Raw genomic sequence first — 64615 nt, forward strand, 5'->3', positions numbered from 1 at the left:
GCATTTGTAAGCTCTGGGGTTTATAGTCCCAATGAATAATTCTCTGGGAATCAAGATAGAGGCCCACATGTTTTTGTGTTGGGGTGTAGAGCAGGACCTATCACTCAAAAAGGTCATCAACCAAGATGGGCTAATGTTGGCAGGTTTGAAGGAACGGAAGCTGTGAAAAGAGAGGGAAACTGGGAGTTGGTGGAACAAAGAAAAGAAAAAAGCAAAGGTGGAAGGATAAAGTGAAACATTGGCTAACTTCATGCCATGGGTAGTAGGGTTTGGCTCCAAAAACTTTAGGCATTTAGATTGTAACTTGGCGAAATATTCAAAAAGCTAAAGTTGAAGTATCCAAAATGGACCTCCTTGATTGGCATCTAAGGGTTTCTCACAAAAAAGGGAACAAGCTCTATAGACATGACCTAGAACATATGGAGCTAAGGCCACCTTTCTTTGTAAAACAAGGGCTTTGGCAAGAGGGGCAAATTCAGGCATGATCCTCTGAGAAGAGGTACAGAAAAGGAACTTGCAAAGCCAATATAATAGAAAAGAGAAGAATTCCTTATCAGTCACAGGGCCCTCTCTTTTATTCTCAGCCTTGACAAAGTCACTGTAGGATAAGTTAAGAGAGGGGAGAGAAAAAGGGGTTTTGAGGTTAGGATAATCTGGACTAATGGGGGTACTAGTAAGGGACAATCCTAATAGATAGCAGATGTCAAGAACAGTAGGAGCCATCATCCCACATCTAAATTGAAAGAAATTAAAGGCAGAATTCCAAAAGCAAAAGGCAGTAGGAATTAAAAAAGGATCCTCTGAAATGGTGAACTTGGATAATTGGAGGGCGTCGAAGAGACAAAGCTCCTGAAGATCCAAAGTCCTATCTGGAACGACCCGATCATACCATTCCTCCCATTCTGGTCTCACCATGGGCCAGCAGTGATGGGAGCGGTTCATCCTCCAGCTTCCCCAGTCAAGACCACCTTCGTAGAGGAGACAATGATCTTCTAGACGTGGGTACAGAGCTGAAATCTCAGTAGGAATCTCCTTGAAGATGGGCCCAAGCACATACTCTTACTGCTCATGACGACGAGGAATGAAGATGTGTCCGTCAATGGCACTTTTCTCACCAGCTTTGTACTTCTCACACTCTTCATCAATGATCCTTTTCAAAGCTACAGATGGACTTGCATGCTCCACAACCGGTATTTTCAAGAAAGAAGAATCCATTAATAGAGAGTTTTCTCAGAGGACGAGGGTAAAGGGAAAAAGCAAGCAAGCAGAAGATAAAGGATTTGTGTGTTAGATGATCAAGTTGATTGGGAGCACGAAATAAAAGGGTTTTAAACCTTTGTGTCTGAAAATATACCCAATCATGGAATTCATAAAGAAGTACTAAAGGTACAGATGCGAAAAGTTTCCTTTAATATTGGTAGTTATGGAGGGAAACCATTTCAAATACTGATGTTAGGTTCGAAATAAAATATTTGGCTTCGAAGCCAAAATTCGGCGCCAAAGTCAAATAACAAACGGCTTCGAAGGCAGGAAGTCTACTTCGAAGCACATTCCACACCTAAGAATGCAAGAATGCACATGTATTTGTTTACTTCAAAAGGATTAAAGACCTGTTTTAGGTTTCTTGATAAGAGTATAATCCTTCGAAGCAAAACTTCAAATACCTTAAGGTAGGAAATTGTTTGTTCTAAGTTTCAAACCAATAGTTGGTTTGATAGTATACAGAAGAAATCATTTTTTTTAGAATAAAACAGTGCAGTTCTTAAAAGAGATTTCCATATTTTGGAAAATATAGACTGCTTGTTTGAAACAAAAATTAGTTCATTTTTGTTTGATCGTATTAACCATATGTTGGGAAATTGAATATGATCAAATCAAATTTCGAAGGACAAAATTGGGTAATTCGAAGTTGATTGCAGAAGAATTATGTTAGTCCTAGAATCAGTATGAAAGGCAATACTTATTTTCTCAAAAGAAAAGATTTCATACTTTGGAAGAGTTTGAGTTGGAATAGAGTCAAAGCACATCAATCATACAGTTTACAATTGGAATAGTAAATCAGAATCTGATAAATGAAATTCGAAAAGCTCAGTTGTATTGATAAGTGCTGTTTACACTAGGATTCATTTGAGTACATTCTCGATTTCATAAAAATATGGAATGGAGAAAGTTACAAGGTCATGAAATTTAGTCCAACAAAATTCAATAAATGAATACTCTTTCCCTACTCTATCCTCTATCTTGTCTAGGTTTGGTTTATCTAATTGGTAAGCCCTCAATTGAGAAGAGAGTTGTTGGGCCTTCACTTCGAATTCTATCTCTTTTAGAGCTCTATCTGAGCATTCATCTCCTCTTCTTCATGCACTTCGTTCATAGCAGCATCCTCCCCATACTCAGAATCTTGGCTCTTGAAGGCTTCATATTCATCAAGGAGATTCTCTGCCTCATATTGAACCTGGATTCGAGCATAAATGGCTTCATCCAGAACTTCACTGCTAATGGAAGCATGGAAGTGCCAGTTGAGTAGGAGAGGAAGTTGGTCTAAAAAGGTATAGAGCTCCATTTGGGCTACAGGGTTAAGGAGATGACTTCGAGACATAATGTCACAAGCTCATAGAAAGTTTTTGTGGAGAATGTCATTTCCAAGGACTTCAAAGGATAAATGAGAAAATGCAGCAAGCAATATCTGAGCTCTGAATTGCTGATAAGGAATTAGAGACGCCAAGACCTGGTAAGGAGGGAAGAATCGGCCCTTAGAGAAAGTAAGCCTCAACTCATTAATCCAATTTGGATTAGGAGGTAGAGGAGGAGTAGTCAACGGTTCCCTAGGTGAGTCCAGAAATTCAGGCCTGGTCACACATTCTAGATAATCAGAGGGATAAAGTTTTGTTTTTTTGGCTAAAAACGCAGGACTGATCTGATCCCTAGAGCTTCATCAGAACGTGGAAAACTTCAAACTATTCGAGATGGCAAAGTAGAAGTATACCATGCTGTAAGCAGATTGTCTTCAAGACTGCGTCTACGGTTAATAGGAACATATGGATATACTACAGAACTGCGTCTAGAAGGGGGGATTTCAAGAGGGTCATCGAATTCAGGGAAACGATGATGAATGCGTTCCCTCGTCTGAGGTTGAGTAGGGGTAGGCCAAGTTTCCCAGCCAAAGGTCATAGAAAAAGAAGAAGCAGCAACTTCATCATACGCGGATGGCTTTGTTGCAGAGGAAGAGCTTCCAGTATCCATGGTCTCAAATTTGTGTTCCAAAGAATCGTAAGCAATAGGTTCTTGGTTCGAAGGTCGATGATTTGCGAAAGCTTCCATAACTTGTATAAATGGGAGCGGATAAAAGTAGCTAATCAATGCATGAAGGTTCTTTCGAGGACGAACAACATTATCAAATAACTCTTCGTATGCTTGATCAATATAAGAAAAGACTTGCTTGGCCATGAAAGATGTACCAGTCCTTTCGAATACAGAGATAGTATAGAGATGATCAAGAGATAGAAGAGAATTTAATGCAAATGTTTCATTGATGAATGACGGTTTTATTTCTGAAAAATGCAAAGCCCATGCACATTCTAAGACGTGGGTAAAAAAACCTTGATCCACTAATATCACCAAGTATTGGGTATATTAGTGCGGGGGGTAATGTTGGCTACATATTTTGTACAAGCCAATCACAGTTCAATACGTGGCAGGATGAGGGCAATACAGGGAAAATAGTTCAAGTCTTCAATCATAATCACACACGTGGCAGTTAGTATTGGTTATTATGGATCTATATAGTATGGAATCAGCAGAGAAGTGCAAGATGACGTGGCCTTAACGATTACTCATATTTAAATTCAAATATCATGAGGGAAGCCTGACTGCAGACATGGCGTAGTGGAGCTAACTGTGAGGGAACATGATCAGCAATCATGGAAGGATGATTCAACAGTTAGAAGCACATTTTGACGATTACCATTGAGAAGTATAAATAGTAGAGAAGGTCCCAGAAAGAGCCCTCAAACTGAGATTCAAAAAACCAATTTTATCTACTTTATTTTCCTTTCCAGTTTTATATTTCTTGTTCTTTACATTCCTATACTTTAAATTCCTGCACTGCACTTCATTCATAAGAGTAGTTTCAAGTAGTTTGTTGCTGTAAACCTCTACGAGGCTGATTTGGATCATTGTAAGCCTTCCATTTTCTTAATGAAATGCTACAATTGTTCTTCATTTAATCATTGTTTACTTAATTCTCCTAAAACAAAGCCACCAGTAAAAGTCCTCTTCATTGAGGCTGAAAGAACTAAAACACAATCGTCTGATAATTGGTTGGCAATTAATATTCTGTAAGGACTGATTGATCCTCACTGGCATGCTCAAATTTATAATAATAACCTTCGAGAGTCAAAAAGCCGACAATATCATTTATGCTTACCCTTTATCTTAAATTTGTGTAGATGGAAGGAATTGAATATGGATTACTTGGTGAATGTGTTAGGTAGAGTGGAAATAGAATCACTGCTAATTGATGTTTTATTTGTGTGCAAGTCATGGTTCAAAGCTACAAAAAGTCCTCTTTGCTAGAGACAACTTGATTTTCTTGAAATCTCACTTGATGATTGCACTTATTTATTTTTCTTTTCAAGATTAATCAATGAATATCAAGTAGAGGGAAAACTCTCTTTCACAGCAATCGTCAAGACTTTAGTCAAGCATAGTTTTACAACTACTGTGTATGTATCGCTTCTTGGCTCTGGCTTCTATGATGAAGAAGTACTGTTTTACATTGCAGATCAGTGAGTTTTTTGCCCAATGTTCAAGAAAAAGTTCAGGAAAAAAAAGTCTCATCTTCTTACCAAAATCAAAACACATTTTATGGATTTCACCTTCTTTTTTTATAAAAATATATATATATATATATATATTATTTTTGACGTACTTTTTACCCAAATTCCAAAACAAACAAATATACCATGGCACTAGTTAGCACCAAAAAAATGCATATTGTTATTTCCTACTTTACAAATTGACTCAGCCCTCGTTTGAGAACCCTCCCTTTTAGCAAAAAGCCAAAAAGATACTAAATTAGTTAAAAAGCCAACAACTCATACCAAAAAGTCAAAGATTCTCTTTTCTCTCTACTTTTTGCACATCTTTTCATAAAAAGCCAAAAAGTTATTCCAAACATACTAGTTTTTTTTAGCTCATATTTTAGCCAAATAGCCAAAAAGTTACTAAATTAGCCTGTTCTCAAACGAGGCCTCAATGTAGATTTAAAATTTGACTCTTTGCTGAGTTTTGTGAAAATAAAAGTAATGAAAAGTGAGTAAGAAAAAAAAAATGATACTGCATTTTTCTAGCATGAAAGCGGGGGCAAAAACAAGAAGAATTTTTTTTTGTGCAATCCACTTAGCATAGAAACTTACTTTCAATTTCTTGTAAAAACATTTATTTTTACGAATATATATTTTTGTAAAAGTAGTCAACTATTAAAAATTTCACATAAATTTCATCTTAAAAAAATTTGTACTAAAAATAAATTTTCATTTTTTTTAAAACTTCGCATCATATTTTTCCCTATAATCAAACCAAGCCTTTTGGTTTAATTTTCTCTGTTGTTTTATATTAAGGTGATTGATTACTTTGTATTAGTGGTTGGTAATGGTAACACTTGCTATCTTTTTGACTCACCTGGTGTCCTAACTTAATTGTATTAGAGCTACCAGGTGATATAGATCATGATGTTGTGTCCAAGGTCCCAAAACTCATGAGTAATTGGGGATGTTTGGAGTTCTTAAGGTTTGGAACCACCTTTAAACTGGAAGAAATTCTTGCCCAAATCAACATTCACTGCAAGAACTTTGCTGGTTTCTCTGCTTTTCATGCCGATATTAAGAAAGATCCACAATTGTCACCTCAGTTCCACACATAGTATTTGGGGTTAAGGTATTCAAACATTGATCGAAAGAGTCTATTGATGATTTTGAAAGGCTGCAAAAAGCTTGTGTATTTTGATGTAATGTAATGGACTGCAAAGCTTTTGACTGCGGTGATGATGAGATTTTGAAGCTTGCTTCTCATATCAAAACATTCAAGGATGAGGGATCGCATTTGACAACATAACATCATCAATGTTACTGTGGCATTATTTTGAATGTGATTTCTATATATAATTTGTGTTTTTTTCCCTTTCTATCTACATTGATGGCAGTCATGCAACTCCTGGACTGAGGGGTGTTTGTTTGACGGACTAATGTGGGTGTGGTTGTTTGATGCACTAATGTGGGTTTAATTTTTCCACAATTAGTTGTTCCCAATTTTCTTTTTAACGATTTTGTTAGCAAGTGTCTTAAGGCTGCCACAACGGTAACCAAATCTGTGCCACGTCACACCATTCTACCAAACATCTTCAACAAAAACTTAAGCAAAGCACAACCAAACTTCTCCATCAACCCAATACATTACTATTAAAAGCAAAGAGAATGAAAACAAAGCCAGTAAAGCAAAATAAATTACAAATAACAGTTAAAATCATAAATGAAGAAAACAAAAAACTCATATGCTAATGTTGGGTTCATATTGGGAAACATGAATCATCCATTACATTAGAACAAAACAGAGATTTTGAGCACTAGAACTAGTTGACAATTGCAAACTAAGATACTCAACAACCATTACTCAAACAAGGCATAATCAATATCATACACAGTGTCTTGATAACAAAAATAATCATCATAGTCATCATACAACCTCGAACCCTCATGCTTGAAGGTGCAAATGTGAGATGCAAGCTTTAATAGCTCTTCTATCAGCTTTGTCAAATCCTATGCAATAACTAACATCAAGATACTAAGTTCTTTACAGCCCTGCAAAATCATTACTACATTTTTTTTTTGAATGATTCCATTCCTTATAGTTAATTTCTTTATGCTTGGCAGAATGGTAACAAGAGCTGAAGCAACATCTTGCTTAATAATGGCAATGACAACAGTCAATCCAATAAAGTTCTTGCAATGAATGCTGATTTGGGTGAAGACTTCTTGGATTAAAAATGTCTCTAAAAGCCCTAAAAACTCTAAATTTTTCCACTTGCTCACAAGGTTTGGTATTTGCAAAAGATTATCACGAGGTGTAATGCAAGACAGTAGCAAAACCTTTAAGTCAGGACACCTGAAGAGCAAAAAACAGAGCAAAATTTAACAAAAACTAACACAAAGTCCTGCCTATATATTCTTCTGATGAAACTAGAAAGTAGATTCAAATTAGAATCATTTTAAAATAATCCACCTTTGCAATAATTTTGCAATGATGGGTTAAGATCCAAACACAAACCCAGTGCAAGGTTAGAACAAAAATAGTGGTTTTATTTTTCTATATCTAATGAAATCAAGCTAATGTAGTAGGTTTGTAGATCACATATTCATCTGCAACATAAGGCACAGCTTCCTCTGTACAACAGTCTGGAAGCGAAATAAAAGTAACAGATCTTTCACTATGCTTGACTACATACTTGATGAATTCAGTGACAGACCTATTGCATTTTAATTGATATTCATCCACTATTCTACTTTTGTCAACAAAATGGCATGGACGAAGTGTGATTTGAGAGAAATCAAGTTCCTGCCAGCAAAGAGAACTGAGAGTGGCATTGAGCCATGACTTGCACACAAATGGAACATCTGAAAGCAGTGATTCAATTCCAACTCTCCCAAACACATTCACCAAGCAATCCGCACTCAAATCCTTCCATTTTCGTCCTTCCATCTATAACAATGAAAAAGAAAGAACAACAATAAATGCTATTATACACAATAAATAAAGAGAAAAAGGAAGGGAGGGAAAAAAGAGAAAGGAGTACAAAATTTGAACTTATGGTAATTAATTTTAAAAACAAGCATTTGGATGTCATTTGAAGAACAGAATGTGAAGACTAACACATCAAATAAAGGATTCGGATAACAAACAATTCAATGCTATTATGCAAAGATTACATTAACCAACAAAGATCAGATAAATTTTAGCATACATTAGTAATAATCAGACACAATAAACCAATGTATGACACATAAGATTATAAACAAAATATATATAATAAAAAATGTCATCATGAAAAACCTATTAGGTATTACTTTGAAACTGAGAGATAACAAGCCCTTCTACTCCCTAATATTGATTACTCTGTAAAAGCAAATGTGTATATATATATATATATGATATGAACTGGGCTCTTCCACCAGTTGAAAAGTCAGGAAGATATTTCGTGGGCTGAAATTTTTCTCGTGAGAAACAAAAACTCAGGGACTTGGGCATCTCTGTTAGAAAATGGTAATGATAGGGATACTAAATTTTTTACCAAATAAATGACTGAATGTCTCACCTGGGTATGGGATCTGCAATTTTGTGGACCTCACACCTATGTGGGACATTTGGTCATTTATTTGGTAGAAAATTTAGGACCCATAGCATTCTCTATTAGAAAACGTTTCAAATTCTAAGAATCAATTTAATTCATGAGCTTGAATTTTATGCAAATAATAAAACTTGCAACCCATATTAGAGTTATTTTAGTACCATTTGCAAAGTACCAATTGTTTACCCCCTTAATTCAATTCCCCCTAGGAAGAGTTGAACCGATGAACTCCCCTAGGTAGGGATGTAATCGGTTCAGTACGGTCAGTATTTAAGTAAAAAATTACACTGAACCGATAATGTCGATTTTATTATATTGAATATCGATACAAACAGCTTCTCCCATCAAACCGCACCAAACCAAACCGATTGAAATGGTTTGGTTTGGTGCGGTTTAGTTGGTTTAGGATTTTTCAAACTTGAGTCACTTTTAAATATAATCATTAATCTATATAAAAACATTAAATTAGTTATTTGTCCACCATTTCAAACATATCCAATCCATCCATTTAATACATACTTTTCAATTCCTAAATTAACAAAAATAAAAACAAAAACAAAAAAATTTTAAAATAGGTTTCAAGAATAATGAGTTAGAGTTAAGATTATATATAATAAAAGTTTACAAACTTAGGTTATAAAGATGATAAGTTTAATTAATTAAGGTTAATAATTTATTACTTATTAATATAATCATATTATTAGATTTTAGTCAATTTTTTCGATTTTTCTTACATCCCTACCCCCTAGGGACTAAGCCCAAAGTCATGGTGGCCAACCAGGTTACCTTACCTACTACATTGTTGGAGACAAAACAAAACCAAAATGGCAAGCAAAGTACCTATAGCTTCACATTGTTCTTCCAACTGCAAACCAAAAAAATGGAGCACTTGAACGTTTACCTTTGGAAGTAATAATAAAAGAAATCAGTATAAAGCTCTGCAATTTCATAAATTTAGTCGGCTTCAAGGTGACATGTCATAAATGGTGGTTCTTATCCAGGTCTGGTCCTGAGATTTTCGGGATCCAAAGCCGATAATGAACTAATAAATATCATTAGATCATTTGAGGTCCTTCACATTTTTTTTTATTCAATGAAAAAAAAAATTGAAGATAAAGGACAAAACATTTGTGTCAAAAGAGTTAGGGTTAAGAATTAAATAGGGAGAGAGAATGGGTCCTTTTTAATTTGAATGGGACTTTTAATTTTTCAATGGGTCAATTTATTTTAAATTAGTTTGGGTTTTCTTTAATTTTTTTTAGACTTAAAACACACACTACAAGAAAATACACTTTTGGCGACCACTTTTGCCAACTAAAAATATTTTGGTTGCCAAAAGTTGTGGAATTGGCGACCAAAAATTATGTTAGTCGGTAAAAGTACAATATTTAGCGACTAAATTCTTTTAGTCAGGGTATATTGATTATTGGTGACTAAAAAAAATTTAGTCACTAAATTTGCCAGAATTGGCGACTAAAAAAATATTTTAGTCGCTGTATAGCTAGTTTTGCCAACTAAAATAATTTAGTCACTGAACGAAAACTAAAAATTTACTTTTTATCTTTGGCGACCAAAATTTTGGTTGGCAAAAATTAAATTTCAGCGACTAAAAAATATTTTAGTCGCTGTATAGATAGTTTTGGCAACTAAAATAATTTAGTTGTTGAATGAAAAATAAAAATTTACTTTTTATCTTTGGCGACAAAAATTTGGGTCGGCAAAAATTTAATTTCAACGACTAAAAAATATTTTAGTCGCTGTATAGATAGTTTTGGCAACTAAAATAATTTAGTCGCTGAATGAAAAATAAAAAATTATTTTTTATCTTTGGCGACCAAAATTTTGGTCAGCAAAAATTTAATTTCAACGACTAAAAAATAATTTATTTGCTGTATAGATAGTTTTGACAACTAAAATAATTTAGTCGCTGAATGAAAAATAAAAATTTATTTTTTATCTTTGGCAACCAAAATTTTGGTCGGCAAAAATTTAATTTCAATGACTAAAAAATATTTTAGTCGCTGTATAGATAGTTTTAGTAACTAAAATAATTTAGTTGCTGAATGAAAACTAAAAATTTACTTTTTATCTTTGGTGACCAAAATTTTGGTCAGCAAAAATTTAATTTCAGCGACTAAAAAATATTTTAGTCACTGTATAGATAGTTTTGGCAACTAAAATAATTTAGTCGCTAAATGAAAAATAAAATTTTATTTTTTATCTTTGGCGACCAAAATTTTGGTCAGCAAAAATTTAATTTCAGCGACTAAAACATATTTTAGTCACTGTATAGATAGTTTTGACAACTAAAATAATTTAGTCGCTGAATGAAAAATAAAATTTTATTTTTTATCTTTGGCGACCAAAATTTTGGTCGGCAAAAAATTAATTTCAGTGACTAAAACATATTTTAGTTGCTGTATAGATAGTTTTGGCAACTAAAATAATTTAGTCGCTGAATGAAAAATAAAAATTTACTTTTTATCTTTGGCAACCAAAAGTTGGGTCAGCAAAAATTTAATTTCAACGACTAAAAAATATTTTACTCGCTGTATAGATAGTTTTGGCAACTAAAATAATTTAGTCGCTTAATGAAAAATAAAAATTTACTTTTTATCTTTGGCGACCAAAATTTTGGTCGCCAAAAATTTATTTTCAGTGACTAATAAATATTTGAGTCGTTGTATAGTTACTTTTGGCTACTAAATTTATTTAGTCGCTGAATGGAAAACAAAAATTTACTTTTATTTGTGACGACTAAAAGTTTGGTCGCCAAAAATTTATTTTTAGCGGCTAAATAAAATTATAGTCGCTATATAGTTAGTTTTGCCTACTAAAATTATTTAGTCGCCAAATAAAAAACAAAAATTTATTTTTTATCTTTTGCGACCAAACGTTTGGTCACTAAAAATTTATTTCCAGCGACTAAAACATATTTTAGTCACTGTATACTTAGTTTTGCCTACTAAAATTATTTAGTCGCCAAATGAAAAACAAAAATTTATTTTTTATTTTTCGCGACCAAACGTTTGGTCACCAAATATTTATTTTCAGCGACTAAAACATATTTTAGTCGCTGTATAGTTAGTTTTACCTACCAAAATAATTTAGTCGCTGAATGAAAAACAAAAATTTACTTTTTATCTTTGCTGACCAAAAGTTTGGTCGCAAAATATTTATTCTTAGCGACTAAAACATAATGTATAAAAATTGAATTCGTTTATCTGAAGGGGCTCTCTCTTCCCCATTTGTGGGTCATCGATCTCAATCCCTCAAGCCGCACTGTATGTCTTTGCCACCATCGCCGACACCACCAGCGGTCTTTGCCTAACAGCTAGGCTAGTAAGAAGAAAATAGGCATTTATCTATCACTTGAGAATCGATTAAGGCATGAAGATCTTCCTCCACTGATAAAAATCGTGTTGATCTTGATTGACAAATCAACCTCGGAGTTGAAAGGGTTGGTGTGGCCAGAAATGAGAACTCCTTCAAGCCATTTATCCATCACCCTGCATTGTCGAAGCCATCCTTCTGTATCTCCTACAGACCTAATCCATTGAAGAAAATAAGGCTACTTACGTGTAGATCCTAATAAGTGGACTTATTGTCTAATAAGTCCTAAGAGAAAAATTTGTCATAAAAAAGTCACTAATTGTAAGTTTTAGCGACAATTTATAAAAATCAAGACCAAAAAAAGTCACTAATTTGTCAATTTTTAGCGACATATATAAAAAATTGTCACGAAAAAATTATTTTTAGCGACAATTTTACCAAGACTTATTTTCAATAGGACTTGATGGGAATTAAGTCCAACTATTAGGACCTATTAGTAGTTTACCCAAGAAAATATTCATACCTAGATCTCGATTTGCACATATGACTGTAAGCCTTGTGGTTGTGATACCACAGAGCAACTTATCAATAGCTATAGGCTAGGGCTAGGGCTCCACATTGATTAAGCTGCCATCAGTTTGACTAATTTGATGGTGGGTCCACCGTCATTCTATGGAAACAAGCCGACCACGCTTGATCTTCTTAGGCTGGGGATTAGAGCTAGTGGAGCCTCCACTGCTGGCTTTTCAGCTTTGTTTACTTCCATTGGAGATGGGCTTTATGTTGCAGTAGTCAGTGGCAGAGCCAGGAAATTAAGTTAGAGGGGGCAGTTATTAATTATAATTTGTTATTTTAAAAAAAAATCATGATCAATATTAAGATAAGAATAATTTTATGAGCTAAATTTAAGCATAACAAATTAAAAATCATTGTTAATAGGAACAAATCAAAATTCTATAATAGTGTGTAATACATCGGTGCAGGATGGTAATCTAAGTTTGTAATTTTGGCACAAAAAATTACTAGGTTTCAAAATTCCTAATTTTAGAAAATAAAAACACATCATTTATAGCACAAAATATTATAAAATCTATTTAATTTTTATTTGACAAAAAATATTAAACAGATCTTATTGGTTATAAATGATGTGTTTTGAACGTAAATTATTACATAGTCTTCGAGTACCATATGGTGTTGCCTATGTGATGCTCAAAATATGAGAAATCACAAATTACACTAAATAGTTTGTCAACTACCTCAAAATAATGACTTAATTATATTCAATCCATAAGATTTCGTACGACACTATTGGTTTAAACTACTATGTAAATACATTTTGTATATGCCCACACAACAAAAACAAAAAAAAAATTCAAAATTGGAAACATCTGGAAAAAAAAATGAGTTGATAATATTGGAAACATCTGTAAAATTGTAATTGGAAACATCTGGTAAATTGTAAACATCTATAAAAATTTTAGCAACCAAAATTTGGTGGCAAATGTTAAAACGACCCCGTTTTGAATTTTATTTAAGTAAATGTTGATTCAATACTGACCAAACAGTTTTGTAGGGAACAAATTGCCCTATTTTAGCCGAGTGAATTTTTCAAACTCTTTATACAGTCACTCCCGTGCACCACTCCTCATACGCACCTCATCGTCGATTCTCCTGCTCGATGGCAGTCAACAAAGTCGCTCTTCCTCCGTCATCACAGTCGCTTGTGTCGATTTTTCGACCAAGCATCAGCGGCGCTTCGAGAAGTACTTGGGCCTCCATTGTTAGGTATGTATTTTTATCTCTCTCTTTCTCTCTCTCTCTCTCTCTCTCTCTCTCTCTCTCTCAATCTTTGTAGTTGTGTTCCATTACTCCTCTTACTCACATGGTTGCTCTCTCTTTTCGCACCTAACAGCACCACCATCACCATTTTTCTGCTACAACCAATTCGCCTATATTCAAACAACCCCGACATCAGGTATGGGTCCTCTCTCTCTCTCTGTCGCTCAATTTCTCTATTTTCCTTTGTTTTCCCTAATTGTCAAAACCAATTTTTTTGAAAACCCCTAATTTTAAAACCCTATTGAGTGAATGTTTGAAGGGATGGACTAAAATCATACTCTCCAGATAATGCAAAAAATGAAAACTTAAATATATATATATATATATATATATATATATATATATATATATTCTTGTTTGTTCTGTAAAAAAAATAGTTGCCATTGTGTTTAGGGTTCAAGTAATTTGTGGATTCTGTTGTTATTGTGTTTTTTTGGCTCCAATTGGGAATGCTTTGTTGAAGTGTTGATCACCATTTTGTTTTGAGGTTTGGGCCAGTGCTAACAATGTGTTCATGCTGGTTATGGCATGATTGCTACTGTCTTGGGGCTGGTTTGGTTATTGTATTTGTCTACTAATTTGTGGTGCTTCTATGGCAGCTTTGATGTTATTGGTTTAGGTCTTAATTATTGTTTGGTGCTTTTAGCTCGACTCTAAAACAGGGGCAACAAGGTTATAAGGTCTTAAGCAATGTAAAACATAACACCTTAGTCTGTATTGGCTGTGTCTCTGGCATACCTTTGTGTCATGATGCCTATGTAGATGTATATATCTATCATGACAACTTAAACAATTTTGAACAGGCTTCTTTTTATCTTTTTGGCTTTGCCAATATAGAGATTTTAGAGAGTATATGCTTCAAGTGATTGCTTTGAGTTCAGGGTGTTTTTCTGTTGCAAAGGAGCTGTGTATATTACAGCAGTTAGTTGGTTATTATGTCTTTAACATGTGTCATTGTCTTCAGATCAAGCAGCATAGACCAAAGCATTCAATGAAATAAAGCAAACAGTCCCCTAAAATGAGTTCCCAAAAACTTGAATTATCACTATTTCTAGTACCAAAAAACTTGACTTATCAACTCTTGTTTTAATTGCAAGTTAATCCAAACATATGTCCACATAGGCCGAAAAGAAATTTTTTCATACTTAAATGCACGCATGCGTATGTTGTTCACTTATTCTTCTTACTTATGTATTGATGTTTATGAATGAAGTTTCTTGCGGGTGTTATTTTTGGAGTCATAAGGTGCATTGATGTTTATGAATGAAGTTTCTTCATTTCTTTAGAACCATAGACATTCATAGGTCACTAAAATCATAGATTTCACCTAAACTACTTTATGAATTATGTTACCAGCATTGATAAAAACAATTAATTGTGAAAGTGACTACTTTATTGCAACTATTGTTGCTGCCCATTTGCTTGGCCTTTTTTAGGGCCATATTACCAGGCTATAAAACCACCAAATGAGCCCTTTTTTTCACGTAGAAAATAAACGTTTAGCATGTTTAGGGTAGTTTATTACACTTTCTCTACTATTTTCAAACCCTAATTAATGTAATGGTTGTCTTTAACCTTTCAAATGGCCCAAATAGACAAGGGTTGGATGACAATAAAAAATAGATTAAGCAATAGGGAGTATCAAAAAGGGGTGAATTCATTTATTGAATTTGCAAAGATAAATGTAGGCTTCGAGGATAAGATTCGGTGTCCATGTATCGATTGCTTGAACGACAAAATACATACAAGCCACGTGGTAAATATTCATTTGATTCAAAGAGAGATATCTATTTCTTACAAGACTTAGGTGCACCATGGGGAACTTGTTCCCGTGACTCAACCTCTCATACCAAATGAAGGTCACCATGTCATATATAGTGAAATTGTAGGGGAAGATCAGGATGTTGGGGATGATTTGCCTACTATGTTGGAAGAGGTTTGCAGGGGTTTTGCAATGGATGAGGAAGGGGACAAATTACCTGCTAGTTTTGAGAATGTGGAGGGGCGCAACTTTGATAAATTATTTGAAGATGCTCAACATAAACTATACTCGGACTGCACAAGTTTCACTGTGTTGTCATTTGTTATTAAGATGCTTCACATTAAGGTGTACAACAAGTGGAGCAATAACTCATTTGATATGGTTATGAGAGTTTTCAAGGCTACTCTACCCGAGTGTGATGAGACTGTTCCATGGACCATATATGCCACCAAAAAATTCTTACATGACTTGGGTTTGGGCTACGTTCCCATTCATGTGTGTAGGTATGACTGTGCATTATTTTGGAAGGAGAATGCAAATCTTCATAATTGCCCCAAGTGTAAAGAGCCTAGATACAAGTTGGACAACAAAAAGGGTAAGAAGATCCCTCATAAGATATTGAGGTACTTTCCGTTGACACCAAGATTGAAGAGATTGTATATGTCCAAGAAAACCGCTACATATATGAGATGGCACAAGGAGAAACGTGTGGATGATGGAATATTAAGGCATCCGGCTGATGCTGAGGCATGGAAAGAGTTTGATCGGCAACATCCTATGTTCGCCATGGATCCACAAAATGTAAGGCTAGGGCTCACCACCGATGGTTTCAATCCATTTGGAAATATGAGCACATCATACAGTTTGTGGCCCGTTATCCTAATGCCTTACAACCTTCCACCGTGGAAGTGTATGAAAGAGCCTTTCTCCATGATGTCATTGCTCATTCCTGGACGATCGGCACCTAGAAGAGATATTGATATTTACTTACAGCCATTAGTTGATGAGTTGAAGGAGTTATGGAGGGATGGGGTGCAAACTTATGATGCCAAAAATGAACAATCATTTAGAATGCATGCTGCAGTGATGTGAACCATCAAAGACTTCCCTGCATATGGTAACATGTCCGGGTGGACTACCAAAGGTTATTTGGCTTGTCCCACTTGTAACAAGGACGCATCATCACAAAGGTTAACAAGTAAAATAGGGTACATGGGTGCTCGTCGTTACTTGCCCGAGAATCACAGATGGTGAATGAGCAAGTTGTTTAACGGACAAAATGAGGTCAGGTGCAGACCTGTGGAGTTTTTAGGGGAGCAAATATTAGAGCAGATTGAGACTGGGACATACAAGCCATTTGGAAAACATCCAAATAACAGGAAAAGACAAAGGGACGAAAATCCAGTGTTCAATTGGACAAAAAGAAGCATTATGTTTGAGTTGCCTTACTGGAAGACGCTTAAGCTTCGACACAACCTTGATGTCATGTACATAGAGAAGAACATTTGTGACAATTTGATGGGGACACTATTAAATGTTGATGGGAAGAACAAGGACACAGAAAAAGCATGGATTGATTTGGAAAATTTAAAAATTAGGAAGGAGTTACACCTACAGAGGCGTGGAGATGGGTCATTTGTGATGCCGCCAGCTGTGTACACATTATCCACAAAAGAAAGACAAGGCTTTTGTGCTTTTTTGAAATCAATCAAGTATCCTGACGGTTATGCAGCAAACATCTCCAATTGCGTGAATGTTGATAGTGGCAAAATCTCAGTCCTCAAAAGTCATGATTGTCATGTGCTTATACAACGACTACTTCCGGTTGGGATGCGTGGGTATCTTAACAATGCAATTGGTGCAACTCTTTTTGAGTTAGGAAATTTCTTTCAACAATTGTGTTCAAAGACGTTGAAGGTGACAGATTTAGAGAAACTACAGGATCAAAGCGTACTCGTACTTTGCAAGCTTGAGAAGATTTTCCCTCCAGCTTTCTTTGATGTCATGGTTCACTTGGTTGTTCATTTGCCGTGCGAGGCTATACTTGGAGGGCCAGTGTAATATCAATGGATGTATCCAATTGAACGGTAATTATTTATGCTCTTACCATATCACGCTCATCAACCATTAATGGTAGTCCATATTGTTGTTTAGTATGGACGTAATAAAATTTTTCCCTCTTGTAGGCTACTTGGAATTCTAAAAGGATTTGCTGCCAATAAAGCTCATCCTGAAGGTTCAATTGCGGAGGCATACATTTCCAAAGAGTGTACAACTTTCAGCTCAATTCATCTTGATGGAATTGAAACAGTGTTTAATCGAGAAGAAAGGAATGATGACGGTGGTGACCACGGCTCAAGGTTAGCCTTCTTCTCTCAAAACGTTCGTCCATTTGGTCTAATCAGTAGGGCACCAGATGTGTCTGTCAACGAACGAGAGATTGCTCACTGGTTTGTCTTGTACAATAGCTTTGAAGTGGAGCAGTACGTAGAGTAAGTTTTCACAATATAAAGAATTTACAGAGCAAATTTAAGCTTGTCCAATTATTCGTAATTATCTCTCTTACTTATCTACTCTTCTTATTAACTAGGGAACACAAGAACATTTTGCAAAATGGAAGTACATGTGACACCACAAAGAGGCAACGAGATGAATTTCCTAAGTGGTTCAAAGAACGTGTAAGACATCTATTTATCAAACATTTGAGCACATTATGCTATAATCACCTTCAAGAAAGTAACATAACAAGTATTGCTTATGTAGACAAATCAGTTACGAAATCAAGGGTCGCCGGAAGCAACTGATGAATTGTGGTCGTTGGCGAACGGTCCTAGTGCAATAGTCAACACATATTCGGGATGTGTTTCTAATGGTGTTCAATTTCATACCATTGACCGTGATAACCGTCGTAAAACTCAAAACAATGGGTTGGTTGTAGAAGGGGAGCATGAGGGTCGTTCAATGCATTTCTACCGTTACTTGAGCAAAGTGTGGGAAATGACATATTTGTTTAGACATCAAGTTGTTTTGTATAAATGTGAATGGTATAACACCGGTAGCAAGAAGACTTGTCTCACGGATACACATGACCCCTTCATATTCTCAACTCAAGTAGAACATGTATTCTACGTTAATGATACCAACTTAGGTGGGAATTGGAAAGTTGTAGAACGATTCCACCATCGAGGAATCTGGAATGTGCCAGAGATGGATGGTGTACCTGATGATGTTCTCAATAGTGTGTTCCAACAAGACGAAATCACTGAGGTTGTAACAATTGTGGACAACAATGGTATGCAATTTGAAGATGGTGGCGATGAAAGGGTTTTGTGTAGAGATGATATTGAATGTGAAATTATTCCAAATACAATGGTTTTCCAATCTCGTAGTCAAACACAAGTCGAGGGTGTTGATGATGCTTTCATTTGTGATAGCGATGCAGATGACTTCGTTGAGGATGATGATGATCAAGAAGAAGACGAATTTGACATTGTTTAACTATGTAAAGCATGACGTAGAACCTTCATGTATTTATTTAGTACACACTGATTGTGGAGATACTACCATAGTTTTTGTTATTTATGTCGTCAATATCACTTGCAAATTTACATAGATGGATTAATATATATATGAAATTAAGATGCTTCATGGATGTTCATTTCTTACGTAAATGTTTGTTAATTATCAATCTTGATGTATATGTCTATGCGCATTAAAAATTTGTGCTTATCCATGTGCTCATTGTGCTCTTTGTCTTTTATTATGTTAAAATGTAACAGAATGGCTCCTGCGAAAAAGATGCGCCATATTCCTTTACCAAAGAGAGCATTAATTGAACCATACTCATCCCCGACCAATACACGTACACCTGCTCTTGAAGGTGTTGCAGCAGATGGATCTCAGTCTATTGCATCATCTCCGTCTGAAAGTAATGCATTGTCAAGATCTAAGACTGTTACACCATCTCCATCTAAAACTAACGCACGAGCTAATCCATTTATGCAATATCGATGGACTGTTGCTAATCCAGCGACAAAATGGGCTGTTGTACAAGCTGTCCGGGTATGATTCAATCGCTTTCATAGTGTGGATGATGGAAATAGTCCTATTTTCATTTGCATATAGGAGCTCATTTGTTTTCTTTGTTTTCTTTGTTAGTTATGAAAGCTTGAAAAAGTCTAATTACACATTCACATGCAAAGTGTTTAAAAGCAAAACCAACAGTCATGTCAAGCCTTAGTTAACATCTGCCAACAATATAATCATTCTGGACAAAACTATCGACACTCCAAAGTCCAAACCCCCAGCCAACTAATAGAACCAAATAATTGTCATGCCCAGCTCTGTCCACACCAGTTTGGCCAAAAAAAATTAGGATCTTTAACAGTTAAAACTTTCTCTGTCATATCAAAAATTAGGATCTTTAACCGTTAGAATTTTCGATATTTTATAATAGAAATTAATGTATCACATCTATAAGGGTAATAATAAAACTAAAAAGTATAAAATATGGAATTTAGGATTTGGTGGATTAACTCTCCCAAGTAATAAGATTTATTGTTAAGATACAAAAATATGCATAAAACTAATTAGGATACAAGTATGTAAAAATGTATTCACTATTAAATTGCCTTTAAAAGAAAAAAAAATAGAGCTTGCTGCTAATATATTGGAGAAGCTGCTCTTTAACTCCCATGAAGAAGGTTTTGATTGGATGAATGTTTTCCAATAAAATATGACAAACTCATATCTTTTTTGTCTTTTTTCTTTTTTCCCTTTTATAGCTCTAAGGCAAACTCATTGTCAGTAGCACACTTGGCTCAAATTGAATAACAGTTTAGTTATTGTTAAAGAACATTCTTTTTGTAGGAATTAGGAGCTTTGTAGGTGAATGCAACTAATCATTTTTTTGTGCCATCGCCTAGCTAGCTGTTTCTTTTGTTAGTTTTTGTTTGGTGTTGTGTTTTCAGTATTCTGTTACAGATTCTCTAGTGCCCTTGGCCCTCTTGGGTTTGTATTGGGTGCTCACTGGAGAATACCCAAAAAAAAAAAAAAAATACCAGCAGACTTGCCCTGACCTGTGTAGGTTGAGTGTGAGCGGAAAACAAGCGGGTTGGACTGGCTGCAGTTAAAAAATCTCAACCCATCATTACCCCGACTTGACATGCAATATATATTATGTACACACCCATCCACACAATCCTTATAACAGCCATAACTCTAGTCTACTTCAGAGATATATTCTCCTCTCATTTTTTCACTTCTCTCTAAAGTCCAACACCACAAGATGATTGATGCTCATCGTGCATCGAGTCACACGACCACCCTTCAAGGCCCTCCACCAACAACCAAATGAGCAAACATTCCAAGGCATGACCCTCTCTCTTTCTGAAATTTCTCTATCTCTCTGCCTCTGCATCTCACTCCCTTGCTCTTCCCTTACCACCCTTGAACCCCTTCCCCACTCTTCATCTCCCTTCTTACTGGACCTCTTCCCTCGTAGTCCTCCTCTCCACTGCATCTCCACCTTTTTCCTCATTCTTCTCAATCTAACTATGCGTATTATGTGACCTAGACCTACCCACACACAATCCTTAACCCAGCCATAACTCTCTCTCTCACACACACACACACACACACACACACACACACACATACACACACCTTTTAGACTATCCCTATTAATGTGAAATCAAATTAAGTTTTCTTAGATGATCTTGTTTCATTAGACATAACATGATCAGATGAAGATTAGTTTTCTTAATTTTTGTTTTTAACAGTCATATTAACTGTTCCTCAATATGTGTTTTTTCTTTTTTTCATTATGGATTAGTTTTCTTAATTTTTGTTTTTAATAGTCATATTAACTGTTATATGTTTTTTTTTTTTCATTATGGTTCTAGATGAATGAGTTCATTAAGGTTATGGTACTCCTTAAATGATAATGGCATCAAGGCTAGGGTTCATTTTTGGATTGCCAATTTATTTGATCAGTTATACACGGTCGGATTGCAAAAGCTTTTTAATTTTTTTCATCTTGCCATTTAGAAACTAAAACAATGAAGTTTTCACTTTTTAAGGAAATCACAAATCCATCACAAGTTCGCTTCCTCTTTTCAGGTTTTAATTATGTGTGCGTAGATTTTTTAATTTTTTTTCCTGAATTGTTTGTTTTATATATTTATCGGGGGAAATGTCCATATATAGAGATCACTACTGATTTATTTGAAAATATTATTAGTTAATAATAAGTCATTGTGAATATTGCAAACTCTATTATGCAGATATGATATTTTGGTATATTCGGCTAGTTTAATTTTCTTTACATGTCTTCTTAGTTTCCCCATTGCCTAATAAATCTATTCAGTTCTTCTCTTCTTCTTTTTTTCCTTTTTCGTTCTCTTTTTTGATTGTTTAGACTGGAAAATAAACTAAGAATTGTTATTATTTCCTAGTAACAATACTGCTAAGAAGTATTCTTCTCTTAGATATCTGTTTGTGAAGTTACAGACTATCATTTGCCTCTCATCTAGCCAGCTGACAGAACCCCCAGCCAGCTGATAGAACCAAATAATTGTCATGCCCAGCTCTATCCACACCAGTTTGGCAGAAAAAAATTAGGATCTTTAACAATTAAACTTTCTCTGTCATATCAACAAAATATGCACAGTGGCCTTCTCTTCAAACAGTAGATGAAACTCAGGCTATTTTCTTCCTTCTAATCTATCAATCAAGCAACATCTCACTTCCCCTTTAAAATTGGCTCTAATGTGCTATGCAGTTTCCTATGACCCAAATTTTTACTTATCTCATAAAAGGCAGTTAATTCACGAATTTCACATCTCTCTCTCTCTCTCTCTCTGTCTCTCTCTCTCTCTCATACACACACACAAAATAAAGGTCTTTCCATGCATCAATAACTTCTTGTAACCTGTTATTCTGCAAAGTGGTGACAGGGAAAATCATTATCATTTTACTATGTGATTCTATAAAGAGATATTATTAGAAAAGGTGATTCAACATCTTACCTATTATGGATTATTTTCAATTGCATCAGAGAATTCACTATTAGAAAAACTGTGAAACAAAACCAAGGCATAAAATGGCATGCAAATGAACATATTTAATGAAGGGACCTAAAGTTCATGCCCAATGTTGAACATATCGAGTAAAAAAATAGAGATAGAAAATAGTATCAAAAGAAACCAAGTAATGGGAAAACAACCACAAAAGGTATTGCATATCTAATGGGTAAAAAAGAGTATACATCTTGTTCAAGTGCAATGCGACGCTCATGAAAAGCTTGCTTCCTTCTCTCCAAGCTAGCCTGTAAAATAGCATTTCCTCTAGCCTAACACAGATGGTAGCCAAATTTTGTTTTTGCAATCCTGTGTCACAAGTCATTCTTTGTAATTTCAAGCCTTTGGATAGCCAGTCTACAAACAAGTCATCAAATCTATTTGTCAACAGATAGGTTTCTATATCTATATATACATATATACACACACACAAAAGGTATTGCACCATAGAGCAAAGCCATGACAATTAACTTGTGTTTAACATTAAAATAATATGGTCAGCAAATTCTTTCTTCACATATTGAACTATGAAAGCGGTGGATCATATATCATGGCAAGACTATAAGGAGTCTTCTCCCTCATTTAAACTAGTATAATGACACCATTTTAAGGTTTTCTCACTCTTGACATATTTTCAGCTTTTGACATTACATCAGTTAAGTTACTTATTTGGTTTGTATTGATTGTAGGATAAATTTGAGATTGGGGAGAATTACGAGGAGAATTCACTATCCCATCAAGTTGTGGAAAAGAAGTGTTACGTGTTACATAAAGATTGTAAGGTATGTTATGATTTAGTTATTAGTTAGTACTGTTATCATTGTTTAACTATATATGTAACAAATCCTTACAATATGGATTATGTAGCGTCGCTACGACACCGGCAAACTTAATAGGAGCAAACTATCCTACAATCACACTAGTGGGTCGCGATCTTTTCCGGCGGCGATGAGCATTATGGTGAGATGTGTGTCATTGATTTTATTAACTTTATCCACACTTATTTCATATGTTATCATATTAATGAAGGAGTGTTGATCTCGGTGTTTGGCATATCACAGGTGAAGGAAAACGATGGCTTGTTGCCAGATATTTGCGATTTCTACAAGGACACTCATCAGCACAAGAAGACAAAAGAATGGATTAATCCTATATGTGGTGATTTACATGCAAGTATTCCAATCATTTGGACACTTATAGTAACTACTGTGTTTGATTTATATTAACAATATTCCAGTGTCACAATTACAAGAGCAAATGACGATGGTACGGGATGAGTCTATCGAGTCTGGAACGCCCATGACAGAAGAGGATATATCAAGAGTGGTTCTTGGGAAGAATAAGGGATACTTGAGAGGTTTTGGGGTCAGACCAAAGCCCTCGTCCTGTGATTCTGGGTTGAATGCGGCATCACAAGCACACGAGGAGCACTTGAAAGGCTTACATCCGAGTTGGAGATACTGCATACAGAGCAGCAGAGTGACCGTGAGGAGCATCAAAAAAAGGAAGAGGAGCAACAAATAAAATATGCAGAGAATGCAAGACAACGTCAGGAGATGCAGAGGTAGATTTTTGAACTTCAAGGCATGTTGGCGCAAGTTTTGGAAATGCTTAATCCACCAAAGTCCCTACCATAGCTACTCATGGTAATGAGTAAGTGTGCTAAACCAGATTGCATTATATTTATGTTCAAAGTGAAGGCAAATAAACGTGTTCTGGGAATACTAGAGAACAAATTGTGACGCAAAAATGGGAAAATAGCCCATTCAAGGGAAAAATTGGAAATAGCACCGAAACAGCCTCAACATTGTAATGGTCACGTCAATGTACATTAAAAAAAAGGTGTGAGAGGAATCGGCACATCAATTGGACACATGGTTAAAGAGTTAGACAAAAAAATATGAGGAAAAAGGCGAAAATGGGTCATTTAGGGGCAACATAAACAAAAAAACCCCCAAACATCCTGGAGATCATCACGGTTAGCTCCAACTAGATTAAAGAAACTTGTGAGAGCAAGTGGTGTGTCGATAGGATGCACAGTTGGAAATGTAGACCAAAAAATGTGATAAAAAAGCAAAACTGGCCATTTAGGGGCAACTTAAACAAAAAAAAAACCCCCAAACATCCCACAAATCATCGTAATCACCTCCGCCTAGATTAAAGAAACTTGTGAGAGCAAGCGGTGTGTCGATAAGATGCACGGTTATAAATGTATACCAAAAAATGTGAGGAGAAAGGTGAAAACGGGCCATTTGGGGACAGCATAAAAAAAAAAAAAAAAAAAAAAAAAACCCCAAACATCCTGGAGATCATCACGGTCACCTCCAACTAGATTAAAGAAACTTGTGGGACCAAGCGGTGTGTCGATAGGACTAGGGTTGTGGATATATTTGATATTAATGCATGCATGCATGCTTAGGTTGTTAAGAGATGATCAACAAAATACTTTACATGCTGGATCAGAGTGATGTGCATCTTTGATATCCCAATATTTCTGATCCGGGGTTTCCTTTTTCAGCTGAGAAAGTGGAGTTCACAGTACCTCAACGTTGGTCTTTATGTTTCTTATGGCACAATCACTACATTTATTAATCATTTTAGTACAGCTCAACAGTAGATCAAAGGCAAACTTTGCATAACGGCCCAAATGAAAGACCTTAGGTGTTATTTGTTGATCAATGGAAATTATTCAGATTGTATTTGTGTTCAACCAGCAAGGATATATCCCAATTAGATTGAGACACCCTTCACAAATCCCATTGTAACAGCTCCAGTAGCACAAAGCAACAATTACAATTTATAACAGCATATGAGATAAAAACATATTAACCACAAGACCCATCAGCAACTTAGCATCAAACTCTTCGCAACCCTTGACTCCCAAAAACACTTTGCCTTACCTCAATGCAAAATAAGTAGCATCAAAAATATGAGTAGAAGGTAAGTGTTTTAATTTTTTGTCTGGTGTTTGTGGGTAATGTGCTTCTAATACAGAGAAGGGTTTGTTGTTTTGCTAGTTCCTGTGTTGATAAAAAGTGGTATTTTGCTGGTATTTGTCTCTGTGTTTCCCATGGCTAGGGATTTTTAGTCATCATGAAGGATCCCTTTTGTGTTTTGAATTGTTCTAATACCTTGGTGTTCCTTTCATCTTCTTTCTTGTAATGTTAGAATTGATATATATATATATATATATATATATGAATAGTGTATACCTTGGCTAGGCATTTGTTAATGTTTCCTTTACTAGGAAAGAAGATGATGTTAATGATGTTTAACTATTGTAAACTTGAACAATAGTTAGAATTGATATTGTGTGGGTGATTTTCCGACCACACTGCCCGCTTAGTAACCAGCTGGAGAGCACTGGCAGAATAGATGGCACCTGACTGACCTGCAACAGAAATATAAGAATCCCGCGGTGGTTTCGACCACCCGGGGGCACTCCGACGATCAAGTCAGTATATCTCTCAAAGATAAATCAAATACTAAACTCACAAGCTTGAGTATCAAAAACATACCTTAGACCCATGGGGGTGCCTCTCTTTTATAGCCAATACAATCCTAGTCCCAATAGGAGCCTGGCCCTAATGGACTTAGGATTATGCTAATCTGGGACTCCCAGTGGGATTAGGATAAACTCTCTAAGAGTCTTATCTTTACCCAAACTGAAGTCTTCTCCCAATCTAGGACTCTTGTCCATATCCAAGTTGAGTTCCCTCTTCATTCTAGGACACTTGTCCCTTATCCGCTTATCTCGGTTTCCGATATCTTCGGAGATAACCTCGGCCTTGCCGAGATCACCTCGGCATCACGACTAGGACACGTGGCACCTCGGCTGACACGTCGGCGTCACCTTGCCACGTGTTGGTATGCAGAAAATATATCCCCACAATTGCCCCCTAGGTTCTATTACCTCGGCATTCTGAGATGATGGAACCTACACTGTTCGTTCACCTGTGCCCCTCTGTCCGAGATCAAACTCGCCGACCTCAAAGTTCCCTGGACTTTACTGTCCACTGGTGTCAAGAGTCAAGTTTCATGCTTTCCAAGCTGCTTGAAATCGTACCTTCTAGCCGAGATTCTGGTTCCATTAATTCGTAAACTCCAAGAGTTTTGCAACTGCTCCACTCACACTCTCTGGTGAGTTCCCGATTTCCAGTCACCTATTTGACTTCGGCGATTTTCATATCGGCGTTCATTTCACTTTTGTAGGTTCATAAACTCTTACTTTTTTATTAAGCTCAATCTTTCATAACTCTTCTGATTTACTTTGAATCTGTTTATTTGCCATCTGTTGCCTTCTATTTTCAAGTTTTGAATTGTTTGAATGCCTGGCACTGTTCTTGTCATATCCGCTTTCTGTTGCTAGCATCGTGTCTGGGTCATTACTTTCTTGTTCTTCACATACGTACTTAGTGCCTGTGCACTTAACTTTATTCTTGAACTTTGTCGTCTTCTTTGACTATTTTTCTCTTTTCTCATTTAATCCTCTGGCTTCTTCTCTTTTTAGCTCTTTTGCTTAAATCCGTCATTTGTTCCAAGCTTTCAAGTTTTTGCAACTGTCTTCGTTTCTCTCTTCCGGTGAAGCTTTACGTCATTCTGTCATTGTCGTCAGCCTTCGGCAATTCTCATTCCGGCTTCCCTCTTTCTGGTAAGCCACTGTTCCTCCTGGTTTTATTTCTTGTTGCTTTCCAAGAAGCTCTGCTTCATTGTTTAATCACCATTGTTGTTTTACCCGTTATTTCCAAATCATCTTCTTGAATACACATTGTTCACACATCTGTTGATTTCTGCCACTGTTCTTGGCTTGACACACTTGTGCAATCTTTTTGTTTTGATTTCTTGATAGCTTCATCATCATTCTTGATTACGAATTACATTCATGTTTTTGTTTTTTGTGTCATTTTCCAGATTCTTGCTTTCAATCTTTGCCTTCAAACTCCGAGGTGCCAATCGCCAAGAAGAGCTTTGATCAAACTCTTCAGGAGGTCGATACTGAGCTCGTGGCCGAGAAGGCTGCTGAGAAGTTCTTTCCAACTGTCTTCTGGGGGTGAGACACAACCTACCGCTAATGCCGAGTAGTTTGCTTCCTTCTTGAAATTGATGCCGAGGTAGCGGTAGAGAAGCTCCTCCAACTGTCTGCCGAGGCTGAACCATTGTCATCCGTCGAAGCAGATTAGTCCGAGGTTCTTGCTTTCAGTCCCTAGTTCTTTAAGGTCTTCATTTTTGTACTTGCCAACCTTCTCAACTCTTAACAAGCTAGTTGGTCATCTCGGTTGATCATATCTCAGAAACGTCTTTCAGTGTTTATCTCGGCTATACCAAACTTGTAAATTGTTAGACTTCATAATCTTCGGTTAACTTATCTTGTAATTTGCTCAAAAATTTCAACAAGTGTTAACATTCTTTGTTAACATTCCTTACTCCTTAATTATCATTCATTCCCCCTACACCTTCTCCCTGCCCCCTAATGTGAACGCAAGTTGTACTTAGGATCACATTAGGGAAGTTGGCTTCGTGCTGTAGTCACAGACCTGATGTGTTCTTCTTTCGCCGATGTATTAAAACTTCTGGTATTTAATTCACCCCCTTTAGACCCTCTTTCTCTTGGCCTTTGCAAACTATCATCGCTGTTTCTTGAAGCATTTATTCCTTTCACAATTCTGGTCACCATTTCTGGCGTGCACTTAGTGGTTCTAATCAAAACGACATTTGACTCCGACGAATCTTTTGTCGACATTTAACTTTGTGCACTCTTTAACTTGTAAATTCGCTCAGAATTTCAACAAGTGTTAAGCATCATTTCGGTTTAACTTCGGTTAAGTATCATCTCAGTTTAACTTCAGTTAAACCTCACCTCAGTTTAACTTCGGTTAAACATCATCTCGGCTTAACTTCGGTTAAGCATCATCTCAGTTTTTGAAGTTTTTTCCTTTTTTTGTCGCTTGTACTCTTGTACCTTTTTGCTCTTTAGATAATGTAAACTCTGCATATGGCCGATGTGCCTCCTTGTTCTTCAATGCCTAATTCAACTTTCCTTCTCTGAATGAAGCGCTCTTCGTCGTCCTCCTAGACGAGGATTTTCTTCAGTGTCTTTTCACTCTTTTTGGCTGGCTCCTTGCCGACATCATCTAGTTCCTCTATGTCCTCGTTTTCAATCTCTGCCTTATCTAATTCTCAAATGCTGCTGGTGGATTTCATTGTTGCCATAGAGCAATTCTCTGTATGTAGTTGATCCCCTCTGACTTCTTCAATCCCATGTTCTATTGGGAACCACAGTAGTTGATGCAATGTTGAGGGAACTGCCCCCATTGCATGCAACCATGATCTTCCCAAGATTTGTAAGGAGATGGAGTGTCGATGATGGTGAATTCTGTTGTGATCTTTCTGGTGCCAGCCTGCACCTCCAAGCTTACTGCTCTCAGTGGCCATGTCGGCGTTCCATTGAACCCAACCATTGGGTCATTGGGTTGCTCCATATCGTCTAGATGAAGGCCGAGCTCCTTGTAATATCGGATATACATGATGTCACAAGAGCTTCCTTGGTCAATCAGGATGCATTTCACTTGGCACTCCCCAACCTGGAGGGATACTACCAAAGCATCATTATGCGGGTGCTGGACCATTTTGAGGTCGGCTTCGGTATAAGACATTACTGGTCCCAAGCATTCATCTGCCCGATGTCTCTTGTCCCCGACTTGGTAGACATGTTGCAGGTGCTTTCACCTTCTGAGTCTCCCCCCTAATTTCGTTCTCGTTGACCCTCGAGTGAATTACATTAATTACCCGAGGTCTTCCTGCCTGAGGTTGTTGTGCTGGGGAAGGCGGAGCTGCTGGCGCCCGAGGCAGTTTTGTCTGTTCTTCTTTTGTTCTGGCCTCATCGACGAGGTCCCTTCAGATTGCCTTGCCTCATCAGATCTTCTAAGTGAGCTTTTAGTATTCTGCAGACCTGAGTCATACGCCCGCCTTCAACATATACCTTTAACTGTGCAATCTCCTCGGGGTTACATACCTCGGGTATAATAGCTACAAAAACTTTTACTTCGGCAAGATACTGACCTGCAAACTTTTCATAAATTCTAACAAGTGCGAAACATATACTACTCAATGTTAGCTTTGCAAATTTTTTCTCAAGTTTCAACAAGTGTTTAAACGGTGATCTCGGTCTAGCCTACTTGTAAATTGCTACAAATTTCAACAAGGATTAACATAACAAGTGTTAAACAATAATCTATTTACGAATCTCAACAAGTGTGTAAATATACTTAGCTCTTTCCTCAACCTGTAAATTGCTGCAAATTTCAACAGATGATCACATGTCGGTTTAACATTATCTTGTAAATTGCTACAAATTTCAACAAGTGTTAAGCATCTTCTTTGGTTGGACCAACCTGTAGATTGCTACAAGTGTGCAAACTATAACCTCGGCTTCACTTTGTCTTGTAAATTGCTACAAATTTCAACAAGTGAAGAGAAACAGTAATCTCGGCTTAACTCCAACTTGTAAATTGCTACAAATTTCAACAAGTGAAGATAAGGAATCAGCTTAATTCCAACTTGTAAATTGCTACAAATTTCAACAAGTGGATTAAGGAATCAGCTTGACTCCAACTTGTAAATTGCTACAAATTTCAACAAGTGGAGACAAGGAATCAGCTTGACTCCAACTTGTAAATTGCTACAAATTTCAACAAGTGGAGACAAGGAATCAGCTTAATTCCAACTTGTAAATTGCTACAAATTTCAACAAGTGAATTAAGGAATAACCTCGGCTTAAGCTTCAACTAAGCATCATTGTCGGCTTAACTACGGTTAAGCATTATCTTCGGCTTAACTATGGTTAAGCATCATCGTCGGCTTAACTACGGTTAAGCATCATCTTCGGCTTAACTTCGATTAAGCATCATCTTCGGCTGAACTTCGGTTAAGCATTATCTTCGGCTTAACTACGGTTAAGCATCATCGTCGGCTTAACTTCAGTTAAGCATTATCTTCGGCTTAACTACGGTTAAGCATCATATTGGTTTAACCAACTTGTAAATTGCTACAAATTTCAACAAGTGGTAAACGCATTCTTCTTCTCTCTGCCCCTAGTGTGAACTTAAAATCCACTTGGGTTCTCATCATACATGTAGCTTCGACCTTGTCGCCGAGGTTTATTTCAAGCCGAGGTTGTCGACCTTGGTTTCTCTATTGACCTTACTTGGCTCCAACCTGAGTTTGATTTTGGGCCTCGCATCGGCGAGCCGTTTCTCTTTTCTTGTTCCGACGCCTTTGTTCCTGGCATGTCCTCCTCGGCCCTAGCATACTTCTCAATTCTGGCCAACTTTAGTCTGATCTTGTGTGTTTCCTTTTTATCTTCTGGGATCTGAGATCTGCTCATTGTGCTCTTCTCTTCTCGGAGTCAGGTGCCGAGTTCTTATCTTCTGGAATCTTGGATCTGCTCACTCAGGTTGAGCTCTTCTTTTCTCGGACCTACTCATCTAGGCTGAGATCATGTCTTCTGGGATTTGGGATCCAGGATCTAGGATCTGCTCACTTGGGTTGAGCTCTTCTATACTTGAATGTCATCTCCTTGGGAGCATTCATGCCCCCTGTCTTTGCATCCCTTCTGGAAGGGTCTTCGTTCCTCCGCAGGTATCTATCCCTCCATACCCGAAGGTCTTCTTTGTTGCTTCGATCTGTTGTCTTTGGTGCTTCACCTTCCTGGCCGGCTCCTTTCACTCCGTGACTCTGGTCACGAGTTTCTGTGTTGCTATTGTCGCATTCAACGTCGAGATCGATAGGTCTCCGACTTCCAGCAGGAGCGTTGTCTTTAATCTGATCTTTCTGTTCGTCATTGGCCATCTATTCTTCTTTCTTTCCCACAGACGGCGCCAAATTGTGTGGGTGATTTTCCGACCACACTGCCCGCTTAGTAACCAGCTGGAGAGCACTGGCAGAATAGATGGCACCTGACTGACCTGCAACAGAAATATAAGAATCCCGCGGTGGTTTCGACCACCCGGGGGCACTCCGACGATCAAGTCAGTATATCTCTCAAAGATAAATCAAATACTAAACTCACAAGCTTGAGTATCAAAAACATACCTTAGACCCATGGGGGTGCCTCTCTTTTATAGCCAATACAATCCTAGTCCCAATAGGAGCCTGGCCCTAATGGACTTAGGATTATGCTAATCTGGGACTCCCAGTGGGATTAGGATAAACTCTCTAAGAGTCTTATCTTTACCCAAACTGAAGTCTTCTCCCAATCTAGGACTCTTGTCCATATCCAAGTTGAGTTCCCTCTTCATTCTAGGACACTTGTCCCTTATCCGCTTATCTCGGTTTCCGATATCTTCGGAGATAACCTCGGCCTTGCCGAGATCACCTCGGCATCACGACTAGGACACGTGGCACCTCGGCTGACACGTCGGCGTCACCTTGCCACGTGTTGGTATGCAGAAAATATATCCCCACAGATATATATATATATATATATATATATGAATGATGTTTTATTTACAAAATGGTATTGATAGTCATTTAATTTGTTAATGTTTCCTTTACTTTCCACTGAAAAATTTTCATTTTTTGTCCAACTTTACAATAAAGTGATGTGCAAATATTTTCAACAAAAAGTTGCCTGACATTATTTCTCATTTTCTTTGGTACAGATGGATGATCTCATGCACGAAGCTAAATTGTACAGGACTAATTGGCACTATAAGCATTTTTGGAAGGATTATATATTTTTTGGATAGATGTATGTATGGAAAAGATTTGGGTGGACTAGTAGTTATATTTTTGGATAGACTAGTCGTTATATTTTTGGATGGATGTGTATGGAAAATATTTGGGTACATTACTAGTGTGTATATTTTTTGATGGATGCACATGGATAAAAATTTAAAACATAATAACAAGTAATTGTTATGTTTTAAATTGTTATGTTAGATGGATGTGACTTGGATGATTATATAGATTACAAGTGGATTTTTAATAGGAGGAATATGTAGTTTGAAATTACTTGTGAATGAAAACTTATAATAGTTGATGGCTTTCATTAAACAGGTTCAAGATTGGATGATTTATGCATTTTGTTGAATGTTTATGATTCAGTTGATTTGAATGATTCTTGCAAATTACATATTATATTGAATGGATTGGATGAATTATTATGAATTACAGGTTTATTTTGTTGGATGTTGGCAACCAAATTTTGAATTTGTTTTTTTGGTTTTGGCGACCAATTGATTAGTCGGGAAAGATAACTAATAGTTTTGCCAACTAAATAAGGTAGGTGAGAGGGTACATTTGGCGATTAAATAATTAGTCATTAAAATCATTAATTTTGGCGACCAAAACTTTTTGGTCATGGAATGTGTCATTTGCCGACCAAATTTTTTGGTCGTGGAATGTGACAATTGGCGACCACATTTTTGGGTCGCCAAAATGGGCCACAATTGCCGACCAAAGTTTTTGGTCGTGGAAAATGAATTACAATTGCCGACCAAACTTTTTGGTCGTTGAATGTCCAAATTGGCGACTAACATGTTTGGTCGGGAAAATATAATTTTTCGCGACTAAAGTGTTTTAACTGCTAAATGGATTAGTCGCAGTAATTATATATTTAGCGACCAAAAATTTAGTCGACAAATAGAACTTTTTCACAACTAAAGTGTTTTCATTACTAAATGGATTAGTCGGAGTAATTATATATTTAGTGACCAAAAATTTAGTCGGCAAATAAAACTTTTTTGCGACTAAAAAAATTTTTAGTTGCTAATTACTTTCCGCGACCCTCAATTGGCGACCAAAGTGGCGACCAAAGAAATTAGTCGCGGATAACTTTTGCCGACTAAAAATGGACTTTTACTGACCAAATTTTTAGTCGGCAAAAGTGCAAATTCGTGTAGTGATACGTAACATATGACACTAAACTATAATAGGAAGGGTCCTTTTTTTGAGTCTATTTTGAGGGGCCCTAAGCTATGGCCTGGTAGGCCTATGCCTAGTGTCACGGACTGGGCGCTTGTCATCCTCCCGAGAAGCCGGCTCCACGAGTGGTACTGCGTACCCCCGTGCATTATGCCCAAGGACCAACCCAGGAGATGCGATAGGGATCTACCCTGCCTGCCTTGCCGCTCACAAACTAATGCGCTTGCAAGGTGCTTGGTGTAGAACTCGCATCCCTAATGAGTCGGTTCGTGACACTAGGGTCGACCCTATGAAAAAAAACAAACCAATACCAATACCAAAGCAAAGTCTATAAGCTATTTTAATGCCATTAAATAGAAGAAATTACAAAACAAAGTTTTATTTCAAAAGCAAGCTAAGTAAATTTAAAAATTTGAAGTTTTAGTTTTCACTTTCATCAATTTCAACATTGAATAATATATCTTTCATTTCTGGCACATCAAGTAAAGGATTTGCAATATTTTCAAGTAAATAAGAACTCTCTAGTAAAGTAAACGTATTCTCGCCAATGTCACATAGCTTGGTGTACTCCCAATGTACCGTGAAGTACCCAACTACCAAAGAATGCATAAAAAGTACCTAGTATGTATTTCGAGTACCCGGTACAAATACAACCCTATCAGTATGAGTACCAATACCCGGTACGAGTACGGCTACACTTTCGGAGTACCCATGCTCCATAGGTGGTGTTCCTTTCTGGTTGATATGAATATGATACAAACTCTGGATATTGTTCTTCACATGTCTCCTATTTACTTTTTTTTGTTTGGTTCATGTTAGAATTCATTTGATCATTGCATGGTAGAGAATGTATTTGTTTAAGTAAGCATTAGAAAAATGGTAATCCCTCCGTTAAGTCATTTCTGCAATTTCATTGAATAACATGATTCCAATTTTGTAAATATATTTTTTGAATTTGTGCTTTTTATAAGCTATATCAAGCACAATTTGAAATATTTTCAATTCCATGGCTTTCTTGTGGAAGCATGGGTGACAATAATATTCTCAAAAAATTTGCTCAAGGTTTATGTTATCATTTCTTTGATTTAATTGGATAACGATTATTGAGTTTTAACTTTCGTTAATCATGCCACCTAATGGGGAGGGAGGTTTTATAGGTGATTTTGGGAGCAAATATGGTTGTCGCTTTATAGATGATCTACTCATTCTGTGAATTTGTCTCTTGTTTTTTCTTTGTAATTCTGTTGTAATTTTTACCGTAACAATAGAAGTCAAAGAAAGATAATCCAACAATTTAAGTTTAAAATTAAATCAAATATATTATATATATATATATATATATATCTATACTATATATTAAGTAAAAGGGGGTTTTTAACCCCGAGTCTTGTGGAAGTTCCAATCTCTAAATCTAAATTTCTTGATTTTTTGATTTAAAAAAAAAAAAACCTTAGCATTTATTAACTTCTCCCAACCCCCAAGTATTACCCTCATAATAACACTTTAATGCATTAAGAACAAGCATAAAAAAAATTCTTTGAAATGCAACACATATGAATTCCTTGAAACGTCCCAACATACATGATTACTATCCCTCATAATAACACTTTAATGCATTAAGAACAAGCACAAAAAAAATTTCTTGAAATGTCCAACACATATGATTATTATCAAAATATTAAACTTTAATATAATATAATAAAAAAAAAGATATTTAATTTCTTGAAAAGTCTAACACATATGATTATTATCAAAATATTAAACTTTAATATAATATAAAAAAGGAAAAAAAAAAGACATTTAAAAAAAAAGACATTTAAAAATTGCAATTCACATATATAAATAATTGTAAATATATTAACAAAAATGGGGTTTCTAAACCCCAAGCCTTGTGGGAGTTTCAATCTCTCAATCTTAATTTTTAAAATTTTTGATTTAAAAAAAAAAAAGAAACTCGGCGTTTATTGATTTGGTCAAAATCTCCTAATCAGCATTTATTAACTTTTTCCAATCCACATGCCTGCATTTATTGATTTGGTCAAAATCTCTGATTAGTAGTTAAAATCCCCTCATTTAAAGAATTATAGATACAGTCCGTGCATAGTTACTGCAGTAGCCTTTTTAATTTCTCCTGTACACTATGATTAGTGATAAAATTGTTAAATTATTTTTATAAAAAAAAAAATCTTTAAAAACATAATTTATATATTAAAAAAAATTAAAGCAAATATAAATATCTATAATTATTCCGTGCATAGCACGGGTGATAGGCTAGTACTATATATTAAGCAAAATGGGATTTTTAACCCCCAAGGCCTGTGGGAGCTCTAATATGTCAATCCTAATTTTCTAATTTTTTATTTTTTTAAAAAAAATTAGCCTCAGCATTTATTAACTTCTCTCAACCCATAAGACTTTTTGACTTCTCTTATAATTGTAGTACCTTTTCCAAAACAAATAATTTGTATATTAAAAAAAATTAAAACAAATATAAATATCTATCTCTAACTCACAAGTTTTGTGGGAATTTCAATATCTGAACCTCAATTTCTTAATTTTTTTTGACTTTTTTTGAAAAAAAAAACTTAACACTTATTAAATTCTTCCAAGTCTTTTTAACTTCTCCAATTCACACACTCTTTTTAACTTTTCACATATCTATTACAAACAGTGAGTCTCCTTTTTATTTTCTCCTTCTTGACTTCTCACTTCTACACTTTCAACTTCAGTGACCACGTATGCAAACAATAAGTCTTCTTTTTGTTTTCTCCTTCTTGACTTTTCCTTTTGTTTACTGTTTTAATATTGTAGTTAGATAGCGCATAAAAATATTTGTGATTTGTCTAGTGAATAAAAAATTATAATTTGATTTTTTAATATGATTGAAGTTAGATAAATATAAACCCTCACAAAGAGAAAAATGTGATTATAAATTTGAATGATTCTTTTTTTTTTAATGTGATTGTAGTTAGTTTAATAGTTCTTTTCTTTCATTTATTTATTTTATTATGGGAAAAATGTGATATGATTGTAGTTTGTTTAATGGTTCTTTTTTTTAATATGATTGTTGTAGTTAGCTCAATGGGTTTTTTTTTAATGTTATTTAATCTTTTTATTTACTATTTTAATTTTATTTTTAATATGATTGAAGTTAAATAAACATAAACACTCACAAAGAAAAAAATGTGATTGTAATGTGATGTGATTGTAATTTGTTCAATGACTCTTTTTTTTAATATGATTGTTGTAGTTAGTTTAATGGTTTTTTTTTTTAATGTTATTTTATCTTTTTATTTACTATTTTAATTTTATTTTTAATATGATTGAAATTAGATAAATATAAACACTCACAAAGAAAAAAATGCGATTGTAGTTAATTCAATGGTTCTTTTTTTTTTTAATGTAATTGTAGTTAGTCTATGGTTCTTTTTTTCATTTATTTATTTTTTTTATTATGGGAAAAATGTGATCTGATTGTAGTTTGTTCAATAGTTCTTTTTTTTAATGTGATTTAATCTTTTATTTACTATTTTAATAGTTTTTCTTTACAATTATTTATGAAAAAAATGTGATTGTAGTTAGATAGCATAAAAATATTTGTGATTTGATTTGATTTTTTTCTGATTTGATTTTTAAAGTACCAATTATTGATAATGATTAGATTGTATTTTGAAAAAAAAATTATAATTGATTTTTTTAACTCATTGTGTTTTTTGAAAAAAAAAATTATTGTGTTTTTTTAACTATCAATTCACTTAATTTGTGATTTAATTTTTAACTCACTGTGTTTTTTGAAAAACAAAATGAATTGTACTCATTAGGGTCACATAATTTACCAATTATTGATGATGATTATATTGTATTTTGACCCCAAAAAAATTGTAATTGATCTTTTTAACTCACTATGTTTTTTGAAAAATAAATTATTATGTTTTTTAATTATCAATTGACTTAATTTGTGATTGATTTTTTTAATTATTGGTGATGATTAGATATCATTAAAAAAATTGTGATTTGTATGATTGAAATTATCTCATTTTGTTTATAATTTTATTTTTTAATATGATTGAAGTTAGATAAACATAAACACTCACAAAAAGAAAAATGTGATTGTAGTTTGTTCAATGGTTCTAAATAATCTTTTTTATTTACTATTTTAATGGTTATTTTTATCAAGTATTTTTTTTATTATGAGAAAAATATCATTGTAGTTAGATAGCATTAAAAAAATTGTGATTTGTATGATTGAAGTTATCTCCTTTTGTTTATAATTTGATTTTTTTAATATGATTGAAGTTAACTCACAAAAAGAAAAATGTGATTGTAGTTTGTTCAATGGCTATAAATAATATTTTTATTTACTATTTTAATGCTTCTTTTTTCAATTATTATTTTTTATTATGAGAAAAATATGATTGTAGTTAGATAGCATTAAAAAAATTGTGATTTGTATAATTGAAATTATCTCCTTTTGTTTATAATTTGATTTTTTTAATATGATTGAAGTTAGATAAACATAAACACTCACAAAAAGAAAAATGTGATTGTCGTTTGTTCAATGCTTCTAAATAATCTTTTTATTTACTATTTTAATGGTCCTTTTTTTGAATTATTTTTTTTATTATGAGAAAAATGTGATTGTAGTTAGATAGCATTAAAAAAAAATGTGATTTGTATGATTGAAGTTATCTCATTTTGTTTATAATTTGATTTTTTAATATGATTGAAATTAGATAAACATAAACACTCAAGGGGGTTTTTAAGGAAAATAGGGTTTTTAACCTTAAGGCCTATGGGAGCTTCAATATCCCAATATGAATTTTCTAAATTTTTTATTAAAAAAAAAACTCAGTATTTATTGATTTGGTCAAAATCCTCTGATCAGCATATATTAACTTTTTTCAATCCACATGCCTGCATTCATTGATTTGGTCAAAATTTCCTGATCAACATTTATAATCTCCTCATACAAATAATTATAGATACAATTTGTGTATAGTTACTGCAGTACCATTTTCAACTTTTCTCATACACTATGGTTAGTAATAAGATTGTTAAATTATTTTTATAAAAAATCTTTAAAAACATAATTTATATATTAAAAAAATCTAAAACAAATATAAATATCTATAATTATCCTGTGCATAGTACGGGTGATAGGCTAATATATTAAGCAAAAGGGGGTTTTTAACCCCCAAAGCCTGTGAGAGTTTTAATATCCCAATCTGAATTTTCTAAGATTTTTATTTAAAAAAAAAAACTCAGCATTTATTGATTTGGTCAAAATCTCCTGATCAGCATTTATTAACTTTTTTCAATCCACATGTTTTTCCACATGCCTACATTTATTGATTTAGTCAAAATTCCCTGATCAGCATTTAAAATCCCCCATACAAATAATTATAGATACAATCTGTGTATAGTTACTGGAGTACCCTTTTCAATTTCTCCCATATATTATGGTTAGTGATAATTATTGTTAAATTATTTTTATAAAAAATCTTAAAAAACATAATTTATATATTAAAAAATCTAAAATAAATATAAATATCTACAATTATCCCGTGCATAGCACAGGTGATTGGCTAGTATATATATTGAGAAAAAGTGGGTTTCTAACCCCAAGCCTTGTCGAAACTCTAATATTCCAATCTAAATTTTTTGATTTTTTGATTTTAAAAAAAAAACTCAGCATTTATTGATTTGGTCAAAATTTTCTGATCAACATTTATTAACTTTTTCCAATTCACATGTCTTTCCACATGACTGCATTTATTGATTTGGTCAAAATCTCTTGATCAGCATTTAAAATCCCCTCATACAAATAATTATAGATACAATCCATGCATAGTTACTGTAGTACCTTTTTCAATTTCTCTCATACACTATGGTTACTGATAACATCATTAAATTATTTTTATAAAAAATCTTAAAAAACATAATTTATATATTAAAAAAATTCTAAAACAAATATAAATATCTATAATTATTCCGTGCATAGCATCGGTAATAGGCTAGTTATTATTAAAACAATGTCTTTTATATTTGTTTTAATGCAAAAAATAAAAAAATAAAGAGCTTAGCATTGAAGAAAGGAAAAGAGAACAAAAAATTGTAAGAGTAAAAGAAAGATGAAAGACTTCCAAGTCTCTCACAAAATGATACCTTTCATTTCTTCATCTTTTGTTTGTTTATGGACCGACTTTTGCTAGGAAATGGGGTAATCAAAATCGAGGGTAGGATTTATCACCATATGAGTAGGTGGTAAAATTTTAAGTAATTTTTGGTCTCTATCTTTATTCTTATTCATGTATGTAAACATGCACAACCACAAAATCTTATAATTAAAGATGTGGAGCGGCATATTGGGATATATCGATACTGTTTGTTATAGCTTTTGGAGGTGATCATAGTTTATTTTAATTTGGGAGTCTATATCAGACTCTTTGGTATAGCTTTTGCTTATAACTTACTAGCTTATCACCCGTGCTATGCACGGGATAATTATATATATTTATATTTGTTTTAGATTTTTTTTTAATATATAAATTATATTTTTTAAGATTTTTTATAAAAATAATTTAACAATCTTATCACTAACCACAGTATATGGAAAAAGTTGAAAAGGGTACTGCAGTAATTATATACGGATTGTATCTATAATTATTTGTATAAGGGGATTTTAAATGCTGATCAGGGGATTGTATCAATAAAATGTAGGCATGTGGAAAGACATGTGGATTGAGAAAAGTTAATAAATGCTAATTAAGGAATTTTGACAAAATCAATAAATGCTGAGTTTTTTTTTTTAAATAAGAAATTTAGAAAACTCAAATTGGAATATTGAAGCTCCCACAGGTCTTGGGGGTTAAAAACTTTTTAATATATAAATTATGTTTTTTAAGATTTTTTATAAAAATAATTTAATAATCTTATCACTAACCATAGTGTATGAGAGAAGTTGAAAAGGGTACTGCAGTAACTATACACGGCTTGTATCTATAATTATCTGTATGAGGGGATTTTAAATGCTGATTAGAGAATTTTGACCAAATCAATAAATGCAAGCATGTGAAAAGATACGTGGATTGAAAAAATGTAATAAATGCTGATCATGGGATATATATGTGAATTGTAATTTTTAAATGTCTTTTTTTTTTCTTTTTTATATTATATTAAAATTTAATATTTTGATAATAATCATGTCTTGGACTTTTCAATGAATTAAATATCTTATTTTTTTATATTATATTAAAGTTTAATAGTTTGATAATAATCATATGTGTTGTACTTTTCAAGGAATTTTTTTTATACTTGTTCTTAATGCATTAAAGTGTTATTATGAGGGATAATAATCATATGTGTTTGGACTTTTCAATGAATTTTTTTTTATACTTATTCTTAATGCATTAAAGTGTTATTATAAGGGCAATGCTTGGGGGTTGTGATAAATTAATAAATGCTAAGGTTTTTTTTTTAAATAAAAAAATCAAGCAATTTAGATTGGGATATTGGAAACCCCACAAAACTTGTGGGTTAGAGATAGATACAAATAAATAGATAGATATAGATATAGATATTTACATTTGTTTTAAATTTTTTTTAATATACAAATTATTTGTTTTGGAAAAGGTACTGCAGTAATTATGAGAGAAGTCAAAAAGTCTTGTGGGTTGAGAGAAGTTAATAAATGTTGAGGTTAATTTTTTTTTTTAAAAAAAACAAAAAAATTAGAAAATTAAGATTAGCATATTTGAGCTCCCACAGGCCTTGGGGGTTAGAAACCCCCTTTTGCTTAATATATAGTATAGATTAGGTAGAGATAGCTTAAATAAGTTGGAAAAAAAAATTGATTATTTGAAAGGTAGGGTAGAGGTCTTTTACCTTATACTTTCTGATTATTAACTTTTAACTTTAAAAAAATTCCACCAAACAGAGCCACCATCAGTTTTATTTCCATGATTTTAATTGTTTATTTTGTAAGACATTTAGTGTATAAAAACTAAGTTGATTCGATAATTATAACATTTTAATTTTACTATATTTGTATCAAAATAGAAAAAAAAAATGATAAAAATATTTTTAAATATAGATAATTTATTTTTTTTGGGAGTAAACACATGAATTAAACTGGTTTACATATGTTTCGTAAAATAGAAATGCTTTGGACCTTTAAAAACAGAGCTCTAGGAAAACTTTAATGGGTGGAATCCACTTATAATATGATGTTTTGACCTCTCTTTTTTTTATTTAATATTTTTATTTTTTTCAATGCCACATATGCAGTGCTCCATTTAGAGCTCTATACTTAGCGCTCTCAATCACATACGTTTTGTAAAATTTTGTACAGATTACTAATTGAGGTGCAGAAGAGATCCTGACTTTTCGTTATCTGCGTCTGAACCAACGTTAAATCTTCCAGACTTTTCAACTTCTGTTTCACATACGGAGCGTTACATGCACCAATTCGTATATTAATTAGTATACCAACATATATTATAACATTATTACTGACCCTACTTATTATTTAAATTACAAATACCCAAAATTTCTAAAATTATGCCACTGTTAATATATCAATTAGTATACTAATTAGTATATATAGTATTATTCAATCTCTAATCAAGCGTAGTGATCGATCAATCACATATTTAAAGCTTCCAGGCTGTTGCTCAGTAGAAGCATTGTTTTATGCTGCAGATGAGTATGTTCTACTAGCATCAATTATTTTCCCCTATATTTTTGCTTCAAGTGGTCTTTAAAATTTTATCGTTTGTGGTTCTTTTTTTTTTTTTTTTTTTGGAACACGTTTGTTTATTTGATTCCTTGTTGTTTTGACATATTTTTGTTTTAAGCTAAATTATAAATACATCTGTTAATGTTTGTTTAAAATATAGATTATTCCTTTTGATTTAGAAAATTACAAATATCTCTTTATCAAAAAAATTTATTTAACAAAATTAATTGAAAAAATAAAATTTTTAACTTGCTCTTAAATAATAATAAAATTACCTAAATTATTCATGGAAATATATTTCTGACATCATTAAAAACTGGTTAATTGACTTAATAATTTATTAAAAATATTCACCATTTGTTATAAATTAAGAAATCTTAGGACTGCAATGTAATTTTCAAAATCACATGAGGTGATTTGTATTTTAACAAATCTCAAGTAGTATATTTGTAATTTTCCTTTTGTTTTATATTTACCAAATTATACATCACATTAGGATGAATAGAAAAAAAAAATTATGAATTATCCAATTGTCCTTTTTAATTTAATTTAGTTTTGATTTGATGAATTTTGAATTTTAGTTTCACATTAGTGTTTATTAGCGTCAATTTGTTATTATATGAAAATTTAAAGACCAAATTGACACAATGCTTTCATTTTTTATTTTTATTTCTTCATATCTGAAGGTAGGAGGTAGTTGTATAAGTAGATAATAACCCTTGTTCTGAATAAGTTCATTATCTCTAAAAATTAAGTGATGAAAAGAGCATTTCTCTATCTATTATTGGAAGGACACAAAATGTGTTATAGCTTGATATTTTTTTGTTGTGTTTTTTTATTTTCCAGGTGTCCTAACTTGAGGACTTTGGTTATTCCTTATGATTTTTCTAATGAACATATGTTCAAGATTCCAAATCTTGTCACTAATTGGAAAATTTTGAAGTTCTTAAAACTTGGAATCAGCTGTCAAATAAAAGAAATCATTGCACTAATCAGCGTTCACTACAAGAACTTTGTTGGTTGGCTATTAAAAGAGCCCAGATTGAGAAAATTGAAGCCACAGCTCTTGTGACCCTACTCCCAAACATCAAGTGTTTGGGTCTCAAGGAAGCGTCCATTGAACGACAGTATCTAGTGATGATTTTGAAGGGCTGCAAAAAAACTTGAGTATGTTGTGTTTGCTTGGAATTGTTCATTGTTCTTTTGTAATGGATGAAATACTGAGGGACTTGGAATTGCTTGTGTTATTTCTTATGAACAAAAAAATGTATGTTCTTGAACTAAGGTAGTTATGTTGTTGTTATTCATTAGTTCTACATACTTTGCACGCAGATGCCCTTGTGATCCTCTCTATTCCAAAGTTGTAATGACGTATCTTGATTACATTATCTAAGAGTTTGTAATGAAATTTTCTAAATTAAAAATAGTGATAAATTCTCATGATTATTTCACAATCCTTAGAATGATGTAATGGAGAGGATCTCAGTCCCCTCAATAGTGTCTAAACAAAGCAATAGCCTACTTGTTCTACATCGTTGTGCTATCTGACATCTATCTTCTAAGCAATGAATAGTATCTGAGAAAAGAGTTCTCGAATGTCAATTATGATGTTTATTACAGATACATTTATCTATCTAGAAACTTTCTGGAATTTATTTCATTTTTTGGTTGCGAATTGTTGTGACATAATTTTTAGAACTTCTTCTGGTGGCCATCATACCACTTTGTAATAAGCTGCATCAGTCTTGGGGGTAGGTAAAGCAGCAGTTGAACGATCCAGGGAAACAGTGGAACGGAGCGGGACAAGAGGATGACAAGCGAGACCAAACCCATGACCAAGACGATGGTGGCTAGCCAGTAAACGTCGCTTACCACAAGATGCACACCAGTCATGAATGACACGGACATAATTATAAGAGAAACTCCCAACAAGAGACCTGACAAGTTAAGGGCACTGTTTACCAACTTGGTGTCTCCAAATTGTGCCCAGAAGAGGTTGACAGCAGCTATAATGGAGCTATACAGGGCAATGTTGTTGGAAATCAGGAACATTTGAAACGATGGTTTTGTCACCAAAGTCGCCATGCCTTCGTGCGGGTAAGAGTTGCTATATCCGCCCGGCAATGTGAAACCAGCTGCGAAGGTCACTGTTGTCACTAGTATTGACACTAACAGGAGGGTGTTGACCATGTTATTTCTGTACTTTTTGGTGTCTGGTGATTCTTCTCTAGGTTTCGGTTTGATAGCTTTTGGTGCAGTAGAAGATTGCAAGATAAGCCATGATATCCGCTACAAGGTAACAACAACGAAAATATTTGGTCATGTCTCCTATCCTAACAGAACAACAATAAAATAATGACAATACTAAAAACGTATTGTGACAAATAGAAATGGTCGCTTGTCAGCAAGATCAATATAATTGCAAATCTGACTGACATAGCAAGTAACAAACTCAATGCTTTTCTCCTCTTGTTACTAGTAGTCAAAACCATTATTGCCAATCAGGTAAATTGCACCATTAGTCCCCATAATTTAAGTGAAGTGTCATTTTAATCTCTATACAGTTTCAATTTGAACAATTTGAAATCCATGCAAATTCTATTTGCATTTTGGACACTTGTTCTGACAGAAACAAGTTTACAATCTCAAATAGATTTCCCTGGTACCTATGCTCCAAACACTACAATTAACCTATGTGGTGAGGTTCAAATATCAGAATGAACTCTTGTGGTCAAGTCCAAATAACACATTGATTGCAGTTTAGCCCCAAAGCAGAGTGACTGTCTGCGTTGTAGTGTCCCTCCCTGAGCCATATTATGGGTTCTCCCTAAAAAAGTCTAGCCTACACTATCAAATTACCTGAGGTTGTCTTTTTATTTAGACTGACAATTGACAAAAGGTGTGGCCATATTGAATGGTTTTTGATGACTTGTGGTGAGCCCTGATATCAAATTATCTTATCTGGTTTTCGTTTGGACTGCCATTTTTTTTTTTTTCCTGGACAATCTGTAGAAAATAAAGAAGGGGAAAAAAAGAAAAAAGTTGTACGGCATAACAATGAAATTCAAATATATCCATGGATAAAATGGGTAAAATTCAGCAATATAAGGCACACATATAAGCGTCTTTTGTTTTGACGATGTGAAAACAAATAAAACACTTTACCTTTGCCATCGAAAATTCAGCCTCCATCTTCTCCTCAGCAGCATCCCAAGCTGTTATGCCATCATTGTTTCTCAAATTTAAGGTAACTCGCTTGTCCCAAGTCAAAGCATGCACGGTCATAGTATGCCCATTTATAGCAGCTAAATGCAATGGTGTGTCCCCTTTCGTCAATTTCGTTTAGAAGCTTTCCAAGGTCAAGAGTTTTGAGGATGTAATTAACTACGCCGGCTTTACCATTCTTGGCAGCTACATGAAGAATGTTTTGTCCTTGTTCGCCTAGCAGTTCCATTGCATCAGGGCAGCGCCAAAGAATCTGTCGGATAACATCAACGTGACCTTCACTGGACGCTACATGAATGGGAAAGTTACCACTTCCATCTCTTTGATACAAGGTTACACTAAATTTCTCAAGTAAATAATGCACCCCTTCAAGGTAACCCACAAGAATTGCATAGGAAAGGGCCGTCGTCCCATCCTCATCCTTCAAGTAGACAAGTTTCGGTTCTTTCTTCAATATTGCTTCAAGGACATCTGATCATAGAATTGTTTAACAAACAAACTAATACAACCAAACACAAATATATATATATATATATATATTAAAAAGAAAAAAAAAGAAAAAAAAAAGATGGAAAATTTCTATTTAAATGGGGGTAATTATTCAGTGTTTCCGAAGTATGGACAAATGGTGTTCCATAAAGTTTAATTGGTGGAGAGGGGTAGGGGCCCACGATTTATGTTGGGGATGGAGTAACATGGAGTTAAGTAATTGGTGATTGACTTAGAATATGGCCACATGTTCCGGAATTATTGAATAATTTCCCTTAAATGGGAACTCCTCAAAAGCAGTGCTAAGTGAGAGTCGTGTCCCATGCCATGCTAGGAAGAAGGAAAAATTATTTTCCCTCAATGAAAATGGAAAAATCATAACCTGGTGGAAATAGCAATTTTTGGGAGGAGGGAGTGCAAAATTACCTATGTTCCTTCCTCTAAGGGCAGCGTGAACTACTGATCTGGTTTCCGAACTTGACATGGAATTGTCCATCACCACTACCTGCACTGTTTCAGCTGTCATAAGCTTCACAAGATCAAGATAACCAGCTTTCGCAGCCATGTACAGGGGAGACTTTCCTTCTTTATTAGGATAACTTGATACACTCGGACACAAGTTGAACAAAAATGCAGCCACTTCCTCATGACGATTTTTCAAGGCGACATGTAATGCTGTTTCTTCATTCTTATTGACTTCCCTCAGCACCGATACTCTCCATTCTTCGCTGTCATCCCTTCGTCAAAATCCGAGTAGGGACTTCACAGTGGACAGGTGCCCAGAACTTGCAGCAGCATGGATAGGAAGGTTGTCATTATGCTGTGTTTGGTTGAGGGATTTGGGGAGGGATTTGGAAAGGGAAATGGAAAAGGTAGGTGAAATGTGAATAAAACATGCCTATATTTCACCCAGTTTCACACACCTTTTCCCTTTTCCTTTCCAAATCCCTCCTCAAATCTCCCAACCAAACACAGCATTAGAGTTTTTCTTCGAGAAGAGGTCGATTCGATGTGTGAGTATGAGCTCCACAAGGACAACATGGCCTGAGTATGCTGCAATGTGAAGGACTGTATCCTCTTGGGGACTCACTTGATTCAAAGGAGAAGCTTCTCTATCTTCTATTGCTCTTTCAAACCCAGAAATGTCACCTGCTTTTGCAGCTCTGTAGATTTCGGGATCTATGTATTTAGCAACAGCGATCCCATGATTGTCATCTTAAGACTCTTCATGCTGGTGCGTATTGATTTGTTCCATCTGTAAGACAAAACAAATTAATTGGTATAGTTGTTTGTGGTTCAAGGTGAGGGAAATGAACTTATATATATATATATATATATATGCAAAGCCAGCTAGCAGCTTCTTCTACTACTAATATAGGCATTATTTTAATAAGATATTTTAGGGGTGATTTGGAATGTTCTAAATAAGTATTATAAAATATGGGTTGAATTTAAAGTGGTAGACATGTGATATGACTTAAATAAGATGATGTGACTGAAATATGATAGTGATTTTTTGACTCTTTGACTTTTTTAGTATATGCCAAAGAGAAACGTTTGAGAGCCCAAAATCAGTGGCTCGAATTTGGCTCGAAATCCAAAACGACGTCGTTTTGGGTTTTAATTTTTTTTTTTTTTCTTTTTCTTCCTTTTCTTTCTTTTCTTCTTCTTCTTCTTCGTTTTGAACACAGGAGAAGAGAAATAGAGACGAGAGAGAGAAACAGAGGCGAGAGGTGAGAGAGAGTCGTCGCAGCTCGTCGGCCGATCGTCGCATCGTAGCCCCGCCTCTGCCTCTGCCTCCGCCCCCAGCCCGATTTTGATGGCCCCTCCAGTTCTGCTTCTCCTTCTTCTTCTTCTTCCTCCTTCTCTTCTTCTTCTTCTTCTTCCTCCTTCTTCCTTCTCAAATTCGAGCCAAATTCGAGTCGGGGCTTTCGAGCTCTGTAGCATGATTCTATGCCAAATAAGGCCTTAATTTTTTATTATTTTAATAGGTTAAAATATTTATATTTGGGAAGATGGTTAGAGTTTTTTTAGTTGGAAGTGATGTTTGTGTGATAAAAAGTAAAATAATTATGTATTTGATGTAACATTTTGTTTTATTGACTATTTTAGTTTTATTGACTATTTTAGTTTATTTTATCTTTTTATGAATTTTGGCCACAAAAAAAAAAAAAAAAAAAAAAAAAAAAAAAAAACCCTTTGCCAAACAAGGCCTTAAGCTCTCTTTTTTTTGTTTAAGTTCTAACTTTTGAAGAGAACATGTAGGACTTGTTTGGTTTGTATCTCAAGATACAATTTTTTAGAAAAAATTTTAAAATTTTGTTTAGTTCAAATTCTTTTTAAAAAATTCCAAAATCACTTTATCTCTCCTACATATCAATCAATTATTTTTTTTCTCTCATTCTCAATCACTTTTCTTTCATACACATCTACTTAACTACAATAAAATATTAAATCATCACAAACTCTCAATTTTCAAAATTATTTTCAAAATATATAATCAAACAAATCGAAAAAATTTCTAAACTCTCCCCCCAAAATTTTTTTGAAAATTTATCTCATAATACAAATCAAACACACCGGTAATTTTTATATTTTAAATTCAAATTTTAGACCATATTCCATCAATACCCTTTTTATTTAATTTTTAAATATATTTATAGTCACTTATCAGGGATAATTTTGAAAAATACACACTTTTGTTACTTTGACTTTGGAAACAAGACTAATATTTTGGGACATTTTAAAATGAAAGGATAGACTAACAAAAATTTTGTACTCATATAAATATTAAAATAAATAAAAGTAATTTGAAATTTATATTGTTAGTTGTTTACTGCTCAATTCCGAAGTCTTTTTAAATCCCGTTCAACTAACTCAACCAATAATTTTTCTCCGGCTATTGTAAATATATTTTTCGAACCAAATTGTCATATGAAGTGTGTTTTCAACCTACCATTTTTTATTAGAGCCGTATTTCAAATCACGACTTCAATGAATTTGATTTAATTTAGAAAATAAATAAATAAATAATCCAAAAGAACTTGCATTATAGGGTTCTTTTTTTTGTCTTTTCCAAGTGAGGTTTGATAAATAATTCAACTAACTTGTAAATCTACTATTTGCTTTGTGTTGGCATGGATTTTTTTGTGCGAAAAACTCAAAAAATTGATTTAATGAGGTTGTTTGGTCCAATTTATGAAGCCACTTATAATTTTTATTATTTTGAAAATTTATGTAAGAGTGTTTGCTTGAAATTGCATCAAACATGCCTAATGTCTTTCAAATTAAATAATTTGATTTTATCACTTTGACCTTAACAAATGTAAGAATACTATTTAAATAAAAAAGGTGAAAATCATAAAACATTAAAGGTAACTCATCATTTTGTAATGAAAAATTTAATGAGTTATAGGTCCCGTTTGGTGTAGCAGTTAAAACAGCTTATAGATTATAGCTTAACAGATTATAGATTATGACTTTAATCTGAAGTTGTTAATCTGTTTGGTGTAATTGTTGAATTATAGATTTAAGTTGCTGAGTAGTGTTTGTTAAATAAGCTGTGAAATAGCTTTTTCAATTAATTTTTATTTTTTGTTTGTCTACATTTCTTATAAAAAAAAAATAATAATAATCTATAGTCCATTTGAGTCCTTTTCTATTTTTAAAAAAATAAAAAATAAAAAAATTTAAGAGTATAACTATAAATTAATATGTCCACAGCAGAAGCTGATAATCAGAAGCAAGGGGTGAGCAGCTTCTCAAAATCAACTTTTTTGAGTTAAAATAAGCTATTAGAATCAGAAGCTGTTTGAAATAAGTTTAACCAAACAGTCCAAAATAACTTTTTCAAAGCTAAAAGTCATAAGTTAACTCTAAAAAACTGAAACAAACACCCCCATAAACGTTAAATTGTCACCAAACAAATACAACGCTTTTTTTTTTGGTCTAAAGAAGTCAGCTTTCATCCAAAAAAATGGATTGATTCCATTCAAAATAGTAGACCTCACTGTTTGGACGTACCAAGAAGTGTCTTTTTTATACACATTTTGTTAAGTGTGTAAACAAATTCAATAAAAAGTGGGCTAAAAAATCTTTATGTCAAATTGGTGGGCACTGTTGGGCCCGTGAGGGTCTATCACGGGCCCCATTTCAATAATCTAAATCGTTAAATGTATAAAACTCGTCGAGTATTATATGCCTGTAAAAAATCACGTTGATTAGATATCGATAGCTACGTGATCAAATCATTTTTGTAAAAAAAAAAGAATGATGAAAAAATAAATTGTTGATAGAAATCTGATCCGATGAAATAGTTATCGATATCCGATCAACCTGATTTTTAATAACCATATAATGCTCGACGAGTTTTACATATTAAACAGTTCGGATTATTGAAATGATACTTGTGATGGACCCTCACATGCTCAGCAGTACTCTCTAATCCGATCACAAATTAAAGGAAGCCCGGCCGTAAGATAAATAATTTAACCTAGACTCTTCAATTAATTTTTTTTCTCATAGGCTTTAAAAGCAAAAAGTTAGGAACCCAAACTTATAGAGTTAATAAATTTAAACTATTAATTACTATTTCTAAATAAATTCTAGATTTAAAAAAAAAATCTGAATTTATAATCTTACTTTCAGCCCTAAACAATAGAAAAATAGTACCAACCCTTTTTAAAAAAAAAAGGGTAGGTTCATTCAAATCAAATTATGAATTTAATTGTGAAAAACATATACTAAGGGTGTGTTTATTTAAACGGATTAAATAAGAAGAGATTGTAATTTTTCAGACTATTAGTCTTATGATACATTGTCTTCGGACTATTTGGTTGGATTGAATTTGTATCATATGTTTGTTCAGTTATGAGATTAGATGTCTGGATTGGACTATTCTATTGAATCCTATATTTGTTTGGGATATTATGGAGAAGGATAAATATTCAAAAGACTATTTTGTCCTTTTGAATTGTTTACTAAATAATAGAAATATTAAATGTGAATTATAAATTTTATTTAATATTTTTACTAGAACTTTTAAAAAATTAAATAAATAGAATATTAATAAAAATTACATAAATTTATTTTAATTTGTAGTTGAGATTTTTAAATTTTATTTTACTTTACTAAGTATAATTAATACCATATGATTATTAAAATAAATAATTATTTATACTTTACTAAGTATAAATAATTTAATAAATAAATTTTATCTTTGAAAAGATATTAAATAGTAGATGATCAAAATGTAATTTTACTATTCAATCTCATGAAATGAGTTGGCCTTGTTTGACATATATTAAAAAAGTCAAAAAATCACTATCTTATTTAAGTCACATCATTTTATTTAAGTCACATCATCTCTCTACCACATCACTTCAAACTCAACCCATACCCAACTTAGATTTTATAAAAAATCAAAAAATACGCTTATTTAAAACATCTCAAATCATATATACCAAACAACAAACTATTTCATTCACTAGATATAAGTCTTATCCTATGACTTAATTCTTCCAAACAAATGCTCTTAATGGGCTACTTGTGGTTTCACACATGGTTTTAAAAACCGGACCGGACCGGACCGGCCGGTTCAACCGGTTGAACCGCCGACCGGTCGAGGTCCGGTCCGGGTACACCCATAGAACCGGTCACAGTGAAAAACCGGCCTATTTTGGGAGAATCGGGAAAACCGGCGGTCGGACCGGCGAACCGGTCGACCCGGTTCCGGTTCACCAGGTTGATAAAAACGAACTTTTTGTATTTTTTTATTCTTTATTTCTTTTCTTTCTTTCTTATATTATATTTTATATATATATATATATATTATATATTATATATATATAATAAAAATTTAATTGGAAACTCTCTTTTAAGGGTCTCCTCTTGTGAGGAATCTCATTGAGAGCTTGAAAATATTGTGAAAGCCTCTATTTATTTATAAGAAAAAAATTCTTCCAAAAAAACTCAAGAAATCTATGTGGGATTCAATCAAATCTATTGGAGGGAAACTTAAAGTTTTGATATCCCTCCAAAATTTTTGCTCTTCTTTCAATCAAATTATTTGAATTAAAATCATATGGAGGGAATATTGAATATTGAATATTTGATTTCTTCTTCCAAAATTAAAATTAATAATATTTTTAAATATATTTTTATATTTTTTAATAAAAAAAATATTAAGAGAAATATTTAAGATTATTAAAATTTTTAATTTATAATTTTATTACTTATATTTTTATTTAAATATAATTTTAATATATTTATAACGTCACGGTTCGATTCCGGTTCAACCCGACGGTTGAACCGGTGACCCATCCACCCGATCATTTTTTCGGTTCACTCACTGGTCCGGTTTTTAAAACATTGGTTTCACATTTCAGATGAGAACACTTGTAACGAGAAAATCATGCATAAAATAATCGAAATGGATCACAACTAAACATTCATCAAAATTTATATACTTTCTAGAAACTCATAAAGTACAACAACCATATCAAACAAATTTTGAAAATTTTTAACGTTTAAAACAAAAAAAAAACAAAAAAAAAATTCCAAAAAATAATTAGAACAATAAAGTCTAACAGTTTGTTAACTTCTAAATTCTGTTTATTTGCCAGATTAAATTAGATAAGATTATAAATATAATAAGATTGAATGATAAAATTATTAATATTATAAAATTAAGTTAAAAATCAGAAATATTCACAGAATCGATTGGCCCGATAACTTGCTCAATCCAAACTGAATCCACTTCAACGGTCAACTCCATCAACGTAATGATCGGAAATGGTTACAATTATTTCAAAATCATAAAGTTTTGATCAGTCAACGCGCTTAACAAAACAAAAAAAAAAAAAATCACTTAAACTGAACCGACTGAGGTATTTTTATAATTTAATAAAGGTGACCTACACATGGCTATTATGGCTCTCGATATTACACTAGTGATATTACACTAGTGCTATTACCTCTTTATCTAGAAAAGTCGATAGAAATTGAAAACAAAGACCAACCACGCGATCGTGTCATATCTATTGTATCATTGGGTTCAACTATAGTATAGAAAAATAGTTTTTATTTTTTTATTTTTTTTGTTACCATATATAAAAATGCAATACCAGTCTCAACACATTTTACCTGCCGCAAATCACCGGTTTTGCAGGTAGTGAACATTTTTTTTTTTTTTTTTTTTTAAAGAATAGGTGGGTCACCTTTTATGCAATGAGTTTTATATCAAATTGTTTTAAAATACAGACAAAAAAATGTTACACTAACCTTTTTAAGGATTTAAACAATAGATTAGGTTTTATAAAATTTGGCATAATTATATTAAATTCTTTTTAAAATTTAATTTATATAATACTTAGTTTATTTATTTTTAACATTTTGTTGGTTGTATGAATAAAAAAATTGATGTTATTTCATTAATATTGAAATATTATTTTATCCTTTTTTATTCTTGTGTTTACATACAATCTGCATTAATTACAATTGTTTTAACTTTCTTAAATGAGAGATCAATATAATTATATTAAACTTATGAGATTTATTATATTTAGTATAAATAAACTCACAACAAATGTTAAGTAAAGTCACATTAAGTTTTAAGTTGTCCTATTAGGGGTGGGCATAGTTCAATTAATTCATTTAAGAGTAATTCAATGACCAAACAACCAAACTACATACGGATTCATGAAATTTGAAATCAAAGCAAAAAAATCTTATAACCAAATCAGTCTAAACCAATAAAATGAAGTTCGATCGAATTTGGAATCACATTCTCACAACATAATCACAAAATATTACTCGTAATTTATTTGAATACATATGTCAGCATTTTGCAAACAGAACCAAAATGGCAAGCAAAGTAGCTGTAGGTAAACGAGAATTACATACATCATTCGTGCTTCTTGTATTATCCGTGTTGAGAAGGTAATTTATATGTAAATTTTGCCAAGCTGGGTAAAGGGCCATTCTGTGGGCCACAGTAAGGACTGAGTAAAAGGGCTTTGAAGTTAGCCCGGTCCAAAAGAGCCTTATAGTTAACCCGGTCCAAAAGAGCCTTGTAGTTAGTTCGGTCCAAGAGAGCCTTGCAGATAGCCCGGTCCGAAAGAGCTTGGTGGTTAGCTCGGTCACCACGGTCGGTGCGATGACAGTTGGCTCGGTCAAACCATCTTGAGCCAAGGTATTTTTGGCTTCTACTCAGGACCTTGCTGTTGAGTAACTCGGTCCAAATTACGCTATGGTAACACGGTTTACAGGCAAAGCCGAGGTACATATATTAGACATAAAGCGCCGGGATAAATGTAACATGAGTATTGTTAGCTTGGTTACATTGTCATTGTGCCATGGCAGTGCTAGCTCGGTCGTTTGGACATACCACCGAGCTAGGATCATCTCACTTGGTTTAGGCAATGAGGAGGGTGTTGAAAGATAAACATTATCTTTCAAGAGTGTGATTCCTAGGAGGACTCTGCATGGAGGAATAAGAGTCCTACTAGGATTGTGCCACGCGGAACCTATAAAAGCTCATAACATCACCTATGGAGAGGTAACACAACTTTGATTCTCGAATACACAGAGCTTTTGTCTATTTGTCTATTTTGCTGACGTAGGCATCGGCGAGGTATCCGACACACACTCGCCGGCTAGCTCACGTTTGTGTTTTCAGGGAGTAAAGCGACGACGTTTGGAGGAGCGCGGACTTGATCGACAGGATTATACGAGAAGATTATTTCTTCCTCGTACAATTGGCGCCGTCCGTGGGAATCACAGAAAGAACAAAACCTCTTGATCAAAATTTTCCTCGCTAGATTAGACGCAATGGCGCACAATGAAGATTTGCCGCAGTCCGCCATTGACGGACAAACCCCAGAGGGAAGTGGAAGGCGCAAAGGTTTACCTTCCATCCCTCTCATGGCAGATTTAGAGCCCCAGCGACAGAACCCCCAGAGGGATACAAAGGGGAGGCGGGGTAACAGCCCCCGTCGTTCATCAAGTCCTAGTAGGCAGAGGCAGAGGATCGACCCTCAAGTTTTGGAAGATCGGGTAAAGGAGCAGGACGAGTTAATCAGGAAGATGGCAGCGGACATGGAATTGATGAAGCACTAGATAAAAGGGCAGGGGGTGGTAACAGGAGAGGGGCGCAAAAGCAATACGCCTCCTCGCCACTCGGAAGATCGTGGTAGGCATACCATGCCATTGCAAACAGAGAGTAGAAGCCTCAGAACAGACAACACTCAATCAAGGACTTCCAGAACTCGTCACTCCAGGTCTGAGAGAACGAGATCATTGAGGTCTTACACTGAGGGAAGCACCTATCGGCCCTCACATACGCACCAGACATCATCCAGGCAAACGGAGTTGCCTAGATTGTCCGACTTACGGACTGTGCTTGAAGAAAGGGAACGACGGAAGGAGGATGCCAGGGAACGACGGAAGGAGGATGCCAGGGCACACGACCCGCACAGAATTTTAGCCCTTCAGCGGTTGGTTCCTCGGACGCATGGAAGTGTCGAGGTAGGAATGCCAGTACCGCACCTTGCCTACGAACCAACAAATAAAGCATTGGCAAGGCTACATAGCTCGCCGTTTGTTCCGGCGATTGAGAACGCACCCTTACCTTCAGGCTTCATCCAGCCTAAATTTACGACTTACGAAGGGAAGACAGACCCTTACATGCACCTAAGACATTTTCGTCAGGTCATGGCAGTATACCGGTGGAATGAGGCTTTGATGTGCATCCTATTCCCATCCAGCCTTGGCAACCTAGGTTTAACCTGGTTCGAAAGGCTACCAGAAGGCAGCATAGCCTCCTGGACGCAATTAGTGGAGGCGTTCGTGACAAGGTTCAGAACGAACACCAAGATACCAGTGGAGATCAATCAGCTACTCTCCATTGACATGGGCGACAAGGAGACATTGAGATCCTACAACAGTCGTTATTGGGAGACCTTCAACCAGATAGGAGATTGCCCCACAAATCTCGCCATCGCACAATACAAAAGAGGTCTTCCAGTCGGAAACAGGCTAAGGGACTCAATTACCATGACGCCCCCCCTCACAATGGAAACCTTAATAGAGAGGGTATACTAGCACATTCGGGTGGAGGAGGATGGCACCTGTGCTAAAACGAAGTCTGGTACAACCGCAATACCAGATAAAAAGACTTCGGCAAAAGTCAACGTGGTAGAACGTCCAAGCAAAAACAAGCAATGCAAGCGGGACAACGAAAAGGACCATGATAAAAGGTGGTTGAGAGTCCGCACTACCATTACTACGGTGTTCAAAAAACCGATCTATCAGATTCTCAGTGAGATACGCGATGAACCTTTCGTCAGATGACCAGCTAAATTGGGAGAGGCACAAAAGGACTATGACAAAAGATCTGGGTGCACCTTCCATAAGAAAAAAGGGCACCGCACTGAAAATTACACACCGTTGAGACAGCACCTAGAGGAGTTAGTGGCAGCTAGGCACCTTGACCAATACATAGAATGAGGGATGCAGCCAGCCCCCCAAAACCACGATCACCCAGACGGAACACCGATCGACACCCCACCTCAAGGTGTGATAAACATAATACATAGGGTATTCGAACCTAAGCGAGTATGTGAGCTCAGGGGAATGATCAAGAAGGCTGAGCACTTAAGGGAGGTAAGTGCGCAACCTACCATTGAAAAAGGGAAAACAGAGGCCACGAACGTTATGTCTTTTTTAGACAGAGACTTGGTAAGGATATATTGCCCTCACAATGATACACTGGTCGTCACTCTCCGCATCAAGGATTACGACGTCAAGCGGATTTTGATTGACCAAGAGAGCTCATGTGAGATAATGTATTACGAAACCTTCAAACAATTGAAATTGGAGGACAAAGACTTGGCACCTGCCGTATCTCCCATGATCGGATTTAACTCAATGCCAGAGTGGCCAGTCGGCAAGATTATCCTCCCAATTAGAGCAGGAAGCATGACAAAACAAGTGAAATTCTGGGTATTGAAAGTCCTTTCCACTTACAACATAATCTTGGGGAGGATATGGCTGCATGCCATGCGATCGGTAGCGTCAACCTACCATCAAGTAATGCGGTTCCCCAACGAAGCCGAAGTAATTGAAGAGGTCTTTGGAGACCAAATTATGTCCAAGCAGTGCTTCGTCACAGTAAATGGCATCCGAGCTACCAAAGGGTATGTTCAGATGGTAAAAGAACCTGAGAGCAATGAATTGTTTACGAATGTTGGCAAAGCCGCTGAACAGAAGGCAGTGGAAGACTTGGTATAGGTAAGAATAGATGAAAAGGACCTAGAAAAGTTCTTTTTGCTTGGCTCATCTATGTCTAGCATCGGAATTCTTGACCTCTAACATCGAAGTGTTCGCCTGGACGCCGTATGACATGCCTGGCATTGACCCAAACTTCATCTGTCGCCAATTGAATGTCCACCCAACTGCAAGACCAATCATACAGCGCATTCACAGATTAGCACTCCACCACGCCGAGATAGTAACGGAAGAAGTGGGAAACCTTCTAGAGGCAGGAGCTATCAGAGAAGTGCACTATCCCAAGTGGATATCCAATACAATAGTGGTGCCAAAGAAGAATGGAAAATGGTGTGTCTACGTGGACTACAAAATAGTCAACAAGGCGTGCCCAAAAGACAGTTTTCCCCTACCACGGATAGACCAACTGGTAGACCTGGCGGCAGGACACAACCGACTTAGCTTTCTTGCTGCATACAGAGGTTATCATCAGATCTCTATGTATGAACCAGACCAGGAGGTCACATCTTTTACAATGCCAAGAGGACTATATTGCTACAAGGTCATGCCCTTTGGCCTAAAAAATGCAGGGGCAACATTCCAGCAGATGATCACTAAGATGTTTGAGCCATTGTTAGGCAGAATAATGGAGGCTTACATAGATGACATGGTGATCAAGAGCAAGGATGAAAAAGACCATCTCAGGGACCTAGGTGAAATGTTCCAGATCCTGAAGAAGAACAAGCTGTGCCTTAATGCTTCCAAGTGTGCATTCGGCGTAAGATCAGGCAAGTTCCTAGGCTTCCTGGTGACCAACCGTGGTATAGAGGCAGACCCTTCTCAGATCAAAGCAATTCAAGATCTAGAGAGGTCCAACTCAGTAAAAGAAGTACAACATCTCACCAGTATGGCAGCCACGCTAAACCGGTTCATAAGTCGGTCGTCAGACAGATGTCGACCATTTTTTCAAGCATTAAAGGCCAAGTTTGAGTGGGATGAAGAATGCGACCGCGCCCTAGAAAGTTTGAAGGAATACATGTCTTCTCCACCGCTGTTAGTGACCCCAATACTTGGAGAAGAACTATTCTTGTACCTAGCAGTCTCACAGCACGCAATTAGTGCAGTGTTGGTCTGAGAGAAAGGAATCCAACATCTGTCCATCTTTTATGTCAGCAAGACATTGCTGGGCGCAAAAACCAGGTACTTACCATTAGAAAAACTGGCCTTAGCCTTAATGATGGCCTCAAGGAAATTGTCGCACTACTTTCACGCCCACACCATAATCGTCCTCACAGCCTTTCCATTAAAAGCTTTGTTTGAGAGGGCGAACTTTTCTGGGCGAATCTTGAAGTGGGCAGTAGAGTTAGGACAGTTTGACATCAAATTTCAACCCAGAACCGTGATAAAAGCCTAAGCTTTGGCAGACTTTGTCGCAGAATTTACACCAGAAAGTCATCACGTCTGCCCAGTTGACTTTACGGGTACAACTGAAATAGGGATGGAAACTGGCGCCGGAATAGCGCAACCCCTAATACAAGATACCTAGTCATATCCCAGGACAGACCAGAGTGAACAAAGGGAGGAAGAAACAAACCATGCTGCACCAGGCAAAGACCCATCAACAAATAAAGACTTGGTACAATCAATTAGTAAGAGGCAAACAGTAAGTGTGGACTTTGAAGAAAACACTAGCAACACTCAGGACCCCAACGCATCATCCGATCCCTCTACTTCTTGGAAGCTGTTCGTTGGAGAGATGTGGAAGCTCTTCATGGATGGAGCATCCAATACGTACGGTGCAGGACTCGGTATAGTCCTCATCTCACCAGATGGCCTAGTAGTAGAACAGGCAGTCAACCTTGGCTTCCCAGCATCAAACAACGAAGCGGAGTATGAGGCGCTTCTGGCAGGACTAAAATCAGCACACTACATGAAGGCCACCGAGCTAATGGTTTACAGTGACTCACAGCTGGTGGTAAACCAAATTTCAGGTGACTATGAAGCAAAAGATGAAATGATGGCTCAGTACCAAGAGTTAGTCAGAAAAGAGATCATGAAGTTTGAAGTAGTGCGGATAGAGCAGACTGACAGAGAAGAAAATAGCAGAGCAGACGAACTAGCAGGTTTTGCTTCGATGGAAGATATATCCATCCCATATCCACTACTGATCGACTTCTTACCCAGACCAAGCATTGAAAAACTTGAAGTAGAAGAAGTATGTTGTGCCGAACTAGGCCCTTCATGGATGGATCCCATCATAGTGTTCCTAAAAGATGACATTTTATCTGAAGAGAAGAACGAGGCCAACAAGATAAGAGCAAAGTCACAGCGATTTTGGCTCTCTCCATCAATGGCCTTGTACAAAAAATCCTTCACAAGACCTTACCTGAAGTGCATCCATCCCAACAAGGTCGAAGCATTCCTGTTCGAGATTCACAAAGGCGTATGCGGAAGCCACCAAGAGGGGAGATCATTGGCTTACAGAGCAATTTCGCAAGGATATTGGTGGCCTTACATGCAAGCAGATTCGGAGAAGTATGTCAAGAAGTGCGAGAAATGTCAGAAGTTCGCACACCAAATACATCAACCGGCCAGAGAGCTTCTACCACTAACTAGCCCACGGCCCTTCGCAATGTGAGGCTTGGACATAGTAGGACCACTTCCAACAGCACCCGGTAACAGAAAGTTCTTCTTTGCAGCAATAGACTACTTCACAAAGTGGGTGGAAACAAAAGCACTAGCATCAATAAAGGAGAAAGATGTGAAGAAGTTCGTCTGGCAGAATATAATCACTCGATTCGGCATACCCAAGGCGCTAATATCAGACAACGGCACTCAGTTCGACGGAAAAATTTTTAGAGGCTTTTGTGAGGAGTACAAGATTGAATTCTACAACTCTACACCAGCATACCCCCAAGAAAATGGCCAGGCAGAAGCATCAAACAAAGTTGTCTTGGATGGATTGAAGAAAAGGTTAGAGAAAGCAAAAGGAAAGTGGGCTGAAGAGCTTCCTCATGTTTTATGGGCTTACCGTACCACACCTCGACGATCAACTGGAGAAACGCCATTCTCCTTAGCCTACGGCATGGGGGCAGTAATCCCACTAGAAATTGGCCTCCCCACCATCTGAAGCGAAAATTTTGATCCAGACTTAAATGGAGAAGCCATCGTATTAGAGCTCGACCTTGCAGAAGAAAGAAGAGAAAGAGCACTGGTTCACATCGCCTCATACCAACAGGAGTTATCCAGGAAATACAACAAGACCGTACATCCAAGGTAATTCAAGATTGGAGATTGGGTACTACGCAAAATAATGGGGAACACCCTGGTACCCGGAGATGGCAAGTTAGGGCCCAATTGGGAAGGACTTTACAAAGTGATTGGATTAGCTAGCAAAGGGGCATACTACTTGTAAGACGAGGACGGAAAAGCCATTCCCAGGCCATGGAACACTGCCAATCTCAAACTATTTTATTTTTAGCTTTTCTTTCAAGTATTTGTAATTTTTTCTTTCTCAATAAAACAAGTAGTTCCTTTTCAGTATAGGTGTTTCCTTCTGTAAAAGATTGTTTTAGTGAGTTAGGCGCACTGAAAACATAGTTGCCCGGAATAACCAACTTTGCACTCTCTTCAGCTAAGATTAGGATCAGTGCTGAAGAAGTTGGCTGGAAAAACCAACACCCCTCCTAAGCCTAGGATAAGGATCCCGGCTGCAGGACGTTTGGTCGGAATAACCAAACACTTTACTCTAGGTTGGCAGGAATAACCAACTTAGAGGTTGGCTGGAAAAACCAAAACCCCTCCTAAGCCCAGGATAAGGATCCAGGCTGCAGGACGTTTGGTCGGAATAACCAAACACTTTACTCTAGGTTGGCAGGAATAACCAACTTAGAGGTTGGCTGGAAAAACCAAAACCCCTCCTAAGCCCAAGATAAAGATCCAGGCTGTAGGACGTTTGGTCGGAACAACCAAACACTTTACTCTAGGTTGGTAGGAATAACCAACTTAGAGGTTGGCTGGAAAAACCAACACCCCTCCTAAGCCCAGGATAAGGATCCAGGCTGCAAGACGTTTGGTCGGAATAACCAAACACTTTACTCTAGGTTGGTAGGAATAACCAACTTAGAGGTTGGCTGGAAAAACCAACACCCCTCCTAAGCCCAGGATAAGGATCCAGGCTGCAGGACGTTTGGTCAGAATAACCAAACACTTCACTCAGAGTTGGCAGAAAAAACCAACTTTGGGCTCTCTTCAACTAAGATAAGTATCTCGGCTGAAGAGGTTGGCTGGAAAAACCAACACCTATTGTTCTTCAACCGAGATAAGGATCTCGGCTGAAGAGGTTGGCTGGAAAAACCAACACTTATTGTTCTTCAGCCCAGATAAGGATCTAGGCTGAAGAGGTTGGCAGGTATGGCCAGTTAGATTGCAAAGTTAAGACCGGGATAAAGTATCTCGGCCAGAGAATATTATACTTCATTCAGATTACAGAGTAAAGTACATGCATGGAAGTTAACCGAAATAATAGTTGGAACAAGAGAAGATTTCGTTGAGAGTGCAAATCAAGAGTTACAAAAAGGGTGGGATTTCAGCCCGGTTTCAGTTTTCTTTCCAAAAGTAAAAAAAAAAAAAATACAAAGTCAAGCAAACGGGTCGTCAAGATCAGCATCCAGTTCAACTCGGAGCCCAGTTTAAGTTGGTAGCTCGATTGTCAGGTCTTCCACCGGTGGTTCAACCTGAGCTGACTGGATGGCAGGATCATTGATGACCAGGGCATTGTTAGGCACAGTCTCTTTTTCATCATCCTCAGATTCAAGGAATTTTTGTTGAATGGCGACTGCATACTCCGCCATACAGCTCGGTATGAAATACGATGGAGGGTTCAGGAAAACTTCAATCTCTGGACTGTGACCGAGCTGTTCTACCATCGCTTTCCACCCTCACTTGAAAAATAGATCCTTGGCAGCTTCGCACTGCAGGATGTAGGTTGCTTCACCTTCTTTGTAGCCACGGTCTTCCGCATCGCCAATCTTCTTCTCAAGTTCAGTTATTTCGGCCTTCTTGTTCTGCTCAACTGTAGCGAGCTCACGCAGGTAACGATCCTTCAGCTAGGTCAAAGCTTTTTGTTTGTCCACTTCGGCTAAGTCAACTAGGCTGGTGAGGCAGGTGACCTCAGATTGTAGCTTGGCCATTTTTCGTTTGACCTCGTTTAGCTTGGCCGTCTTCTTGTCAGCCTCTGCCACGGCTTGCCTTGTTGTTTTGCATAGCTCTAGCACACGCTTATGAGCAATCTGGTTCTTTTGCATGGTCTGCATAAATGTGGTAAGCAATTTTGAATGAGAGTCGAGCTAACAGTTGCACAAAACAGGAAAACAAATGAAAGAGTACTCACTAGCACCATTGATTTGGTGGCCGAGCGGATAGCTTTTAGCTCGGTAAGGTGGGCGTGGTGATCCATATCAGGGGGCAGACACACACTCTTAGCCAGGTTGAAGGCCAGCATGTGATCTTTATCTGCCACTACTGAATCTGTTTGTCTGATGGCTTGGTTCTGATATGTTAATCTCAGTACCCAATCAGAAAAGTTAGCTCGGTCTGGGCTCTCAGGTTGTGGGCTCGGTACTTCGGTTTGGTAAAGCATAGTTTCTTCCTCATCGACGAGGTATGGCTCGGTAGTAGAAGACCGAGTGCACTTGCGAGTCTGAGACGATTCAGGTTGATGGGATGGCAAGGCTACCACGGTCTCTTGGGTTTGACCGGCTTGTGGTACCTCGGGCCGGTTTGTCTCGATGAGGAGTGCTCTTACGGCTCTCTTCTTGGCCATTTCTTATTCGGCAGTTAGTGGGATGAGATTGATTTGAGGCAAGGATGGATCTGGCTCTAGCGAAGGTTCAAGGAGGAAATCAGTCACTCTAGTCTTCCTGCAGCTACTATATCGGTAGGTTGGTTCAAAATTCAATAGCTCGGCCCAGCTTCTGTTTGGATATCGGAGTACGGCACGAAGTGCGTTTAAGTTTGGGTAGCTGTACTGAGACTTAAGGAAGTTCAAATCTGTATAAAAGAAAAAAGATAACAGTTAGTACGGTTCAAGATAAGAAACCGAAGTAAAGAAAAGCATGGAATTGAGCCGAGGTAATCCTACCAGCTACACCCTTGTTCCAATTTATTCTGTCGCCCGGGATCTGGGCTTGTTGGTCCTCAAAGTTCCTAGACACCCAGAAGAAATCATCATCATTCATATCTTTATCCGGGTATTCTTTATTATCTTTTCACGCCGGCGCCTTATTCTTAGATAGTAAACCCAGCCATCTTCAGCTGATCCTATGGAATATTGGTGGAAGAGCTCGGCTAAACTGAGGTTAAGGCCAGCCCGGCGGTTTAGCTCGGCGATGCCATTTATTATATGGTATGAATTTATGGAAAGTTGGGTAGGGCAGAGGTTGGTTTGTCTGAGGAACTCGCAAAGAAGGGGCTGTACAGGGAATCTTAGTCCGGTTTCTACAATGGAAAGAAGTGTAAAGGGAACAAAGCCAGGGTTTCCCCAAGGAGTGATATCTAGTTCGCCTAGGGTGAGATAGACATCATCAAGGATATGGTAGTCCCTTCGGAACTCGACCATAGCACCTGGGGTGTTTACCAAAAATCTATATTTCCCCATGTGATCTTAAGTTATGATTAAATTAGCTTAAGTATTAGCTCGGTCGAGAATTGACGTTGAGTAGCTCGGTTGAGCGCTCAAAGGAATGCCTGGGCAACCTAGTCAGAGTCTGCAAAGTAAAAAAGAAAGGTGTTAAGCACAGATCGATTGGACCGTGCTAAAAGAAACAAAGGCAAGATAAATGAAGTCCTAGCACGGCTACGCGGGATGTTATCCATTCTTAGCTCGGTTTGAGCAAAGGGCTTTAGACCGGTTGAGCCTTTAGGGCAGCATTCTTAGTTCGGTTTAGACTAAGGAAGCTGGTTTAGCCCCAAGTCGTAGTTCGGTCAGTGGGTAAGGCTTTCTAGTGCGGTATTGTGCGAACCTAAGGCAGTTCGTTAGTCTGGCTAAAAGTATAGCGAAAGGTACTCAGGATTATTGTTACTACGAGTTCCAGTTCGGTTGTTTCATTTCGCTAAGCTTACACCTAACACAAACAATATCCTAGTTCGGTTGATGTGAGATTTTGGATCAAAGGGAAAATAGTTCAGATTGATCATATATACAGTGGTCACGTTACAAGGTTTTTTCCTTCAGAAAACACAAGGCTAAGCAAAAATGGAACATATGTTTTGAAAAACATACAACTAAGCATGCTATGTAAACATGGACGATATCAGCAAACAGGAAACAGATTTGAGTTACTTACCAGTTCAAGATGGGGGGACTGAAGATGGAAGCAATCTTAGCACAAAATACGAGCTTTTACAGAAGCAGTATTGAGGAAATTTCAGAAAGTAAAGAGAGAAGAAGATGAATAGTGGTGCGTATGGTTCAAAGAGTAGCGTTTTTTGTGAAAAAAATGAATTTGGACGGGACTGTTAAAAGTTTTGTGAAGTACGAAGACGGCGCGACAGCTACGCTA

At 35.7% G+C, this 64615-nt stretch overlaps 2 protein-coding genes across 7 annotated transcripts; one reads left to right on the forward strand and one right to left on the reverse strand.

The window, feature by feature from the left end:
* Nucleotides 1-13293: 13293 nt before the first annotated feature.
* Nucleotides 13294-32467, forward strand: LOC114317177 (uncharacterized). 6 transcript variants are annotated; one of them, XR_014333411.1, is made up of 8 exons: nucleotides 13294-13519; nucleotides 13647-13709; nucleotides 19115-19397; nucleotides 23104-23196; nucleotides 23282-23374; nucleotides 23476-23572; nucleotides 23652-24067; nucleotides 32074-32467. XR_014333411.1 is itself a non-coding variant. In XM_082875220.1 (8 exons), the coding sequence occupies exons 1-7, from the start codon at nucleotides 13413-13415 to the stop codon at nucleotides 23936-23938; spliced, it is 1023 nt and encodes a 340-aa protein (XP_082731346.1). In that variant the 5' UTR covers nucleotides 13294-13412; the 3' UTR covers nucleotides 23939-23978; nucleotides 32074-32467. The 6 variants fall into 6 exon arrangements, 3 of the variants coding, with proteins under 3 accessions (XP_082731346.1, XP_082731347.1, XP_082731344.1); XR_014333412.1 differs by having other exon boundaries at nucleotides 23652-24060; XM_082875220.1 differs by having other exon boundaries at nucleotides 23652-23978.
* Nucleotides 32468-43766: 11299 nt separating this feature from the next.
* On the reverse strand, nucleotides 43767-58214 carry LOC145793756 (protein ACCELERATED CELL DEATH 6-like). Its single transcript, XM_082876629.1, has 6 exons — nucleotides 58090-58214; nucleotides 46760-46951; nucleotides 46215-46525; nucleotides 45474-45770; nucleotides 45240-45379; nucleotides 43767-44363 (listed from the first exon to the last, which is right to left on the reverse strand). The coding sequence occupies exons 1-6, from the start codon at nucleotides 58212-58214 to the stop codon at nucleotides 43767-43769; spliced, it is 1662 nt and encodes a 553-aa protein (XP_082732755.1).
* Between the last annotated feature and the right edge of the window lie 6401 nt (nucleotides 58215-64615).

The sequence above is a fragment of the Camellia sinensis genome, chromosome 6 (genome assembly GCF_055761805.1).
Source record: "Camellia sinensis isolate YWXY chromosome 6, ASM5576180v1, whole genome shotgun sequence".
Lineage (NCBI taxonomy): Eukaryota > Viridiplantae > Streptophyta > Magnoliopsida > Ericales > Theaceae > Camellia > Camellia sinensis.

Bases quoted from the DNA above. Each gene is read 5' to 3' on its own strand.
- LOC114317177 (XM_082875218.1), top strand. The intron at 17,828-17,925 runs GTAAGTTTTCAC...CTTATTAACTAG, and splicing joins GAAGTGGAGCAGTACGTAGA to GGAACACAAGAACATTTTGC. The intron at 18,014-18,098 runs GTAAGACATCTA...TTGCTTATGTAG, and splicing joins CTAAGTGGTTCAAAGAACGT to ACAAATCAGTTACGAAATCA.
- LOC145793756 (XM_082876629.1), bottom strand. From the start codon at position 58,214: ATGGACAGATGTTGGATTCCTTTCTCTCAGACCAACACTGCACTAATT. The intron at 46,952-58,089 runs GTATTCCTTCAA...CGAAATCTACAG, and splicing joins AACAGCGGTGGAGAAGACAT to AGCTGCAAAAGCAGGTGACA. The intron at 45,380-45,473 runs GTAAAGCCGGCG...CATTGCATTTAG, and splicing joins TCATGTAGCTGCCAAGAATG to CTGCTATAAATGGGCATACT.